The sequence below is a fragment of the Ictidomys tridecemlineatus genome, chromosome 10, assembly GCF_052094955.1.
Source record: "Ictidomys tridecemlineatus isolate mIctTri1 chromosome 10, mIctTri1.hap1, whole genome shotgun sequence".
Taxonomy (NCBI): Eukaryota; Metazoa; Chordata; class Mammalia; order Rodentia; family Sciuridae; genus Ictidomys; species Ictidomys tridecemlineatus.
In genome coordinates this window covers 3,509,865-3,580,489 of record NC_135486.1, presented here as the reverse complement: position 1 = coordinate 3,580,489, position 70,625 = coordinate 3,509,865, and the positions used below count along the sequence as shown (strand labels likewise).

Genomic DNA, 70,625 nt, shown 5'->3' with positions numbered 1-70,625 from the left:
AATTATCGTAATGCCCAAGCCGAGGAAGTAATTATTTCATTTAGGAGCAGCTTTTTATTAAGGTATTTGTCTATTGCCAACATACCACTTACACCAAAAAAGGGGAGAGAGATGAACAAAACCCGGTACCCACAAACATCTCCCTCCCAGGGCTGCGTGAAAGCAGCCGCAAGACAAAACTCTGAAAGGAGGCCTGATGATTAAGTGAACCAGGCACTCTCCTCCCTCTCCACAGCAGGAAGTCCATTAAAAACTGAAAGCACCAATTAAGAGCTGTTTATTCCTGTTTACATTTGGACTCCAGGGAATAATTGGCTTCTGTGGGAGAAGAGGCTGGTGAAGACCCCTCTAATTGCCTAAATGCACCCTTGATAGTTCTCGATGGGCGCTGGGGCGGCCGTACCTGCCCACCTCCGTTGAGCTTGTTGGTCAGCTTCACTTTGCTGAAGGAGATGGGAGCCTTCATCCAGTGGGCCCCGAAGTTCGGGGAGTCGGGGTGGATGTAGACGCAGCTGTGGCTGGAGACCTCTGGCTTGCCCGCGGGCACCCACTCCCCATTGACGTACTTCCAGCGGTGGCTGTCCGTGGGGACAAAGTCCAGCAGGAGGGAGTACATGGCATTGGGGTCCAGTCCTGTGACGCTGATCTTTAGAACAGGAAACATCCTTCTAAAGACAAAAGGGAAAAGCACTTAGCCACAGGAGGACGGCAAGGGACCCCGGCCCTGCCTGGGTCTCAGTGCTGAGGCGTCCCATGGAGTGGCCTGGAAGGGAGGCCCATGGAGTGGCCTGGAAGGGAGGCCCGTAACGGGGCCCTGCCCCGGCTCCAGTTCCACTAGAGCCTCCTTCCACAGCCCTTTTGATATTGGGATCTGACTTTCAAGTGCTGTGTCCACTCCAAAGGACTCGGAGGAACCCGGAGAGGAGGGACCTGGGGGGAAGGTGAGCAGAGGGCTCTCTTCCAGGACCCTGCCCCCTGCGGAGGCCACACACAGCCTCGTTTCTGAGTAGGGGTTGGTGGTGGCACTGAGAGCAACACCTGGTAGCAGATACATGAGAGGCTCCTGTGGCAGGTGGACGGGCTCCGCTCCCCCAGACTCCCCAGAGCCTCTACAAGGCTTTTCCCGTGAGTGTGGACGAGCTGCGGGCTGGCACACACCCTGAGCCCCTGTGGCAGGGAGCCATCTTTGGGGCATTTTGTGGGGATTTGAGTTTGAGCAGCACAATCCCCATATGCAGGTCTAGATTCCCCGATCCTTCCCACTCCCTAGAATGGCACCAACAAGTTTCCTCTCACAGTGTTTGCAGAAACTACCCAGGTGGCTGGCTTCTGATTCCAGAGTCCCCACCTAAGGTAAGATCCTGGAGGGAAGCAGGCTGCCACCTCAGGGCCGGGTGTGACAGCACTTCCAAGCTTGTTAGGTGCAGGCGCTGGAGCGAGCACTGGAGAATTAGCAAGTTCTTGCAGTGAGTTCATGAGGTTGTCTTGGTGTGTCCAAGAAGAAGGAGGAAAGACCTAGTTAAACAGGCACCTGTGCATGAACTGCCCTGCCAGGTGCATGAGCTAAGTGGAATTTAGGGGGGTGCACCCGAGGATGCACTTGAGTCCACGCTAGAGAATCCGGCTTTGCCTCTCTCCCCACGGGATGGGGCGGCTGCACTTCCTGTCAACCAACCTGGCCACCCCAGGCTGCCTGTGGCTTCGAATCTTCCCTGGTATTTTCTCTTTTATTCTTTCTTCAACAGAAAATTTTTCTTTTATTGCTTTCTCTTGATATTAGACTCTTCCCTTGTGCTATATAAAGTTTTCAATGATCTTAATAGTATGGACCAAGGGTAGGCGACAGAAGGCATGTGAAAGCACAATCGCCATTTGTAAAAATCATAAAAGTGGGCATCAGAAATCATCGTGGGGACAATGTAGGGTCATTGTGACAGCCAGGAGTCTGGCTGGTTTGCAGGAGGTACACAGAGAAATGGCCTGTCTTTGGAGTCCTGTGGTTTTTATAAAGTGCCAAGGTACTTTACTTTATTACAAAAAACACAAGAATGACATGGGTATCATTGGCATTTCACACACCGAGATGTAAAAATGCCAAAGGTTTTCTCCATAGAATGAACAACAGAGGAAGCTCTGAAAGAGATGGTCCCGGGCCCTGAGGAGCCGGAGGGCCCGTGCAGCTAGCTGCTCACGCTCCACAGTGTGCTGAGTTTCCACACGTCAAGCAGAGAGTTCCAGAAGGCCCAGCTGGGGACTTAGGATGGCTTTTCTGATGCTAATGGTGATGTGCTGCACTTCCACGTGTTCTAATCCAAGCTCAGTCCCACACCAAGGACACAGATACTTGTTACTTGGCCGGTTTTCTAGCTGAGGCCCCCAGGGATGGGGGCACAGGGTGTTGGCGTACCCCACCGTCTTCTCCTTATTGTGTTAACGGCACCTTTTTTTTTTTTTTTTTTTTTTTTTTTTTTTTTTTTTTTTTTTTTTTTTTTTTTTTTTAAAGAGAGAGTGAGAGAGGAGAGAGAGAGAGAGAGAGAGAGAATTTTTAATATTTATTTTTCAGTTCTCGGCGGACACAACATCCCTGTTGGTATGTGGTGCTGAGGATCGAACCCGGGCCGCACGCATGCCAGGCGAGCGCGCTACCGCTTGAGCCACATCCCCAGCCCTTAACGGCACCTTATTTTCACTCTCTTTTGAGACTTCTAGAAAGTTAATAATTTGGGCCACAGTAAAAGGAAGAGTCCCCTCAGTGTTTTCCCAAATCTCAGTACCTAATGGAGATTTATCTTCTCATTTAATGACCGAGTTCCAAGCACCTGCTCCAGGCCAGGACCTGTTTTAGTGGGGACTCAGTGACAATCACAGACCCAATGTCCTGCTCACAAAGCTTACCTCCTAACAAAGAAGTCAGCTCAAAACAGGATGAAATTGACCAAGTGACATTACCTGCATGCACGAGTGTGTGGGGATGAGTGTGCCAGCACAAGTAGGCCAGGATGAGTATGCCAGGATTAGTGTGCCAGGACAAGTGTGTCAGCACGAGTAAGTTAGGACGAGTGTGCCAGGACGAGTGTGCCAGGACGAGTGTGCCAGGATGAGTGTGTCAGGATGAGTGTGCCAGGATGAGTGTGCCAGGACGAGCCCACATCCATGCACAGCTGTGATGCACCAGGGAAAACGAGTCCACGGGAGGAAGACCACAGAGCAGAGGGAGACCACTGGAGGAGGGAGACCACGGGCGGAGGGAGACCACGGGCGGAGGGAGACCACGGGCGGAGGGAGACCACGGGCGGAGGGAGACCACGGGCGGAGGGAGACCACGGGAGGAGGGAGACCACGGGAGGAGGGAGAGGCCAGGGGAGAAAGGGAGGAGTCCGCCCCAGGACTGGAATGGAGCAAACCATGTCAGACGCATTTATGAGTGAGTCGAAACAGACCCCACGAGTTCGGGGAACCCTAATGCACTAACAAAAATCACTTCAGAAACAGCTGCAGAAGAGCCTGTCCATCCTTCGGTGTCCCCGTGCCCTTAGGTAAACTTGACCTTCACCACATAACACACAGGACGCCCAGGGAGGCTCCCCTGAGGTGGACCCTCGTTGCTCACCCTTTCACCCAGCGGAGGACACTGGATGGATGTAGTTGGGCATAATCATGGATGAAGCCTCCATAGCATTTACATGTTAAAAAAAAAAAAAGTGAGTGAGTTCTCGTTGCTTCTAGTGTTTCAGTTTAGATTACAAGAGTGCGAGGACCCTTTAGCCAGGAACCAAATGGGGTCACACGGTGGGGGGGGCCGCTAAGGGACGAGGGCACATTAGCGGCTGTGGAAGGGCCTTAGGTCGGCTCAGAATCCACGCTGGAGCCAAGACCTACACAGGGAGCAGGATGGGTCACGCAGGACCCCACGGAGGTGCCCCAGGCCACAGGAACAGCCGGCACACAGCCCCGGGGCCCTGACTGGCCGGCTGGGAGGATGAAAGAGGAAGCCCGTGTGGCTGAGCACAGGAAGGAGCCTGCAGACCCCAGCCCACCCCAGAGTGGGAGGCCCTCCTGTCCCTCAGCTCCATGCAGCCAGAGACTGGCAGGACCCTCCAGTGCTGGCGAGAGAGGTGCCAGGGCCCTCCCTCCATCTGCACCACGTCTCTGGAGCTCCACAAAGATGCTGCACGTCACCAGCCACCAGAAACACAAGCCACAACTGCAGAGGCAGCGCCTGGGGCCGGCTGAGAGAGAACCAGGATCAACAACTGGTGAGGCTGCCAAATTACCGGAGCCAAGCCCGTGCCTCGCTGCTGGGCGGTGATGTGGCGCAGTCACCTGGGAACAGTGGGCAGCTCCTTGCCCGATGACATGGAGTGGCTATTCTACCTGCATCCACACCTACATGTGCCCAGGAAAAATGAAAAGGCCTTCACAAAAACCCGTGCACATGTGTTCGTAGCAGCAGCATCACAACTGAGACAGGCAGAAGCCCAGGGCAGGAGGTGCCTGCCCACACCATGAAGTGCTACCCAGGCGGGAATGAAGTGCTGCCAGGCACTGCCACCCGGGTGAGCCTGGAAACCAGCACCCATGAAGCATCACAGACTGGGGGGCACTGACCCGGCTGTCCAGGGCAGGAAGGCTACAGAGACCGAAGGTGGACCTGTGGTCCCTAGGATGGGGGAGCGTGGTGGGGTGCAGGTTTCTTTGGGGGCAATGAGCATGTTCTAAAGTGAATTGTGGAGATGGACGCACAACTCTGTGATCCACCAAACAGCGCTGGCCTGCACACTCCAAGTGGACGATTCGTGTTCTGTGAATTATACCACAACTAAGCTATTAACAAACACGAAGCGCAATTCCCTCCTCTTGGTAGGAGAATACCTGAAAGAGGGTCGAACGGCCAGTTGCTCTTCAGTACTCGTTGGCCAAGAACTTTATGATTCTTCTTGTTTCCTTGTCCCCCCATGGAAGCTGGGACCTGGTGTGGACCTTTAATCTCCGTTTGTAAGGAGGAGTGCGCAGGTCTGAGCCAGGGTCATCTCCACTTCACTCCCCCTCCCTCTGGCTCACAGTCACATTGGCGCATCCTCTAGGGACCTGTGGTCACCTCTCAGGCCAGGCTTTGTCTTCAGGGTCAGACTGCACTTCTAAACAAGCTGGGTTTTCCATTTTCTTTCCCAAACACAGAGAATTCCCAGTCTTTGAGAGGTTTAGAGATGTAAATCAGCCCCTAGCTCACAAAGGGCTGGCCAGCAGGCAGGGAGAGAGGGAGAAGGGGCGTGGCAGGTGAATGCCAGCTGGGGATGACAGGGGTCCCTGCAGCACCCTTGGCTCCTTTGGCTCCTGCAGCCAGGAGGCTTTCCAGCTTTCATATCTCCTGGGGGCAGAGGGACATCTGCAGGAAGAAGCGGGCAGAGATGAGGCCGGTTGTGCTGGAGGGCAGAGTGGGTGGTGCTGGAGGGAGGACTGGGTGGTGCTGGAGGGAGGACTGGGTGGTGCTGGAGGGAGGAGTGGGTGGTGCTGGAGGGAGGAGAGGGTGGTGCTGGAGGGAGGACTTGGTGGTGCTGGAGGGCGGAGTGGGTGGTGCTGGAGGGAGGAGTGGGTGGTGCTGGAGGGAGGAGTGGGTGGTGCTGGAGGGAGGAGAGGGTGGTGCTGGAGGGCGGAGTGGGTGGTGCTGGAGGGAGGAGTGGGTGGTGGTGGAGGGAGGACTGGGTGGTGCTGGAGGGAGGAGTGGGTGGTGCTGGAGGGCGGAGTGGGTGGTGCTGGAGGGAGGAGTGGGTGGTGCTGGAGGGAGGAGAGGGTGGTGCTGGAGGGAGGAGTGGGTGGTGCTGGAGGGAGGACTGGGTGGTGCTGGAGGGCGGAGTGGGTGGTGCTGGAGGGAGGAGTGGGTGGTGGTGGAGGGAGGAGTGGGTGGTGCTGGAGGGAGGAGTGGGTGGTGGTGGAGGGAGGACTGGGTGGTGCTGGAGGGAGGAGTGGGTGGTGCTGGAGGGCGGAGTGGGTGGTGCTGGAGGGAGGAGTGGGTGGTGCTGGAGGGAGGAGAGGGTGGTGCTGGAGGGAGGAGTGGGTGGTGCTGGAGGGAGGACTGGGTGGTGCTGGAGGGCGGAGTGGGTGGTGCTGGAGGGAGGAGTGGGTGGTGGTGGAGGGAGGAGAGGGTGGTGCTGGAGGGAGGACTGGGTGGTGCTGGAGGGAGGAGTGGGTGGTGCTGGAGGGCGGAGTGGGTGGTGCTGGAGGGAGGACTGGGTGGTGCTGGAGGGAGGACTGGGTGGTGCTGGAGGGAGGAGAGGGTGGTGCTGGAGGGAGGAGAGGGTGGTGCTGGAGGGAGGACTGGGTGGTGCTGGAGGGCGGAGTGGGTGGTGCTGGAGGGAGGAGAGGGTGGTGCTGGAGGGAGGAGAGGGTGGTGCTGGAGGGAGGACTGGGTGGTGCTGGAGGGAGGAGTGGGTGGTGCTGGAGGGAGGACTGGGTGGTGCTGGAGGGCGGAGTGGGTGGTGCTGCAGGGGAGGTGGGGAGATGGCCAGAAGCAAAGTCCAGGCGGTTCCACTCACAACACCTTCCTCCACCTCCCCAGGGATGAGAACTGTCACCAATGCCCATGAGAATGTTGGGTGTGGCACTCCTGGCACACAGATGCTGACACTTCCATGAAAGAGAGCCGCAGGTGTTCACCAAAGAGAAACCAAAGAGGAGAATGGAGTGGCCTGGGGACGCGGGGCAGATCACACAGGTGCCTGGGACCCTCGAGTTGTGGTGGTAAGGTTCAGAGGGGGAAAGTCAATTAAGATATGTAAACCTATCTATGTCCTCGGGCTGTCCAGACAGGGGTCTGGGTCCGCAGGACTCCAAGCTGCTTTTCCTCCTCTGGCACCACCCTCGCCGGGAGCTACAAACACGGGCTCCATGTCACTGCACCACACCCTGTAATACTCAGCAGATTCAAACTCAGTGACTCCGACACTTACCTGTGACAGAAAATGGACACACCGGCGTCTTCATTTCCAGTTCCTTAAAACCTGCTCAAGCCAAATTTGTTCAGTCTAAATTATTAAATGCATGAAAACATCCCTAAAACACAGAATCTCCTCTCAGATGAAGATGTTAACAGTGAAGAAAACAAGTGCAAGTGACCCGAGCCATTGGCCTGTTAGCAGAAATGAGTCTCTTCTGAAACCTAACGTGTAAATTTGGAGCTGGAGGCTGGAGGGGGAAAGCAGGCCGGATGCAGGGTAGGTAACTGGTGAACCTGAGCCCCATGGAGGGTCTCTGTTGTATCAGAAAGGTGGTTGAAGTGGATAATAGAACGTTTAAGAAAGAGGAGAAAAGAGGAGAAGGAGGAGAGGGAAAGGAAGAAGTAGGAAAGCAGAAGGAGGAGAGGAGGGAGGGAAGAGGGGGTAGGGAGGTGGGGTTCCATCAGGACCCAGCTTCTGGGGATAATAGGGAGCTTCCCAGGGGGAACCCTGTCTTCACCACGTCCCCTCCATGTCAGAGACAGGCTCCTCCTGGTGACTGTGAAGCAGGTCTGCACTGGGTGGGGTCTCGGCTCTCCCACGGGCCCAGATGGGCCTGTTCCCACTGTTCCCCGACTGAGTGCCCCGGCTGAAGGGTAAAACCCACAAAGTCGTGGTCCTGCAGAGCCAGGCAGGAATGAGCCGGGATGTCTGGGCCGGGGACGACACTCTTCTCCACCAGGCAGGGCACTGCCCAGGGTAGGCGGGCTCCCGAGCTCCTGCAGCGGGGGATCTGGAGGAGAAGCAGCCGGGGGCCTCTGCCAGAGAAGAGCAGGTGAACAGAGACATGGAGAAATGACCAGGGGGAAGAAGGAAAAGGGAGCAAGAAGGTGAGACCCAGCAGACGTGTCCCTGGAGAGGGACAGATGCTTCTAGAGGAAATGGCTCAGAGAACAGAGAGACGAGGGCTTCCAGATCTGTCTCCCCTCTTCACCTAAAGTCTGAAGAGAACTTTCTATCCCCTGGGAAAATCGTGGCCCTCAGGGGTCCAGAGACCCTAAGAGAATTTGAGAAAAGCATTTCATTTGCTGGAGGGAAGAGACAGCCCGACCCCTGGACCCCAATGGGCTTCTCCTACCGACAGGACCTTTCACCGGGCTGGCGTGAAATGACTTCACGGATGAGAAGTGCAGACTATAGATAGGGAAAAATCTTATTTAGGTGAAAAATGTGAGAAACCCTCTTCTTAAATGGTAGAAGTACTTTCTGATATGATATTACTTCACTGCATTTTACAATGCTTCAGAAATATATTACTATTCATTATGAAATAGATGAACTACACTCTCATCAGTGATTATGCCTGTTTTTATTGTCGTGTAGGGCCATTTGAACAGCCAAGCAGTGCAGTTAGGTTTCTGTGTGACCCAACAAGCAGGAAGATCTGTAAACCAAGTTCTCTCTGTGGTCAGACACAGTCAGGATCTGACAGTTACATCATCACTCATCTTTGGAAGAAAGAAACTGAATCCAATTAAAAAACTGGAGTGATTCCTTGAAGTTAAAAATGTGTTTTATATTTTTTTCCTACCAAAGAGACCAAAAATGACACATAAACACAAATCAAGAGACGGAACCGGGTACTTACAATTACAAATATTAAAAGCAATTTTAATCAACTGATTTATTTATTAATCTTCCCTATGCCTTAAGTATGTGACCCATTTAGAAAGAAAAAATGTACACACAGAGCAAGGCATACACAAGGTATAAACAAGATTCGTTGGAACGCCCTTGATTCTGCTATAACTTTCTTCATGAAGCACCTTAACTTTGTGCAACAGCTTTCAAGCTCATAATTCTGGACAAGGAATTGTCGATTTTCTATGCTGTGTTTTATTAAGAAACCAGAAGCCAAGACTTCAGGAATGGAAGCATTTTGCACAAGGACAGCCCTGTCCAGAGGAACCCTGCTCAAGAGGCTTCCAGTGCCTCGCGGACCCGATGCGTGAGCATCACTGACCGCTGGGAGCCAGGGAAGGCCATGTGATTCTATTTCAAAAGATTTGCTTCTCCTCTCCTACGTGAAAGCTGCTTCTATTACCTTGACAGCTTTGGAACAGACGAGATTTAATAGAATCCAAGAAATGCCAGCAGAGATCCGTTTCCATTAATTCCTAATTGGTTACAGTGAGAAAAACGGAGGCGACTCTTCCCGGTGGCAGGGTCCTATGGCTTCACCCTCTCTGCCTGCCACAGCTGTCACATATCACAGACACCATCACAAGGGGACACTCCACGGATCCCGTGCAGGGGAAGCAGACGGAGGGGCAGGAGAGGAGATTACATCTACCCTTTTGCGGCCACTCTTCAACTTTTCAAAAATTTGCTGTACTTAAGAGGAAACCCTTCAGCCTCCAAATAAAATGGACTTGGGATTCTCTGAACAGAGGTGGAGCCCAGGTTGCTCCAGAGACACAGTCAAAACTCACATTATTTTCTGATACTGGAGCCCTTGGCCCCCTCCCACGGGGCACGCCCCCCTCTACAGAAATCCCCTGGAACTTCTCCACTTAAACCTGTAAGGCCCGGGGCCTCATCTTTCACTTCTCCGATGATCTGAGAACTAATTAAGTTGGCTGGGGACAGCTGAGTGTGTTTGATCAGACGGTGCCTCTGAATCGAGAGTGGTCGCCTCTGCCATCTACAAGCTCTCGCCCCCCTGCTAGCTGGGTGCGCCCAGGCAGGGCGGAGGGTACACTCACCTGCCATTTTTGGTCACGATCATTTCATTAGTGACCTCCTTGAACCTCTGCCAGAGGGGAGCGTCCTCCAGGATGATGCGAAGTTGCTTCTCGGTGGGGTCGCCTTTCTCCCTGCCCGCCTGGAGCTCACTCTCCACCACATGGAGCAGGCGGGAGACCGTGCCGTCGCTGGTCCTCGGTGTGCCCAGCTCACTCATGGCACCGGCCCTCTCAAACTTTGCTGAGAGCTGTCAGCACCTTGCCCGCTTCTGACCCCTTCCTTCCTCCTTCCCGCTTTTCAACCCAGCTGGCCAGCGCCCGGGCAGTGGGAGGGTGGCGCCCAGGCTCCTGCCTCAGCTCCTAGTGTGACACCCCGTAAAGTCCCCAAATTATACCACCAACCTGTTAAGCCTCATTGGGGAGCGGGCAGGAGGGAGGGGGAGGGGGGGAAGAAAAAGCCCTCTCTTAATTACTCACTGGGTCAGGTGGAGGGAGCCGGCTCTCCCATTGGCCGCCCTGCCTGGAGTAGCCGTTTAAGAAGAGTACTCCATCCAAATTATCAGGCTTTTATCTTGTTGTACCTGAAGAGGTCTAATCGGTGTATTGAGGACCATTTTCCCGTTAATTAAAATTATTCCGGGCCCAGACTGCAACAATCAGGCAGATCCTGTTTGTGTGTAAACCATGGCATGTGGCACCTACGGGAAGAGGTTCCTGGGGGAATCGGCCAACTTGGTGCCGCCAGGCTGTCCCGCTACAGCAGCACCAGGGCCCCCAGCTCGGCTCCTGCGCCCTGGCAGACACCGAGCCCCCAGAGAAGAACCGTGTCTGTGGAGGTGGAAGACCGTGCCGAGAGGCCCCACCCTCCCGGGGGCAAGGGGAGACCTGCGTGCCCCGAGCCCGGGCAGAGGCAGGAGTGAGGCCTCCTCCTGCAGGATGTCCCCGCTGGCCACCTCTCTCCCGAGGGTCCTGCACACCACCCTACTCATCTCCAGGGCCCATCTGCCTCCAACAAGCAGAAGAGCTTTGAACCATGTCCTCGCTCCCCAGAAGCCAGAGCCTTTTCTTGTTCCCCCACAGCCAGAGAGAGACTCAAACATGTATGTATCATATCACTCTCCCCGCAAAGCACTGGGCTCCAGTAAGAGGACCTTTCACATTGTGCACAGTGACTTCAGTCATTGGTCCAAAAAGGCGTTCTGGTCGTCCCTCCACACAGCCCATGGCCTAGTGTGGCCTTCCACGAGGGAGGAGGGCGGTATCCCCCATTCCCTGAAGACACAAGTGTGTTTTTACCCAACAGTACTAAGGCACTCCACACAGTACTAAAGCACTCACAGTACCACTGGGCACACAGTACTAAAGAACTCACAGTACTAGTGGCCACACAGTACTAAGGCACTCATAGTACTACTGGATACACAGTACTAAGGCACTCACAGTACTAAAGCACTCACAGTACTAAAGCACTCACAGTACTACTGGGCACACAGTACTAAAGAACTCACAGTACTAGTGGCCACACAGTACTAAGGCACTCACAGTACTACTGGATACGCAGTACTAAGGCACTCACAGTACTAGTGGACACACAGTACTAATGCACTCACAGTACTAGTGGACACATAGTACTAAGGCACTCACAGTACTACTGGACACACAGTACTAAGGCACTCACAGTACTAGTGGACACACAGTACTAATGCACTCACAGTACTAGTGGACACACAGTTTACTAAGGCACTCACAGTACTAGTGGACACATAGTACTAAGGCACTCACAGTACTACTGGACACACAGTACTAAGGCACTCACAGTACTAGTGGACACACAGTACTAAAGCACTCACAGTCCTAGTGGACACACAGTTTACTAAGGCACTCACAGTACTAGTGGACACATAGTACTAGTGGTCACACAGTTCTAGTGGACACACAATACTAGTGGTCGCATAGTACTAAGGCACTCACAGTACTAGTGGACACACAGTACTAAAGCACTCACAGTCCTAGTGGACACACAGTTTACTAAGGCACTCACAGTACTAGTGGACACATAGTACTAGTGGTCACACAGTTCTAGTGGACACACAATACTAGTGGTCGCATAGTACTAAGGCACTCACAGTACTAGTGGATACACAGTACTAAGGCACTCACAGTCCTAGTGGACACACAGTACTAAAGCACTCACAGTACTACTGGACACACAGTACTAAGGCACTCACAGTACTAGTGGACACACAGTACTAATGCACTCACAGTCCTAGTGGACACACAGTACTAAAGCACTCACAGTACTACTGGACACACAGTACTAAGGCACTCACAGTACTAGTGGACACACACTACTAATGCACTCACAGTACTAGTGGACACACCGTACTAATGCACTCACAGTACTAGTGGACACACCGTACTAATGCACTCACAGTACTAGTGGACACACAGAACTATTGCACTCACAGTACTAGTGGACACACCATACTAAGACACTGACAGTACTAGTGGACACACAGTACTAAGGCACACACAGTACTAGTGGACAACAGTACTAAGGCCCTCACAGTACTAGTGGACACACAGTACTAAGGGACAAGGAGCTGGAGCTGGGAGCTCATCAAGGAACAATGAGGAGGACTGCCAAGACAGGACCCACATGGGCGAGGCCTAGCTTGTGCCAGGAAGGACCAGCAGGAGCCCAGCGAGTCTCGAGAGAGGGGCAAGGATGTGCTCGGCCAGGCAAGGCTGACCAGGCACCACAGAGGGATGGGATTTCCTCCCATGAGAGGAAACGGTGGAGCATGTGCAGCAGGAAAGCCGCTTGTTCTTCTTGTGTCTTAACCTGACTGTGTGTAGAGAATCAACCCGACAAAGGTGGGAGCTGAGGTGGGGGAACCAGCACCAGGCTCAGCCCTGCCCGGCACTGCCCACCCCCTGGGCTGGCACAGTGTCCCCGCAACAAGGAGACCGCCGTGGTTTACCCAGGACAGGCAGGAGGAGGCGAGCGCGTGGAGAGAGATGGGCAGCTCCCCAGGCAGACAGAGTCCAGAGTCTGTCTCCACCGAGCCGAGGGTGGTATAGACAGTGACCCTGGGTGAGTGGGACTCTCGTAGCCCGTTCTCAGCCTGATTTTCCCACGCACAGGTGCAAAGCTGGAGAAGCGCTATTCCCACACACCTCGAGCAGTGCGCGGAGCTGCCTCCCGGGCAGGGCACATAAGCTCTTGTAGAGAGCAGAGCCCCTTCCACACCTCGGCGTCTCCAGGCCAAGGCAGTTCCCCAGTTTTGTACTGTGGAGCTAGGATCAGGCTCAGCTCCCTGGACATCCCAGAGAGTCAGATCAATGCCAATACCTACTGGGCCCAAGTCCAGCCACAGGTCCAGCCTGTAACAACCGAGTAGCTCACCTGCAGAGCAGCCAGCCAGGTTGAAGTGGGAACCTGGAAGGCTGGGAGAGGAGGGTCTCTTTTAGATGTCTGGGCTACCTGATGTGTTTGACTTTATCACGAGGCCTATGTAGCTTTGATGGACAACTAGCAGTGCAGTGATTGACACGTGCTCGTTTTCTATCACCATCTAACAAATTGCTGCAGACAGCTTCAAACAGCCTATCTGTGTTGTGTCAGTTGACAGGGTGGGAAATCCAGGCACAGTGCAGCTGGGTGTCCTGCTCTGGACCTCACAGGGCTGTACGTAGTCCACACAGTACTAAGGCACACACAGTACTAATGCACTCACAGTACTGGTGGACACACAGTACTAATGCACTCACAGTACTAAGGCACACACAGTACTAATGCACTCACAGTACTGGTGGACACACAGTACTAATGCACTCACAGTACTGGTGGACACACAGTACTGAATGCACTCACAGGACTGGTGGACACACAGTACTGAATGTCATCTGAGGCTTGGGTCCTTTTCCAGGCTCATTGGGGCTGCTCTGCTCCTTTTGGTTGTGGGACTGCAACCCTGAGTTCTCAGAGGCTGCCATCTCAACCAACAGAGCAGAAACGGCAGTGGGCTTTCTTCCTCCAAGCTAGGACAACTGCTGCCGAGTTCTCCTGATTAGGTCAGACCCACCAAAGCTAGTCCTTTTTCCTTAACTCAAAGTGAACTGATTTGGAATCTTGATCATGTCTGCAAAGGCCCTTTTACCACATAATGGATATAACTAAATCATTGCAGTGACATCCATCCTATTTGGGGTTCCTGCCAACGATCCAGGGGAAGGGAATATGGAGGCACAATCATAGGACTCAGAAATCTTAGGCACCATATTAAAACTCTGAAAGGAACCAATGAAAAAAACTGAAGCCTTTATGAACTACTAGGGAAAAAATATATATATATATTTATATATAAATTTGTCCAAGGAAAAAAATGCAATCACAGAAACAGCTTTAAGAGTATAAATACTGTATATCTATTTAATAAAAATTATGAAATTGGGGTGATGTAGGCAGGGGAACCCAGTATTACAGGAGGAGGAGTGGAAAATTATCATCTTCCTCACTAGGAAGACAGTGATATAAAGAATCAGCAGATAGCAGTACAAATACAGTGTTTAGAAGTCCAGAGACAAGCTGGACGAGCTGGCACATGCCTATGCTGCAGCTCCCAGAGGCTAAGGCAGGGGATCACAAGTTCAAAGCCAGCCTGGGCCACTTCGGGAGACCCTGTCTCAAAATGGAATAAGGAAGTGCTGGGGAGGGATATTGGCCAATTCCTACTGTTGGATTGTGTGCTGGACGAATATGCAACAGCAGACCCGACCACGATAGTGCCACCAACTACAAGGCACCTGTAAAAATGTGGAACAAACTGGGCCACAGTTTTAGGCCCTATTATCTCCATTTTCACAAATTAAAAAAGTAAGAAGAAATCCTGGGATGCAGCTCAGGGGTGGAGTGCTTGCCCAGCATGCAGGAGGCCTGGGTTGAGTCTCCAGTATGAAGTAAGAGAGGGAGGGAGCGAGAGAGCGAGGAGAAAGGAGAAGCCTGGAGATAACCGGCAGGAGTCCCAGTAGGAAGAGAGGAGGTGAGGGCCTCTGGGGAGGGGGCAGGTGAGAGCTATTTTTCCTTCCTGTAATTTTTTTCCAGCATGTGAATCGTGTGAATAAATGAAAGACTGACAAGATTTATCATTTTATTTATTAGTATGTATTTACTATTTATTATTATCATGTTTTATATATATTTATTATTTATTTATTATTTTAGACTTATTGTTTTGCAATTTATTTTTTTAAATTTAACTCAATGTATAAAGAATATTTTCTCATGTCATTGAATAATTTTTTCCACTATTATTTTGACCCTTGCAAATTATTTCATCTTATAAATAGGTCATGTTCCAATCCTCTTTTATATTCATTGTGTCTTCATCTTTATAATTTTAAACACTCAGATAAAAATTCTGGACAATAAACATTTAGGAACATTTATAATCATTTCTTCACACCTAATTTTTTACAGTAGTGCCCATGGTCAAGAATAAGAAGTGCTGGGCTGGGCTGGGCTGTGGCTCAGTGGTAGAGCCCTTGCCCAGCACGTGTGAGGCAGTGGGTTCGATTCTCAGCACCACATATAAGTAAATAAATAAAATAAAGTCCCATCAACAAGTAAAAAAAACTTTTTTTTTTTTTAAGAATAAAAAGCGCTAAGCATATTTACGTCTCCGTTAGCCCTTCCTTATAGCAATCCCAGGGGGCTGGAGCTCAGGGTGGTGAAGTGGCTTCCCCAGGATCCAGCCCGGAGCAGGGAGGCTGGAGCAGGGAGGCCGGAGCAGGGAGGCCGGAGCAGGGAGGCCGTATCTGAGCCCGAGGAGCTGCCTCTTCTCTGACCCAGGATCCTCTGCGGCTCACTCACTGTGACCGGGACAGCACCCTGGTGGGCAAAACCCGGCACAGCCATGCTTCCTGAAGATTGTGGGACGGCTGCACTTTGAATAAAGTGTCAAGTCAAATGAAACAACAGCCCACAACCCACACCCAAGAGAAATCAATGCAATTGGATGAAAACCCACCTCCTCATGCACACGACGACGGTGAGGAAGCTGTGTGTCCTGAGTTAATCCTAGGACGGCAGTGGGAGGGCTGGCACCCCTAGAATCCTGGCCCTGCTGACCCTTCCGAGTTTAGGAACACCTCCTCTCTGCTCAATATTGAGATCCATGGAAGAGGAACATAACGGGGGCTGCACTCTGCCTCCAGTGAGCTGTGTCCTTCGCCGATACTCTCCCCGTCGTTCCTTTTTCACGAGGAGGAGCCCAAAAGAGTCCCAGAGAGCTCCCAGATGCCCTCTGACTCCACAAAGGGGACTCCTGGCCCGGGGCAGGGCCCTTCCAGCAGAGCTCAAGGTCACTCTAGGAGCGGAGCCAGCTCAGGAGGTGACCAGGAAGCCCACACGCCAGCAGGGCAGGGCCGTCAGAGCTGGAGACCTGGTGCTGAGCTGGAAGCAGGGAGACCCATCACCTGGCTCACTCGGGGGAGAAAAGGCCCAGGGCAGAGAGGCCCTGAGTGTTCAGATGACAGCAAGCTGAGCCCGAGAGGCGACAGGGACACAGCGGCAGCTGGCTTATGGCTAACAGCATTTGACATTGTGACAGTTACAGCAGAGAAACGCAACTAGCGTGTTAAAGGTGGCCTTAAGGACGTGTCGCCACAGACAGGAGAAGGTGAACCTAGGAAAGCGAGAAGAGGTCCGAGACGCTGATGAAGCAATGGGAAGGGAGCCTGGAGGATCAGAGATGGACGGCCAGCCAGGAGGTGCCCAGACCACTGGATGATCTGACCAAGCAGCCGGCCCAACCAGGTCTGCACCATCAAAGGGCCTCCTGGGCAGCAGGGAGCTGCAGGGAAAGGAGGGAGGCCGGGAGGCCGCTGCAGGAGCCTCGAGATGGCTGAGGACCCGCGGGCACGATGCCGGAAAGGGCTTGGCAGATGTGAGAGCTGCCCCAACGTCGTCTCTATGGAAGTGGTCACCCAGGATGACTGCTCAGACACCCAGCTGGACAACTGGGCCAAGGACAGGACATTCTCCACATCAGGAGCAGTGAGCGCTCACCATGGGCAGGGCACTGATGCAGAGGACAGTCCAGTTCACAGACCTCACAGCCTGCCTCCAGAACTCCTGGGACACAGCTGGATATCTGAACCGAGAGGTGCCAGTTCGGTGACCTTGAACCCTGCGGGAGGGGTGAGGGGCTAAGTGCTCCCCTTCCCCCTGACAACCTGACGTCCATCTCACAGCCCGTGGCTGCTCGGCTTCGGAGGCAGGGGAGGCAGAGGGTGATGAGCTGTTAATTAAGGTGTGTGGCCTGGCTGACACCTGATAGCACTGCCGTGTCCTCTGGCACACAGAGACCCATGTCTCCAGCTCAGAGGGCAGAAATTAAAAGCCACGCAACCTGAGCTCACCTGCTTGAGCTCCCCGGGACTGTCCCTAGGTCTTGAGGCTTCTGCAGGGCACAATCCACGTCTGCACATTCAGTCCCCGCAGACGCAGAAACCTAACACCGTTCTCCACCCACGGCCAGGGCCACCAGGAAATTAGCCCTCGCCCAGGGACCTGGACATAATTAAACTGGACAAAAAGACAGCTGCTCTTACCTTTCTTTTTTAATCACCAACACGCAGCCTGGGGATTACTAGCTTTGGGGTGATTTGGGGAGGATTATTCTTTCATTAGTGTCTGGGTCAGTTCCAACACGATGCCGTAAGAGCCTTTTGCGATACCCTCCCATGCCAGCCGCTCCTCCCCACCCAGGTCTGAAAGGTTAGATCTTTGAGAGCCCCTGGCAACCTGACCATCAGAGCCCCCGAGAGCTGACATCTGTTACCAGAAACACCACACGGAAGTGACTTCTGCTCCAGAAGTCTGTGATGCCATCTTTCTAAGTCCCCACGTAGTCTCTGTGATGAGGATGACACATACAGCTGACCCTCCACGCTGTCCCCACCCTTCATACTGCCACCGTAGCCTCTTGTACTAACCAGGGGACACGGATGTGCTGACCTCAAGTGCAGAGGGGCAACAGGAGAAAGGAAGAGTGCGTGTCCACCCAAAGCCCCCGAAGGACCAGAGCGCCCAGGTCTCTCCCCTCCGTGGGTTGGTACACGCATGCAGTGCCGGGGACAGCGTAGCCAGCAGAGGCAGACACAGCCCACGTCCAGGGAACACAGGATGGCTGGGAACCACGGGCTGGGGTCAGGGAAGGCCTCCTGAGCTCGAGGCTCACTCTGAATCCAGGGGCTCAGCAGAGGGAACCTGGTGAACAGGAGACATGCGGGCAGCCGAAGCCATCGCGCAGAGACCACAGGGCAAGAAAGCCCGACAGGAGGGGCCACCAGGCACAGGAAGGAGACGGAGGCAGAGGCCACACGACCAAGACACAGCCGTGTCGGCTGAAGGGTGGACCACTGCCGTGTGTGATGACCCTCGCTGGCCACAGGGAAGCACAGAGGGGTCCCGGAACAGACACGGGCCAGCCGGTCAGCAGTCAGCCTCGGCACCCCCAGCCAGTGACGGTGGTGACCTGCCCATCTGTTACCTCCCAGAGTCACAAACGTCACCTCTGCTTCCTGCTAAACAGAGTCTAAACGGCCTCCTTGGCCCAGCAACCTTGACCACAGGAGGCTGAAGCAGAGGATCGCAGGTTCAAGGCCAGCCCCAGCAACTTAGCAAGGCCCTGTCTCAAAATAAAATAGGCTGAGAGTGTTGCTCAGTGGTTAAGCACCCCTGGGTTCAGTCTCCTGTACCAAAAAGAATTTTTTTTAATAAAAAGTAAATAATAAAATGGCCTCCTTTAATATTTTTATTTATTTATTTATTTATTTTTGCATTACAATTCGTAATACACCATTATACCATAATTTACCATATCTCTGATTTTATATAAGGTATGTTGACACCAAATTCACATGTTCACACATGTATTTTGTATAATGATGAGGGCCTCCTTCAATCTTAAGGGCTGGTTCTGTTCTTGGACTCAAGGATTTGGTGCACCAGCCCGGGGTTTGCTTCTTTGTGTGATTTCCATCCTTCCCATAGCATAGCTCCTTAGCTGGTTTCATTTTCTCCCCAAAAATAATTCTCACTATTAAGTATGATGTTAGCTTTTTTTATTATCTTTACTGAGTTTAACAAGTTTCCCTGTATTCCCAGTTTACTGAGAGTTTTGTCATGAGTGTTGGGTTTTGTCAAATGCTTTTCCCGCACCTATCCACACCATCATGATCATGTGACGTTTTTCTTTAGCCTACTAATGTGTGATGGATTACATTCATTGATTTCCAAATGTTGAACCGGCCTTGCGCACCTGGAATAAATCCCACTTAGTCATGGAGTATAATTCGTTTTTCTTTAAATTCAATACACTGATATTTTGTAGAGGATTTTGCATTTATGTTCACCAGACATATTGGTCTATGGTTTTCTTGTAATGCCTTTGTCACTCACCAGAGACGCAGATGGCAAATAGGCAGAGGAAGAGATGTTACACATCATGCTGTCAGGGAAGTGCAGCCTAAAATGAGATGGCGCTTTAACACCTGTTCCGGTGGCCAGAATCCAGAACTCTGAGCCCTCCAAAGGCCAGCACAGATGTGGAGCAACGCTGGCTGCCAGTCATTGCTGGTGGGGGTGCAGGATGGCTCAGCCACCTTGAAGAAAGCTGGGCAGATTCCTACAAAACCAAACAAACTCTCAGTGATACTCACAGCGCATCCCGAGGTATCTGCTCCAAGGAGCTGGAAACTCACGTCCACGCCAAGACCCCTCACAGGTATCTATGGTGCCTTTGCTCATAACTGCGGCCACCTGGAGGTAACAGAGTGTCCGCTAGCAGACACGTGAGCCCTGCGGCACTGCACACAGTGGAAGTTCCTCAGCACTTCAGTGGGTCTGGAGCCCTGGGGAGAGGGCGCCCCGTGGAAGGCACCAGTCTGAGACGGCTGAGCGCCGTGAGGCCTCGAACCAAGGACATTCTGGAAACGCAGAACCCTGGAGGCAGTAAAAGATGAGTGGTGCCAGGGAGGGGTGACGAGGCAGAGCACAGGGGTGGGGGAGCAGAACGACCTGCGTGCCACTGTGAGGGCAGGCGCCTGTCACTGTGACTCTGTCCACAGAGTGCAAAACAATGAGGTTCCAGTGCTGCAGCCCCGGCTGGTGGTCCCGAGAGCCACCCAGAGTCCAGGATGAAGCGGAGGCTGACGTCACGGCCTGGCAGCAGCCCACACACCTAAGAACCAAGCTCACCAAGCTGAGGCTCCTCCACCCTGCTCCACGGGCCGGTCTGTCGGACAGCACGGGTGGCCCTCCCAGTTGGCCGGCCCACATGTCAGTCATCTCCGTAAGCCCTCTCAGACACACCCAGAAGTGTGCTTTACTGGATTCCTGGGCATCTCGTTCCAAGCTGCCAATCAAGATCAACTATCACACAGATGGTCTCTGACGACAGTGAAATAAATTCACTTTCCTGGTAACTGTCCAGTCTTCATTTGATTTAGTGATTCCTGGAAATCTAAAATAGATACTTGGAAAGAAAGTCCTTAAAATGTTTAGAAATTAAATATACTTCTAAGTAATCAATGGATCAACAACGATATCACAGGAAAATAAGAAAAAATACTGAACTGAATTAAAATAACCAAGCAACTGAGTCTCACCAATCACAGGCTCCCGGCTGATTAGAACATATCCACGTCAGGCAAATGCCAACTGTGTGTGACCAAGCTTGGTTTTGTGTTATCACTTCCTCTTCTCTGGCCATAAATACAACTCCACACTTGGTGGGGTGCCGGAGGTGGGGTGCCTCCATACATCTTTCTGCTGATTAATTTGGTAAACTACTTTATATAGAATAAGTAAACCAGTTACCTATGCAGGAATATTCCAAAATAAACACTTAAATTTTCTTACCCTTTGAAAACCTTCAAAACTGTTTAGACCCAAGTTAAACCCCAAATCACTTGAAACAGAAGACTACATATCATTTTGGGGAGAGGGGGCCTTTTAAGTGCCTACAATGTGTACTACACACTCAGAATTCAGGTTAAAGGGCTGGGGTTGTGGCTCAGCGGCAGAGCGCTCGCCTAGCACGGGCGGGACCAGGGTTCTATCCTCACACCACATAAACATAAAGGCATTGTGTGGTGTCCATCTACACCTAAAAATATAATAAATGTTTAAAAAAAAAAGAATTCAGGTTAAAGGTGTGGTCTTTTCTGATAGTTGTACAATCTTCATTGAGTCTAGGGATTCCTGGAAAACCAGACACAAATAAGAGACAACACTCAGTTTCTTAAGATCATCACACTACCATTTATTGGGGAATGATAATTGTGACAGGAGGAAGAGGAAAGAGTTTAGTTACCAGCGACACTCTCTCTCTGAAATAGGTTAGTCAAAAGAAAACAATATTATATGAAATAGATTCCCAAGAATATGTTTTTGGATACAAAAATTCAGTTATCAATAAGTAGCATTCAAAATTAGTTGTAGCTGTACAATTATAAAAAACTGATTCATGTTGTAACAAAGTTTTCTAAAAGCTCATCGTGTTAGAACAGGCATGTAGCAGTGTTCTGAGGCGTACAAATTCACCAAAGGTTTTTGAGGGTTTTTTTTTTTGGTGGTGCTGGGAGCTGATCCAGCGTCTGGCGCAGGCAAGTGCTCTACCGCTGCGCCACACCCGAGCCCTCACCATAGGCATCTGAACACCCTCAGTCCCAACTTCACATCCAGAATCTACACAAACAGCAAAAGATCAGAGTTCAGAGGGTTTTATCTTTTTCCTTTCCTTATTCAAGGTTGCTAAGTAAGTCAAGCAAATACATAGAAAAAGGCAAAATGAATACTTTTCATAGCAGAAAGATCCCAAAGTCCAATGTAGACTCAATTCCTGTTGTAGCAGGACCCTCGACAGGCACAGCAAACTGGCCCAGCGCCAGCCTCCATTTGCCCTCTAAAGACCTCACAGAGATGCTCTGCCCGGACATCCGGCCTGTTGACATTGGGGACCATTTGTGCTTTTGCTGCTGCTGTTTTGGCTCTGTGGCTGCTTATCAAACGCAGTGCTGTCGTGTTGGGAACACACACATCCTCACTGTTGCGCTGTGTGCACTGACCCCATTCCCCAGCATAGCTGCTGCTGTGCACCGGCTGCTTCCCTGGTTGCCCATCGGCCTGTCTATAGAAAGCAGCTTTGAAGCCTGGGGTCACTACCAGCTCCTGCTGGAAAGGCTGCCAGCCCTCACCTGACTGCCACGGAACCCGACTAACCAGGGTCTCGCTCCAGGTCAGGCTGGGAGGGCTGCGGAGCATCATCCCCGCATCAAGAAATACCTAAGTGCAACTGAACGTCCTGAGTGGACCCAGGTCCCATGAATCCCCTGCACTTTCCTCTTCACCAGACCAAAAATACTGGGTTCCAGGACTGCACAGAATTCCGAGTTGGAAAGTACCTTGATGGATGGCCTCCGAACCAACCTCTCCAGCAAAATCTAGACCTCTAGGTTGTTTGGTGTTTGGGGGGGGGCAGGTTTCAGGGGTTAAACAAACAGATCTGTATTTAATTTGAGTTGAGGGACAATTTGCTTTTTAAAAAATACTATCTGTAAACTCTTGCATGTGTCAAAATTACAAAAAAATAAATATCTTAGATGTGTAAATTTTTAAAACTATGCCAAAAGCTCTAGTAAATGGTTTCGTGTACCTTTGAACAGTTGAATTTTTTTTTTTTTATGTGCTCAAATGAGGTTTTAGATTATGTTGTAAATCAGGTGACTCTGGTCAGACGTCATCTGAGAGACGAGGGAGGCCTGGCGCAGGCTGTCCCACGGGAACGGGAGCCCACGGCCTCAGGGCCTTGCTCTAGCTCTTCCCGGACACTGTGGCTCCTGCCCTGTTCACAGGGCCATCAGAAGCGGATGCCACACTGGCCAACCCCACACCTTTCTCAAGGTGAGGCCCACTTGCTAATTTTTCTGTCTGTGAAAGAATCAAAAGGTAATTCCATTGTTTCCGGCTCCCTTGGCATACAGTGATTGGCAGAGGGAAGTGGCACAGGGGCTGATGAGCCACGAGTCACCGTACGAGTGTGCTGGGTCCAACTCCAGCACTGGGAGGTCACCCAGGGAACACGCCGCGTCTGCTCAGCAGCCACTCAGAGGAGGAGAGCCAAGGCCCCTCCTGCGAGACAGAGGCGGGAGCAGGGACTTGAGCCTTCCTTGCCTGGTACGGAACAGGCAGCCTCAGAGCCTGGAGCAGGAGACGGGGCCTAGGGGACTTGGTCTGCAGGGCAGAGCCCCTCCCCGTGCAGCGCTCACAGAGCCTCTCCAGGACTCTCGCACGTGGGGAGCACAGCCTGAATAAGCAAGCATGGCCACCACAGGAGAACCACCTGGATGGCCCCCACTCCTCAAATGCAGCGGTGCCTCTTCTGCCCAGCAGTGAAGGGGGCAGGGACCAGAGCAGGGAGCAAATAAGTCCACGACGAGCCTCAGGCTACAACCCAACTGTGAACCTCCGCCTCGCCCGCTGGGTTGTTTCCACCCACGTGGGGCTTGGTACAGATGGCAGCAGAGGGGAAGTGGGTTTCTTCCTCCAAACAAAAGCAAACAAACAAGGAGGCACCGCAGGAAAAGTCGGGGGTGAGTCTGCAGGTCCGGGAGGCAGCACGTCCAAAAGCTGCTCAGCGCTCTCATGGGGCTGTCTGGGCAAACCAGCCACGGCCATGGCGGTTAGGGAGAAGCCTGGCTCCTGCCAGGCCTCGGCCCAGGACCTGCCCTGGTGCCCCTGGTGCCCCGGTGGGAGGTGGGACTGTCCCCGGAGCTGCTGCTTCTCTGTCATCATGGGAACAACAGCAACAGCCACTGTGCACCTCAGTGAGAGGACACACAGTACCAAGTGTCAGTCAGATAAGCTCATGGCCACATGGGCACCCTGCCACTACCAGGGTCACCAGTATTCATTCCTCAGATTCAACAGTGACACCTGCCCTTCACAGAGGGGGCTCAACCCAGCTGGGTCCTGCCACACCTCCCTCCAGCATCCTACAATGCTCAGCAGGAAGCATCGTCCTGGCCCTGTGTACACAGACAGACGGAGAAGGACACCATACACAACCCGGTCAACAGCACACTGGTCTGTGACTAGCCCAGCTCACACCAGACCCCTGTGACTTCTAAGCTGCATCCACTGCCACTGTGCTAGACAGCCGGGTGACACCTTGAAAGGCATCTCAGAAAGGGCAAGGAGGGGTCCTCACTCCAGCCCACTGAGGCCAACCCCATATCTCACATCACCTATAAGAGAAGGACCCCGACCTCCCCATGTCCTTCTTCAGGTCTCCCAGAAGAACTGGGACATGAATACACCCCACAAAAGCCAGAGGGTAGCACGTGTCTCCGCTCCTGGCTCAGGGCAGGTGGAGGACAGCAGTGGGAAGGGCCTGCAAGATGGCCTGCCTCTGCCGTCGCCCCTGCTCTGACCTCTCCAGCCACAGGCAGAAGCCAGGCAGCCTGAGCTCACTGCCCCAAGCAACAGCCAGCCAGTGGCCACTGCCTTTGGTGTGGAGGTGCTGGAGCACAGAGAGCCTTCATCTGAGGGTGGGCCTGCAGGTCCTGGGGTGCCAGGACTCCGGCTGATCAAGACAGGCCCTGCTGATGGTCAGGTAGCACAGAGCAGCTGAGAGGGTACACCAGGGACTAGCAAACGCCCTAGAGATCCAGGAGGAGACGGTCACAAAGGACGGGGTGTGGCAGGCAGGAGACGGCACTGGTGGCATAAGACACTGGAGCCCGGGAGCAGGAGCCAGGCTGAAGAAGGCAGGGCGAGTCCTAGGAGGTCGGGGAGGTGGAGGCTGGTCCAGCTTCCCAGCTGCACAGGGGAGACAGGCCTGCTGCTCACAAGCCCCCTGAGGACCAGAAAGCCCCACCAACATGGCAGCACACTGCACGTGGCTGGGTGTGAGCCAGGCCTGATCACCTACAGCCCCGTGTCCTCCCAGTGCCCCAGCACTGCTGAGCGCCAATGCAGGGACCGCGTGAGGGTGGCTGGGCAGGCATGCCGGCCTCCTGCCCTCCCAGCAGGAGTCTTCATCTCAGCCGCTCTGCCCCGGCCCCACTGCAGGGACGGACAGAAAATAAAATCAACTTAAAAGCAAACACCTCGGAATAATCAAGAAAAGATACAGCAGGAAGCAGCCAGCCCCCGTCCACAGGACGCGGCAGGCTTTGTACTGCTGCTGCTCTCCCTCCACCTGGTGCTAGAAGTCGTGAGGACAGAAGCGAGCTGGGGGACAGGGGACCCCGGAGACCAGGAGTCTGCGCCAGATGCAGGAGAAGTCGTTCCACAGCCAGGCGCTGCACAACAGCAGGAGTGCCCAGGTCCGGGAGGCAGCAGCGCGTCTCGCCAGAAGGGGCCCCACTCCCCTCCACGGCCAGGCTCGCCAGGACCCAGGTAGCACAGAACACCCATCTGGGTTCCCAGGGCAGAAGCCAGTCCATGCTGGGGGAGGCAGCAGCACCAGGCCCCGGGCGGAGGGACAAGTCTGCAAAGGCCTCGTGGGCCCCGCCATTCTGTCCCGGCCTCCCTCCAGGGCCTCCCCCGGGCTCATCTGCTGACGTTTAACCAGGATTTTTTATTTAGGGGAATTCCGTGGGTCAGCATCCAAAGAGGAACAGGTGTGAGAGGAAGACTCGGCTGCTCGAGGTGCGGAACCCACCTCTGACTCTGTGCCACAGCTTCAGGGTGGGAGCATGACCGCTTCCAAAGGCAAACCCTCAAGGGTTGAGACTGCGGGATGAAGGCACGTGTCTCACAGACACAGGTTTGGGGGCTATTTACAAAGATGTCCACCAGCTTCCACGCCCGGTGCCTTCCAGAGCTCACGCAAGACACACGGCAAAACACTTCTTCACAGCATCCCTAGGAAGGAAAGAACACAGATGAACGGGACCTCACTCCCCCTGGGCGCCTGTCCTTGAGAGTCTCTGAGAGGCACGCTGGACCGGGCAGCCCTACTGGCGGCCCACCGCAGCTCAACATTCACTGGAAGGACTCTGCTGGGCAAGTGACTAGTCCTGCTGGAGTTTCAATTCCTCACCCGTCAGAGGGGATAAGCCCACTTTCCCTGCTCCCTTCTGTGGACATCAGGGCACTGCACAGAATGGGCATTTGGTAAATGACAGCTGCAACTGTAATCAGAGCAAGACAGGCAGGTGGAAAGTGCAGACTGTCGGAATCAAAGCGGTTTAATCAGCTGCAATCACAGAATGCACCAAAAACAAGTCAGTCGCCGGGGCCCCGCTTCCTTCCAAGCAAGCAGCAGCCCTTTCGAGGGACACCTCTGAGGAGCAGCCTCACACAGGGCGTCTCCCACAGGCACCAAGCACCTGCCAGCAGGCTCGCCTCCTTGGAATTCCATGCAGAAAGCACGAGGAAAGAGCGGTACTCAGATGACTAGTCTGCCCAGCAAGCTCTCTGCACCCAGCACACCTCGCTGCACGAGTCACACCGGGTCCTCGTCCCCACCTGCACTACGCACACCTGCACACCGTCAGTGAGGCAGAGAGGTGAGGGGGGCACTGTGTGTCAACACGGCGGTGACGGTGGGCAGCACTTCCTAAGACACATTCCACTGAAGTCCCAGAAGGTCAGGGACCCCTCACGCGGCTCACAGGCAAACAAGGGCTCTGGAAGGCGGGGCAACGCCAGGGATCTGGCTTGTAATACTTCCCAACTACAAGGTCAGGGAACCCTTCTCTTCCAGGTAAACGGCACTTTCTGAGGAGACTGGGTAGAGGCATCCAGCCTCGTGATTCTCCTCGACACTGGGGGGCTTCATCTGCTCCGCACAGGAAACTCACCGCTGCCAACAGAATGCCCTCGGGCTGCCCACCCTCACGCAGAAGGCCCACAGGTGCCAATCTAGGCCAAGTGGGAAGCCCGAGAAAGACACCGAGCAAAGCAGCTTCACGGTGAGACCTGCACAACTGGGCCCCGAACCAGGAGAGTCCAGGCTCGTGGGTGCCCTCTTGTCACCTCGTGACATCCTTAATCGTGTCCGAGTTAGGTGCCCAAGCCTTCATTCTGCACTGGGGTCTGCCAACGAGGGAGCTGCTCCTGGCCCCAGGTGGACACGGCTTGGACCTCAGACCTGGTGGGCTCTGGCCATCTCCACTACAGACCTAGCACCCAGGGCATCCCTGCCCACGCTCATCAGACAAGCCATGGCCCCCAAAACTGCCAAGTCGCCTGGAGCATCTCACCACCATTACGCTCCTGGGGTCTATGTGCCAAGTCCCCAGCTGCTCTAGCTCGATGGGCTTGTTAGTGCCTCACCCAATGGTCACGCCCCAGCTCCTCCACACCACTGTCCGCAAAAGACCTGGGACGCGGGAGGTGCCATGCTGCCCTGCCTCCTTCCCAGCTCACCCAGGACACGAGCAGGGAGAAGGTGGCCTCCGGTGAGCAGGTAATACGGAGGAGAATGGAAATCAGTGGCTGCATTACAACAGTTGGAGGCAAAGATCCCAAAGGCCAGTCTTGAGAGGCCCCAGAGAAAGGGCTTGTTCAAGGCACTGGGGCTCAGGGGAACCTCCAGGCCAGAAGGGCCTCTGGGGAGCACCAGCCCAGCCACGCTGGTTATCAAGGCACTACTAGCTAGAAGGCCTGGTCCTCTGGTCCTGCCTCTGCTCACGCTCTCCCTTCATCAACTCCTTGGAAACTCTCTTCTAAGTGGGACACCTCAAGGAAACAGCGCAATTCCAGGCCCCGCCTCCCGCCCAGGGATTTAAATCAGTGTTCACCTTTAACAAAACAGAACTATACCCAAAGGACATACTACAGGGACACAGCCACATCAATGTTTATAGCAGCACAATTCACAACAGCTAAACTGTGCAGCCAACCTAGACACCCCTAGAAAACCAACCTAGAAAACGTGGCACATCTACACAATGGAATATTATTCAGCAATAAAAGAGAACAAAATCACGGCATTTGCAGGTAAATGGATGGAGCTGGAGAAGACAGTGCTAAGTGAAGTTAGCCAATCCCCAAAAACAAATGCCAAATGTTTTCTCTGATATAAAGAGGCTGACTCATAGTGGGGTAGGGAGCAGGACCAAGGGAGGAATAGACGAACTCTAGATAAGGCAGAGGTGCGGGAGGGGAAGGGAGGGGGCATGGGTTATTAATGATGGTGGAATGTGATGGACATTATAATCCAAAGTGCACGTATAAAGACACAAATTGGTGTGAATACACTGTGTATACAACCAGAAATATGAAAAATTGTGCTCTATATGTGTAGTATGAATTGTAATGCATTCCTTTTCTATATATAATAAATAAACAAACAGAAGAGCCTACTCAAAGCTAAAGGTTAAAAGGGTGATAACGTATACGCACACATTTCATATTACAGTGGGAAGCTCACCCAACCAGCAGCCGGCGGGCTGGGAGCACCTCATTGGGGTATAATTGGGGTGGGTGGAGGGTGGCCCTGACTTACTAATCTATGAAACAGATATAAGCCTTTGCCTATTTGGCTCAAAGAATTTTAATAAAGATAAATAAAATAGCATGTACTCCCTGTAATTAATCTTTTAAGGCCCTACACAAACATATCATTGTTCACAAATGACAGAAGTTATATTTCCAAATACACCATTAGTCTTACCTTGCAAATGGTATGAAGGAAAGGCTGTACCTGCAACGGAGAGCAAAGGTCAGGAGACAAAGGTCAGACGGAATGCACAGTGCTCCCGAGTGCCAGGAGCACCAACATGCCCTCCCCAGACCGCTCCACCCCGTGGCCCGGGAGAGAACACACATGCACGTGTGCACACACACCAAGCCAGAGCTGGGGGCCACAGAGGGGGCAGAAGACCCTGTGCAGATGAGCCCTCCGACCTCAGCCTCACTGGGGTGCTACTTTAATCAAATGAGCCAGCAGTGAGCACCTAAAAGACACAGATTCCAGACACCCAGGTGGCACGGACGCCCTGTTCTAGAAGAACTTCAGATAACATCCACAACAGCTATCCTCTAAAATTTTATAAACCCTCAAAAGAATGTTAACTTTGACCCAACTGAGATAGACTGTCTGGTGTGCTCCTATAATTAAAAAGAAACAGGAAAGAGCAAAGTAAAGAGCCCCCCTACTCCCTGGATGAGCATGCATCAGGCTATGATTGTTCAAGTCCCAAGTCATCTTGGCAGGGCCAGTTAGCCTGGCCACAGCAGGGAAGGGAGCCGCGCAGAAGGCTGAGCAGCCCTACCCGACCAGCTGTGTGTGTCGGGTCACGTCATTCACTGAGCCATGTGACTGCTGCCCTTGGAAAGTGACTTCACAAGCAAAAGTTCAAGGCAAAAGGAATGTGTGTACATGGCTACCGGTTTCTGCACCCAGAATAAAACCAAAATGTAAACATGAGCCAGCAAACCAGGCCCTTCAGCACCCACGAGCCAAAAGTGTCACATTAAAATCAGATGGCACTCTGCTGCACACCTCGCCCTGTCCATGCACACCTCGCCCTGTCCATGCACACGAGCACAATCACTCATGAACATGGTGCTTCCAAAGGCAGTGGGAAGCATATTTATTCAGAAGTCCACATCACAGAAGGGGGACGGGGGCTGGGTTCAGTCTCCAGGCCCATTTCTACCGAGTGGTTCACTGATCGTGGGGAACCGTAAGACACCCCCGGTCCTCTCTCTGCCGTTCACTATGGTGAACATTCTTCCCAAGAGATCAGCTACCTACAGTGAACCTGACATGCAGATTTCATCCCTGAATGCATCCCAGGAGCATCTCAGGACGACAGAGCCCACCCGGGCCGCCTCCCCTCACTCTGATGGTGTGTGGGTGGGAGGAGCCGTGAACCCACAGCGCCTCTCTGGTTTTAAACCACGCCTCCAGTGGCCCTTCTACTGTGCTCGGCCCTTGGTACATCTCCCAGTCTTCAACTCAACTTCCAAAAGCGGCAGGCCCCAGGGCCTACACTGACCCTGCCACCCACAGCCTCCCGGTTTTCCATTTCGTCAGCCGCTGCTCCTCGGCTCCCGCTGACAATTCCCTCTTTGTCCTTGTGTACATGATTCATTCCATCACAAGTGTGTCACTTACTCATTCTCTCACCACTTTCCTTTTCTTCTATTTGACTCAGAGCCTCTTGTGACCAGCCCTCAGATACTTTCATTGTCCTTGTACTTAGGGGACATGAGTGGCTTAATAACATTTGTACATCACAATCAGCCCAGAGCTCAGTGGACAGCCTCGGGCCACTCGGGACCTCTGCCGCCATCTACTGGCGGTGGGCGGGCGGAGGCTTCTGCTCTGGAGCCCGGGCCTCACTGAGAATTCTTCCTTCTGCACTCCCAGCCTCCCCCAACACGTGGCCTCGCCTCCTGGAGCAGCATCAGTCAGGGGTCTGCGTGGGAGAGCACTGCTAAAAGGCTACTCACCACGTCAAGGACAAGGACTGCAGGATGCAGAAGATGAGCGCCAGTCCCTTGTTGTGCCACTGAAAGGAAAACAAGAAGGTCACAGAAAAGCACGAGGCGGGGTGAAAGCCAAGGGGTTCCGGGAAGTCCAGGCCACACTTACCCAAAAGGCAGAACACAGGGTGAGGGCGAAGCACAGCTGCAGGGAGAGAGAGACACTGTGATCAAGACCAGGACCCACGGCCAGAGAAACCCCGTGAAGACGGGGCTCCTGACCAGCCCCAGCAGGCGTCAGGCCACGGGCATCAGGGCCACCACACACACCCCTCACCTCAAAGCACTCAACCTGCTGAGCATCCACACCTGGCACAGTCAGACCCGGGAAACCAAGTCTCCCAGCAGGATCTGCACAGGTCACAAAGAGAAAGATGCCCTGACCCGTGGACGTCTCCCCGGGATCTGCCCCCAGCACACCAAAGGCACATTCTGGCCCACCAACGCACCATCGTCTGCTCCCCAAACACCCCAAGTGCGCTTCACAGAAAGACTCTATTCTCACCCTTCCCCAAGTCGCCCCGGGAGCAGAAAGGGCGCGACGACTAAGGTCATCAGGAGATGCCCATCGCATCAGCAAGCCAGCTCCCTTGTACATGTCACCTGGCACTCTCCCTGGTACCTTAGAGAGCTCTTTCCATAGAGGCTGAGCCACCAGCCATGGCTTTCACCTCACATCTGTGACAAGGTGTCCTAACCACGTTCTGTGTCCAGCAATGTGCCTGGTGCCCCGAAGGGACCAAATAGCAAATGCATCCCGGGCCTCAGAGCACTTACCTATTTGAATAAGTGAAATGCATACAAATGAAACTAAAAACAAAAGTCTGTCGATCAAGGTCCTAATGTGGCCAGAGGGTAGGTCTGGGGTGATTTTTGTCAGCCACACAGAAAACTAGATCCAAGAGAGAGGAATTCCAGGTGGAGGGGACAGGAAGCAATGACAAACTGCAGGCAGCTCTGCCAGAGCAGGGCACAAGGACGACAGGCCAAGACAGCCCACTTCACTTCAGGAAGCCTGATGGGACAGTATGGATGACGCCAAAGTCAGACACCATCCTAGAAGACGTCACCACCCACGGTAGGTGCTGTGCAGCCACTCCCTAAGGCTCTGCCAGTGGGGCTCTGACAGCCCCAGGGTGGGGCCAGTGTGACAAGCAGCACCCTCTACAGGTGCTTTGTGGAACTGCAGTACCTGGGCGCCAACTGATGCACGCTGGGAAGGCGGGCCTGGCACTCACTAGAAGATGAAGGCCACCCTCCTGCGGTGTGGTTACGGGACTGCGTAGTGTTAAGTTGGAGGAGGGCAGGGGGCAGTGAGGGGGTCCTCAGGTGTAAGAAGAAAACCATTCCATGCAGCCAAAATAAAGATGCCCACGTGAGAAGTCCAGCAAAATCGCAGCACTTACCAGCACCAGGATGGTTGCGATCAGACGCGTTGGCTCGAACATGCGCTTCAGCTGCTTCAGGGGCCCCATGAGGAAGATGGTACTAGGAGGCAAAGACACACGTGAGCCGCTCAGAGCAGAACAGCACCGCGGCAGGCACAGGGAGTCACCTCCCGAGACCTCCTGGGGCAGCAAGAGCAGGAGGGCGGATGACGCTGGAAAGCTCCGTGCTGGCCCCTGGGCGTGGCTCTCACTCAATCCGCCAACCCACAGTCACCACACTCACCCTGCACAGGGGGACACTGAAGGCCAGGGCTTCACATCCAAGGCCACTTGACCAGTGAAGGAGAGAGCTGGCTGTGGGTGTGGGTCTGTCCCTAGAGCCACACTCACACTCCTAGGTTAGACAAGCCCCCCTTAGATGGCCTTGACAACCTCCCCTTGAAACCGACAAGCCAAGAGGCTCAGAACAGGCCCTCCTTGGTCAAAACGAGAGCATTTTCTTCCATAACCTCCAGGGAATCATTTCAATGATGATGTCATCTGTCCCTTGTTGAATGTCTGCTAAATACCAGATGATAATACACACTTTTTCTTTCATTCCCTCAAAACCCTTGAGTTCATATTATTACACTTATTTTAGTGATGTGAAAAATAAAGCTCAGAAAGGTTAAGTTGTTTATCTAAGATCACACAGCTTGGAACCAAAGGAGCTGGCATTCACCCCCAGGTATGCTGGGGACACCAAGCATGCTTTCCAGGTGACCAGAACCTGAGAGCTTGGGAGGCGGAGTGACTCACACGAAGCAGACCCTCCCACCCAACACCCCAAGTGCCACATTTCCTGAGTCCTACAGGGTGTCACTACAGCGGGAGCTCAGGACAGCTAGTCCTGGACACAAGCCAACCAGCAGATGGCATCAGCTACTGAGCCTTCAATCAAAACAAGAACTCCCAAAAGTCAGTCCGCCTCTCTGGGTGCCGTGCAGCTGCACCCTGAACTGCAGGCTGTGCTCTCGGCTCGGGGTGTAAGCCCACAGGGCACCTCTCAAAAGCACACTGTAGGAAGCCACGGCCAGGCGGGTCCTAAACACCCGCAGCAGACACAGAAGACAGCAGAGATCGTAGGCAAAGCCACAAACCCGGGCAGCAGCCAGGAATCACCATTCGTTCCCTATTCCCCGTCAGTGCCACGAAGGGTCCTCCCCGTCAAGGTCTGTCGGGACGCCCTTCTGGAGTAAGCAACATACCACGTACCCACGCCCAGTGAGACCACACTGTCCGCCAAAGCACGGCCGCCTAAGGACGGTCAGTGTCTGAGAAGGCTTTAGCGGCAACGGCGACCCTCTCAGGCCAGAACGTCCGTCCTGTCAGAGCATCAGTACACCAAGCTTCAGGGAGGTGCCCAGAGCCATCATTCCACCTTTTCCTACTGCACACAGCGCGGGGTCTGGCACAGCGGGGGACCAGGGAGCCACAGGCACAGCCCTTGACAAGTGGCTGACAGCGACAAGTTGGGGTGACGGACAGCTGTAAGCACAGACGGCATAGCCAGAGTCCAGAGGAGGCCGACCATTCTGGGCAAGAGGGAATTGGGAAAGGTCTTGCAGAAGAGGGAACGTGGGGCCAGGTCGTAACAAGTGGACAAGTACCCCCAAACCCGGGGCGGCAGGGACGGGCAGCAACCCAGGCAGAGGAGACAGCCCCCACAGAGGCACAACGAGGACAGAGGAACCGAGGGAGTGAGCCTAGCTGGGGTGGGGCAGGGCACGCACGTGGAGACGCAAGCTGAGGAGTTTGTATCCCTGAGTAGAGGGACAGGCAGCCACTGGAGGGACGGCAGAGGAATGGCTCCCCAGGCCATCAAGGCGGCAGGGAAGTCAGCAGAGGCGTGTGGCAGCAGCCCAGGTGACAGGGCATGGCCAGAGCTCAGGCCAGCTCAGACACCACCCGCGCCCAGAGGCCCCCTAACCCTGACCAGGTGGGACCAGTGGTCCCTCCCCAGGTGTCCCCTTCCTCATCCTGCATTGACATCAGCCTACTATGTGCGTCTGACTGGCTGACCCACGGGCTCCACTGGGCCAGGACCAACCTGTACCTGTCACTGCAGCCTCAGAGAGGCTAACCCAGGGAGAACAGAAGTCAACCACTGGGGACAAGTGGCCCTGGGGACAGAGGAAGGAGACAGGTAAGAGAGGTCACACCGAGCCTGGGGCCAGGAACTTGGACCCTGGGACTCCATTTACGGAGACACAAAGGAAGGGCAGGAAAGATGTCCAGGTTCAGGCTCCTGCGGGCCATTCCGGCAGAGGCCAGGCCCACGCTGCCAGCTGGGAGGCAGCCCAGGTGCGGTGGACCTTCAGCAGGGTGGACCTTTAGCAGGGTGGACCTTTAGCGTGCTGAGCTCTGCCCCCTCCAGCCACCCTGCTGCGTGCGCTGACACCCGGGCCTGGGATGGCCTGGCACCACAGGACAACCCGCTTCACCTGCGGCCGGGGACGGTCTGCAGTGGGAGCACGGCCCTGAGCAGCCTTCATGCCCCCAGCCCTGCTCTCTTAGCCACAGAAAAGGAGGCGGTGGAAGGGGACTTGGAGAAGCCACTCAAGCCCAGCTTGCCAGTTCCCTGGTGCACAACCCAGGACTGACGCGTCTCCTGCTTTCCCAGGGTGCTTGGGAGGTGTATGGAGACAGGTGTTCTGGACCAGCAGGCTGTGAACGCAATACCCTCCAACCACCTCTTCAAACCCTTAGAACTCCTGGAGCACCCCGTCACCTCCCCGTCACCCCGTCACCTCCCCGAGCACCATCCACACCCGTTTTCCCATCTAACGATGGATTAAGGTTAAATTAAACAGTCGTTACCTCCCAATGGATGCGATGTTACCAAAGGTGTAAAAGACCGCGAAGAGGGTTAGTCCCTTCTTGGGCACCCACAGCAGCAGAGTCCCCTGGAAGTAAAAGCACAGCACTGTGTCAGAGTGGCCTCTCCCACCACAGCCCTGAGCACCCTTCCTGCCCCCACCCCTGCTCTCTTGCCACAAATTTGAGAGAATAAAAGAGAAAAGGAGGCGAGTGGAAGGGGGACTCAGCAAAGGAGGTTCAGGGGAATCTTACCAGCAGGGAGCAGAGAATCCCGACAGCAAAACACGCGATGAAGCCCTTCACCCTGGTGCCCCAGCTTAGCGAGGAGGCCTCCACAACCTGGAATTCAAACACAGTGACACAGATGCACACGAGGACCCACCAAAGTCACAGCAAGCACAAAAATTAGAAGCGGCATTAGTCTGTGTCTAGGAAGGCAGGAGAGACAGGATCCCATGTGCCCACAGCTACAGAAGGGCCTCGGTCCAGCTCTCCTCGGGGCTGCACACCCTCAGACCAGTCTCCTCTCCAGTAGCTGCCAGGAGTGTCCTGTGCCTCAGGGGAGCATCTCCAGAGACAGCGATTCCTGTCTCAACAAAGCCAGCCAAGCCAAGTGCAGCCAAAGCCTCCCACATCCAGCAGCAGGACCACAGCTGGAAAGGCATGAGATCCACCAGACAGGGCCCCTCCCCTTGGTCCCTCAGCCCAGCTGCAGCAGCTGCTGCTCCTGAGGCGCTGGGACTTGGAGTGCAAAGGCCGCCACCCTCACCAGGACTCATCTGCAACGTTCCGCTCTCAATATACAACCGTAGACGTTGTTGTAGTCACAGGGTGGGGGACAGATCGTCAATGCCCTGCTGGTCCTGCCTGCCGCTATGCCATCGTGATTGGTCCCCTTCCAGAGCAAAGTTCAGGGGAAGTCAAGGTTCCCGAAAAACTCAGCTGAGTCAGGGCCTCCGAGCAGCTCCCAACCCTTCTCCTGAAGCAAGAGGGCAAGCCCCTTCACAGCTGGACACAGGCAGCTGCCACCAGAGACCAGACCACGGCAGGGCAGCAGGAGCTGAGTGTATCCACACAGTGCTCCCCTGTGAGGCCAGGGACTCCACCCAAAACAGCAGTGAGGGTGCCTCCCACACTTCCACCCCTCATGTAGGCAGGCACAGGCTGCAGGGATCTCTAGGCGGGCCAGGCCCTGGGTCTTGATTCCCTCTGCTTAGGGACCTGCTTTCAACCTGTCAAACCAGAAGCTTGAAAGGAAAGAGCAAAGGCCCCCGGTTTGGCAGGTACTACTACAAATGGCTTAATTGTCACTCGGGAAGATTAAGTTGATGTCATCAGGAGGGTCCTCTTCCCACTCCCAGGCAGTCACATGACTGAAACTGGGCTGGTGACGGCACCACAGAGCACTCACAGAAACTTGCAGCAACATACCTGCAGAGGCACAGCTGGCCTGGGACACACAGCAGGAAGCCCACACTGGGACCTGACAGAGGAGCCACCTGTGCCCATGCTGGGGACACCCCTCCTCCTCCAGGAGTCCACGTCTTCAACTCCCTCTGGCTCCAAGGTGAGGTATCTGGGGCTCTGCCACCAGGCTTCACTGGGCCCAGACGATCGAGTTAGACAGCTTCTAACTCACCCATGACACCACCCTCCATGGAGAGAATGCATGACACTCCACACTCCTCCTACCAGCGCAAAAACCCCAGAACTCGCCTCCCCAGGGGGAGCAGGAGCAAGGAAAGGGCCAGGAGGCTCAGCGGGGATTTGCCCCCCCACCAAGCACCCCTCGGCATCCACAGGGATGTGCCAAAGGATCCCACCTTGTTTCATCAAGAGGATAAACCACAAGGTTAAATGTTAGATTTGAACTGGCCTCGACATTCAGACAGAACTGAAGAGACTCGGGAGGTCAGTAAGATTCCAGCCCTTGTAAAACTCAAAACACTGGCAAGAGAAAGTAGTTCTGCCGAAAATCTGTTTCTGGTTCTTCCCTTCAGGATGGAGAGTGACACCTGGTCTCCAGGTCCCTTAGGGGACTCTATCCAAATGTTACTTTTTTGCCAAAAAGGGTGAGTGGGGGTGAATTTTCACCACTGTTTTCCATGGCCTGCGGCTGCAAGTTCTTTCCCCTGCACATTTGCTGCTCTGCTTCTCTCAAGTGGACTCTGAAAGCAGACTCACTCCCCTTCCCCGTGTGTGAAAGCAACTATCCCTCTGGAAGCTGTGCTCGCCGGCTTCTCTGGAAGTTAGAGCAACATACACGGTACCTGGAGAGAGGCTGCAGGCAACCTGCTCACTCAGTGCCAGCGGCTGGACAAAGGTCCCTTTGACTCCAGGTTATGGAGAAAAGAGGGTTCTGGCCAAGAAATACAGCCGAGAGCCGCTCAGGGAGATGGGCCTGCCAACAGCAGGGAGCGGCCTTCCCCTGTTTTAAGATCGGGAACATTCATTCCTCCCTTGCCCCGGAATCCTTTGTAGAAAACACAAAACCTACACTCGCAGAAGAAGTCCACTGAGGCCAGGACTTGAGGTGTGTTTCTGAAAGCGAGGCATCAATTAGAGAAGTGGCCAGGAGGCTCCTGATGAGACGCCCACCCAATCTTCACAGCTCCCTGGAGGAGGGACCCGAGCAGGGCCACTCATGCTCTCTTTTGTGATTTGCATTTAAACAATTAAAAAAGCTAAAACCCCTCTGGTGACTTCTGACAAGTCAAAAAATTGGATTTCAAAAGATTTTTAAGGCCACCTAGTCCAACTCACCACACAAAATAGAAATCTCACCACAGAGACCTCCATCATTGCCAGCCTCAAAATCATGGAAAATGTGAGTTGATGACATTTTTTCCCCAGATTTTAAAAGACGCCCTGTCCTGATAAGTGAAAACTAAGCCAAAACAGCTCTAAAAACAACTCAGTTGGCTAAAAATGCTTCCAGGGCTTCAGGCCTCCGGAAGCACCACACCAAGATGCACATAAACAGGAATCTCACTCAGAAAGAGGAAACTGTGTGTTTTAGAACAAAACAAGAGCACCTAATCCTTCACAAACAAATGCAGCTTGTGCCTGTGCTTCCGCTCTCACTGTGCCAGACGCAGCACTCAGCACCTAGGACAAAACCCAGGCACTGGTGTCTCTCAGATGCACGCCTCAGGGGCGCCAGAGGCCTCCTGCTGCTCCACGAGGATTTCCTGAACCCTGTGCCTCACTCTCCACACTGCACCCAGAGTCCAGAACAGAAAGCGGTCCCTCTTCAGGCCCGGCTGCTCCAGAGCTTGTCCACATCCTACAGATGAGCATGAGGATCAACCACCAGGGCAGAGCTTTGTTGGGCCCTGTGAGGTTCCCCTTGGTGCATCTTGGCGTGGCCCTTCCGGAGTCCTGAAGCCCGGTGGTTCCTGGCCAAGAAATACAGCTAAGAGGCCAGAAATCAAGAAAAAAAGGACACACGAAGGTACTCCTGAGCCTTGGCCAGTTAACAAAGGCACCAATTTAAGAACCCACCCAGCTTTTTGTGAAGTGTTCAAAAAACAACACAATGGACGCACATTCCTCTAACAGGGGACTCCTGGTGAAGATTCGGGAAGCGCGTTTTACACGGAGGTTCCCTGGAGAGGGCGCAGGGACCCACAGCAAACCAAGCTCGGGACGCACTGGCCGCAGGGAGGAGGAAAACGCGCTGCTGAAGCCGGGCGGAGCGCGCCCACCACCGCCCTCGCCCTCACCCCGAAAGCCCGAGTCGGTCTTCCATCCAGCGGGAAACCGAAACGGAGACCCCCGCCCTGCGCGCTGCCCCGACTCGGGCCTAGTGCGGGCCTCGGCTCCGTCGAACCCTTTCGAAGAAAACAACAGGCCGGCGTCTCCCGAGGGACGCAGTCCACAGAGAGGGGCGCGGGCTGTGGACCGAGCCGCCGGGGGGGGGGGGGGGGGGGGGCTGGCCGCGTCCCGGGAGTTCTCGGCTTCACCGCGCACCAGCTTCGCCCCCGCGGCCACCGCACGGGTCGGTGGGCGTGGCGCCACCGCAGCCGACACCCGCCGCGGCCGCGCCCCCAGCCCCTCCGCGGCCTCGGCCCCGCGAGGACTCGCCGCCGGCCGCGCCCCTCTCCGTGGCCCGGCGAAGGGCTGCAGGGGCGCGGCGCCCAAGGACGCGGCTGGGCGCACCTGTGGCGGCGGCCCGGCGGGGCCCGCGGGAAGGAGGGACTCGGGGCAGGGCAGCCTCCCAAGAAGCCCGGAGGCCTGTGGCTCCCGCCCGCGTCCGCAGGGCCAGCGGGGCGGCGGGGGGCAGCGGGAGCACTCACCTCCGACAGGCCGCTGCGGTCCTCCGCGTCCTGCCCGCTCAGCACCTTCTTCAGCTTGTCCATCCCGAGCCCGGGCCGCGCCGGCTCCAGACGCGGCGGCCGCCTGTTGCGCTCACTCCGCCAGCGGCCTTCCGGGTGCTGGGCCGCCGCCCCGCCCCGGGCCTGCCCACCTGCTGCCCGGCGTGCCCCGCGGCCGCGCCGCCCCAGGACCTGCCCACCTGCCGCCCAGCCTAGACGCCAGCCCACCTGCCGCCTCGCCCTGGGACCTGCCCACGTGCCTTCAGCCTCGCCAGGAGCCACCTGCCGGTCGCTTCGCCCCGGGACCGGCCCACTTTCCTTCAACCCCACCCAGACGCCTGTCCACCTGCCTTAAGCCCCGCCCAGGGACCTGCCCACCTGCCTTAAGCCCCGCCCAGGAGCCTGTCCACCTGCCTTAAGCCCTGCCCAGGCGACTGCTCCCCTACATCTGGCCCCGCCCAGGGACCTTCTCACCGGCCTAGGCGCCCACCTGCGTGTGCCCTGTGCCCGCCCCGCCCACCCCGTCGCGGCAGAAGAGCAGAGGTTAAAGTTGAGCTGGCTTGGCCAAAAGCCAAGTCTGTCCAGCGCCTTGTTCCAAACCTAAGCTGGCTGCCCTCCTTCGTGCATCTTGTGAACAAATGCTGCGGTTAACCCATTGTGTTCCATCTTCCCAGATGTGAACACTGGAGACTAACAAATTTAATCTGTTACAAGCTTTGTGGAAATGTAAAATTTTAAAAAATGATTTTAAAAAGCAACACCACTATAATCCCAGCTACAAATGCATTAAGAGGTTTGCTTTGGTTAAAGTTGGGGAACCGATGGAGTAGAACTTGGCTGAGAGAAGGAATCTTCAAGACCATAAAACATCACATTCTATCTATGTGAAATATCCAGAATGGATAAATTCATACAAACAGAAAACAGATTGGTGATTCCCAGGGGTTACAAAAGGGAAGAAGAGAAACTACTTAATGTGTCTTATTCTGTTCAGTGCTATAACAAAACACCATAAATGCGTGGGCTTATAAACAACAGACATTTCTTTCTCATGGTTCTAGAGGCTGGAAGTCCAAGCTCAGGTGTCCAGCACCGTGGTGTCTGGTTCGTAGGTGTCCTTCTTCTCACTGGGTCCTCACAGCATGAAATGGTGAAGGAATCTCTCTGGAGTCTCTTCTCATAAGGCACTAATTCTTCATAACCTAATCACCCCCACCTCCAGACAAATCACAATGGGAATTACAACATTCAGTCTACAGCACTGGACTGGACTTTGGAGTGCTGAAATGTGTTGAACTAGACAGAGGTGGAGACAGCACACCACTGTGAGTGACCTAAATACCACTGAATTGTTTGTTGTGAAATAGTTATGCAAATTTCACCTCCATAAATGTTTAAAGAGAAGAGATGGGGAGGAGAGGAGAGAAGGGGTGGCCTGGTAGTGCCACCACCACAGCAGGCCAGGTAAGAGAACACCTCGCAGGGAGCAGCCTGTGCCAGGGAAGGGTGGAGGCCCAAGAGGTCCTGGGAGAGGGAGCCACGCAGGGCAGTCACGCTTCCTCTGGCTGCCGGGCTTCTGCCCTTAACACGGGCACCCCATGGGAGCAAGCTCCAACCCCACCACCAGTCCTGTGGGGCCTGGAGCAGTCACTCACTCTGCCACCCTGCCCTCCTCACCCGCTCCTGGGAGGCCTGGACAGCCCCGCGCTCCAAACCCCGTCCTGCACACAGTCCACCCCATCCACCTGTCTCGAAAGCTCTGTGACCCCCATGATGGCCAGATGGCTTCTCTCCTTTTAAATGAACACAAGGGCTAATTATTCTTCCAGGAATTGGGAGCTGGGCCTCGTCCCCTCTGAAGACTACAGACCCACCCACCGCTCCCTGAAGCCCCATTCTGTAGTTCCTTGGTGGCAATTCTCTCCCAAAGGCCAGTGGACACCTCCCTCACCAGGGCAAGAAAACGCTCTCCAGCGGCCCCCACTGCACAACCCCCCTGCACCCCTGCCTGCCTGCCTGCCTGGTCTGTGCCCATCATGGGCCGCCCACATCAAACCCTGCGTGTGCAAGGGAGATCCCCTTCACTGTCACCTCCCCCTCCGTTCTTTCTCAGCCCCACGTCACTTGCTCCATGAAGGAAGACTGCAGTCCTTCCTGAATGGCCTCCCGCCTTCACCCTGCCTCCACCGCAGCTTCATCATGGCCACAGTCAGCCAGTCCCACTCCTCACTTAAAACCTTGGCTGTCACTGAAGGCTGGCCTGGAACCCTTCGAATGCCGCACCCCGTGATTTAGGCATTGTGTTTTGCTCATGATTGCTCAACTAACACTTACAAGTGGAATTTAGACACGTTAAAATTTCAAATGTATTCATGCACATATCAAGTTCAGATCTCCAGTCATTGGTGTGCGCTGGGAGCCCAAGAGAATGGGAGTCGCAGGATTTCAGCATTGATCGTACTAGGAACCAAGAGTCCTTCTGGTGCTGTACGCAGTGGGTGTAAGTCTCCTGTCCTGGGGTCACACATGTCTCTCCTGCTTGTCCTTTCACGGCTCAGGTTTAGGTTGCTCCTCTGCAGCTGGAAAAGCAGAGGCTATTGTCCTAATTGAGTTTTCATGAATGACGACGCGGGGTCTTGACCAGTTAAAGCACTTCCTCCGGGTCTCTGAGGCTCTCCCCTAACCTGGAATCTTCCAGAGGCTGTTGTGGAAGGCTGGCTGGTGACCATGCTGTTTGAACCAGGGCCAGGCAGTAGATGTGAAGAAACGACCCTAGTTTCTTTTCATACGTGCTTAACCACGCAGCTTCCCTCAGTGATTCATGAAATACCAACCTTTCCCCAGTCTCTCCTAGGAACACAAGTCCAGTTGTCCCAGGACAACACACTTGTCACTGAGGCCTGTACTTACCTATAGGCCTCAGATTGTCCCACACAGGAGGGGAGCCTGGTCCATTTATATTCCCTTCCACGGTGAATATCTCTGGGGATGTTTTGCTGCAAGTTTTCCACACCTTGAGAGAATGAAAACAGGGCAATGGTCTGGCCACACTTGACTTTTCAAAGGTCCTTCTGGGGATGGTGTGGCACAGAGGACCCCCTGGAGACATTTATGAAACCTACTTGAATTCGCACGGTAGAACAGGGCATGGAGGGAGCTGGGGCACTTGCACTCTGTATACCGTCTTGGCCTGATTTTGGACTCAAATGCAAACACTGGCTGCTCTTGGCTCTCAAGCCTGCTGGACTGTGGACTGGAACTCACACCACCAACTCTCAGGGCTCTCTAGTTTGCTGACTGCAGACTTCTCAGCCTCCATAACACACGAGTCAATTCCTTATAACATATGATGATACTCTTCCTTAAGTAGCTCCAATTTCTGATATATCATTTTTATTTATTTTTTACTCCAAGAACTTTTTAACATTTCTTGTAAGACTCCTGAAAAATTCCCCCAACTTTTGTTTTTCTAAGAAAGACCATATTTCTTCTATAATTTTGAAGGCTAATTTGAAAGGACATAGAATTGTATGTTGTCATTTTTTTCTCTCAACCATAAATATTTTATTCCACTCCTTGCTTGCATGGTTTCTGAAAAAAAGATTGCAAATTTTATCATCACGGTAGTTATCTTTTTCCTCTTTCAAGACTTTTAAAATATGGCGGGCCTGGTTGTAGTCTTTTGGCATTTATCCTGTGTGGTACTCTCTGAGCTTCCAGGAGCTGTGCTTTGAGGTCTACATTTGTCTGAAGGCCCAATCCTTGTTGCTTTAATCATTTCCTGTTTCTTCCTTTCTGTTCTTCTGATATTCACGTTATGCTCACATTACGCCTCCTACTGTAGAAGGCTGTCCTGCCACCTGGGATGGTCTGTGGATATTTCCCTCTCTTTTATTCTTTTTCTGCTTTGGAAATCCCTGTTGACATGTCCTCATGTCAGGGACATGTTCAGGGATCTTTTTCCCAACCATGTAGTTTGTTTTCAGTTGTGATTCTCTACTCACCTGGAGGTCTCTCCAGTTCTGGGGGTAGCAATTTGCCTGTGACATCACTTTGAATCCAAGAGTGGTTGATTTTTCAGTTGGTTCGGCTTTCCCTTGTTAGCAGAGTGGGGACTGCCCAAGTCCATACAGGCGGACACTTATTCCATTGTGTTCTTGCTTGGATAGTTCCTACCAAGAAGTCTGCTTAACTGTTTCTTTTCCTGCCTATAATGATTCTTTTTCTTCTGTCATCAAGACATTTACCACTACTTTGGTTTCAACTGTTTGACTTATGATGTGTGGGACTTGTGTGAAATTCTAGCACCTATAACTTCCTTCACCTTGGACAGTTCTTGGCCATTCTCACTTGGTATTTCTTGCCCTTGCCTACCTGCTTCCTCGGGGACTGATTTTAAACATGGACTATTTACTTTGTCCCACAGTTTTCTGATGCTCTGTGCTGTTTCTCCACCTCTGCTCTCATCCCTTGCTTTAGATAATTGTTAGGAACCTTTAAGTTTGCCAATTGTTTCTTTAGCTGTAACAAGTTTTGTGAAGGATTTTCCCTGATATAGTAGACTTGCTTGGTTTATTTTTCTAATTTCCATTTGACTCTTTTCTTATCCATTTCTCTGCTCAAGTTTCTAGTTTCTGATTTCTCACTAGATATATTAATATACATCTTAAATTCTAATAGTGCAATATCTGTTTGACCTCTGAACTGGGTTTTTACATTAAAAGCCAGACATCACGTGTGTAACAGAAGGAACGATGCCAACTGTGTTTACAACTGGCAATGTGTCCCCTTCTGTCAGATCACTGGTTTGGGATCACTGATGCAGACAGGAGTTCAATGGGTTGGGACTGGACTGTTGCGCCGCAGTCTTCAAATCCCTTCAGAGGCTGACAGCTTCACCTCGGGTTTACAGCACACCTGGAGGGCAGGAAGATTGATGCCCACCACAACTTTCAAGGATCCCTGCATCCCAGAGGATCCTAATTACACTCTTGGTGCTCCTCATTACCTAGGGCACAGGCTCATTCAGGGACAGAAGGTACCTTGTTGACTTTGGTGAGCCTCAGTCTTAGGCAGTCTTTGTGTCTGACCTTCAGGGGTCAACAGTCCTTTCCCATTTCCCAACAGCAGCCAAACTCTACCTTAAACCTATTGTTGGTCCTGTGTGAGATAGAATTCCATGCCCACCCCCTGGGGGCAAAACTCTGTTGACATGTGGAACCCTGGCCCTCCTCCAAGGTCCTGTTAGCTCCTGTTCCTTGCCACCCCTCCACAGATGCAACCGTTTGGCCAACACTCTTCCACCAGAAGCAATGGAGTTTTGCCTGGGGGTGGCAAAAAGCAAACTTAGACATTTGTATCCTTTAAGAGAAGGCCTGGGGAAGGGGGCAAGGTTTCCTTTCTACCTCCATTACCTATCGCATGTCTGAACTACTGCCCAGGGTGTTCTGGTCCCCTGGTCTGCTCCAATCTTTCCTATGAGCACCAGGCCAAGGTCCTTGGGAAAGAACTGTGAGGGTGTATGAAGTCTCTTCAACTGAGCCTTCAGCGCCTCCCAACTGATATGCCAATTGACACAGTCTTTAGAATGAATTGAATTTTTGCTGTGTTCTTACCTGCTTCCACAGTGGCCACTCTTTCTTGTTATTCTCCCTACAGTTTGAGTCCTCTCTCCTGGAGGACACAGCACTCTTTGAAATTTGGCTTGGTCATGTGGTCTGTTTGATTTGCTCAAGGAAAGGTGGTTTTGTAGATCACCCAGCTTTGTCTCCTTAGGTCAATAACAACAGTGTCTTGAGGCTTTCTAACACTTCTTCAGAAGCAGAATCCCAATCACCTACACTAAAGTTGATTTTATATTATTAAGTCAGTTAATGCTTGCTTTCTATCATTGTACCTAATGAAATTTATAATTATTTTTATCTCCACCAGTAGACTTTACTCCCATGAAAACAAAAGGATTGGGTCCAGGATTCCCATGCAGATGGTCAAGTCCCTTTAAAGATGGCTTAGCACTAGCATTTGGCCTACAAGCCTCTTCACATACACTTTCAATCATATCTAAATTATCTATAATACCCAAGTAATTCATCATGCCTGTAGCTGTTAAGCTGTACTGCCCAGAGAATGACGATAAGAAAAAGGTCTGAACAGGTGCCAGGCACAGAGGCACTCACCTGTAATCTCAGCAGCCCAGCAGGCTGAGATAGGAGTATGAGTTCAAAGTCAGCCTCAGCAACTCAGCAAGGCCCCAAGAAACTTACTGAGATTCCGTCTCAAAATAAAAAATGAAAAAAGTTGGAGATGTGGCTCAGTGGTGAAGTGCCCTGGGTTAAAGGTCTAGCAACAAAAATAAAAGTCTGTACATGTTCAGTACGATCCAATATTTTTTCAAATATTTCTGATCCATGGTTCATGGTTACTTGAAGCCACATACGGAACCCAGGGAGAGCTAACAACATTGAATCTTTTCATTATTGTAATTCCTTATATCTGGAATCATATGGGCACACAGTACTCAAAACTAAAATGGAATGACACATATGATAGGCATTCCTCTTTCAAAAACAGAGAACATTAACTAATGCACAGAAAATACTAGCTAATCAAAATATCCACAGAAATACTGGGGAACAGAGAGGCAAAGAGGTATAAAAACCTCAAGGAAAACTCCTGGTTTATGTTCTGAACTACCTGTTTGGTTTTCATTTATCATCTGCACGGAGAATTTGCCTGCCATGCTGACCAAGTTCAAAACATGCGGAACAAATGAGAAAGCTACACCCCAAACACCAAACTCAAATGGAGAAAGCTTCTTCCATTAAGCTCTAAAAAAAGCTGAAAGAAATTAAACATCAAAACACAGAGCAGTAATTCCTTATTGTTTATTCTCCTCTTACAAAAAGACACTTGGAACAAATAAATATAAAATGGTATATATCATATTTATCAATGGCCAAATACACATTTTCTTGTTATCCCCCACAGGAATAAACTGATGAAATTTTCAGAAGCACACTCACCCACCCCTCCCACCTTCTTTAAGGAAAAAAAGTCAATTCTTTTAATTCTCCATAATTTTTAACAATGGATTCTCAAAATAAGTAATCTAAATCTACTCAGGGACAAGACATCTATATCAAAAAGTTAAAAAAAATACACATGTGTACACACTCACACAATGAGTGAAATGATGTTGCCCAGAAACTATAACTAATGAATATTCTTAAAAGTTTTTCATTTCTTATGAGTCTTTTGTGTTTTGATCTGCACGGTGTATAAAACAAAGCTGAGTGCAATGTATGTATATATGTACATACTTTCCCATCCTAAAAGAAAGCATTAAATACAGGTATATTTAGTATACACAGAACACAAAATTCTGATTTCCTATACCTTGGAGGTAATGCAGAAGGCAGACACATACCAAAACTACATGTGACCAATTTACCCTGTTTGGCTCACAATAATGTACAAAATTTGAGCAATGATTAATAACCAAGTGTATTTTTTCACTAAAATTTATCTTCAGGCCAATACTTGAAGAGTTGAGCATTGCTAATGCTTTCAATTAAAGATTGTTATTTAACGGGTTTTCCATCAAATGGAAATATGCACAACAGTTATTTCAAGAACAAAGGGGGTGATTTTTCCCTGTCCTTTAAAAAATCATTTGTAAAAATCCATTTCAAGTAATCCCTTAGTTGATGCTTACATAATTTTCCTCTTTATGAAAACAATCTAGAAAGGCAGAAAATAATATAAAATGTTTAAAGGGTCATCATCAAAATAAACAAATGGATTTTAAATTTATTTTTATATAGCTTCTGAACTAGCTAGGTCCCAAGCTGAAAAGCACCTAGAGACAGCTCTGACACCCTAGGTTCAAGTTTCCATGTACATAACAGGTTCAGTTCTCCAAAACACTAGGGGGATGGATTTCAGTTCCATGTCTAAAAGGTAATTCAAAAGAAACTGGTATATATAATAGGGGGTAGATACATTTGAAAATTTTTCTGGGTGAAGATCATTAAACTGTGGCAAGTCACAACTCCATAAGTGCAAATAAACATTGGAAAGCCCAAAGCCAAAGCCAGTACATGAACATGCACAATCCAGGATTCAATGACCAAAGTAACCTCTTCATGGCAGAAGTCAGTGTTTAATGATGGCTGCAGATTATGCCCCCACTCTGAAGTCCCACTCTGTGATAATTCATAAATCCAAACTTAACTCCAGAACGTGTAAATCTGAAGTGTGAATTTGGAGAGACAGTACAAACAGCGGTTGAGTGGACCTGCCTGCAACAATTTTATTTTTAACTTTTTTTCCTTTAAGGCTACAGAAGATCTGCACATAAACAAGGCAATTAATTCTCATAATAAAAATACCCCCTTACAAATAGCCAAAGTGTTCAGTCAGATTCCATGGTGAGTATATGCTGTAGTACATTCTATTCCACAGGTGTACATTCTTGTGAGTCTGCAGGGTTAGGATCCATTCTTTCTGGAAATATCAGCTTCTCACAAACTGCTTCCTTTATTGGTAAATACTGTGATATTTCATTAGGTTCCGTGAACAGGGAAGGTGGGACATGCTAGGAAATACATAAATCACATTAGTATACACTCAGTGCATTGTCACTTTTTGAAAATGTTCTGGCTCAAATATTCTCAAAGTATGTCAATTTCAAAATCAGGGGCAACATATGCATATAAGAAATATTATTAAGTACTACTAAAAATAATCATTCAACTCTCTTATTGAATGCAAAGACCACAGGATTACATAGTTTATAAAGCTCCCATAAATGTCATAAGAATTTAATACAACTTAATTCAATCCCCTATTCTTGTTACTTTGGTAACTTAAAGCATTAGTCTTCAGTTAGAGCCTATTATGTTGTCTAGAACACAATCTGGGCAACTTTTCTAACCCAGTATTCAAAATACCCAGACAAAAATAAGTACTCACAGCAAAAAAGAATACCAAAGTTTGTAGAAAACTATTACTTTTTAAGCAATTCATTATAAATCCCTAAGTACTGAGGAAGCTCTTCCCAAGTCCCCAAAGAGCAAAAAGTATAGGAAAATGTCACAGTAAAGAATTATCACATTTTAGGAAGAATTATCACCTTTTAGGAAGAATTATCACATTTTAGGAAGAAAAAAGGAGACTGTGGAAAGGAATTCTCAAGTAGCAGGTACACAAGGAAAGTACACCTAATTGATGCCAGTTGGAGCTCCACCACCAGCTATATGGCTCAGATGAAGTCACACCCCTGGATCTCAGTTTTTCCAGAATAAAATGTGAAAATTAGACTGAATGATGGCCTATATCTAACAAATCCAAATGTTCTTGTATTTGAGGCAAGTTCAGAAATGATATGCTCCAGGGGATGGAGGGGGGAAGTACTGGGGAGCGATACTGGCCAAATTATATCATTATCTTGTGTGCATGTACAAATATGTAACAATAAATCCCATCATTATGTACAACTATTATGCACCAATAAAAAATGTAGGAAAAAAAATGCTATGCTCCAGTAAGTAGGATTTATCCTATGGAGCTCTATGAATGAATGGACAATCTACAGATGTAAGTTTAATGAATGGGCATGGTTACAAAGATACCATACTTAAAACAAAATTCAATTTCTAAAAACTGAAATTTAAATACTTACCATTAAATTAGCAATTTTGCTCTCTCGTGATGTGTATTCTCGTAACATGTAGGTCTTGTCTGCCTATGTTTAAAAAGTTTAAGGTTGCAATAAATTTATTTGCATTGATTTACTTATTTCTAATCCCTATAAGCCACAGCAATGCTAAATACACATATGTAAACAAATTTAATATTACCAGGTGAAAGAAACATAAGCAGAGGTTTCCTTTGAAAAATTACAGGTATGAGTATAAATAAGATATGCAAGAGATTTTAATTAAGTTAAAACAATATTCTTAAGATTTAGATTTCACTCTCTCTGGAGGAGAAAAATGCAGTATGTCTCTGCTTTAAAAAAAAAAAAAAAAATCCTAAGTAAATGATTTAGGAAAATACCACTGGGTTCAAATTCCAGTTCTGCTGCCTCCTAACTCTGGAACTTGGGGGCACTGCTTGACTCTTCTTTGCCTTGGGCACCTCACCTATAGAATGGGTGGTAACAGCATTGATTCCCAGTGCCCGTGATAAGATATAAAGGTACAGTACTGTGACTGCCATGACTAATATCAGCGGTCTATTCTCTAACTCCTCCTCTCCATAATCATAAACCCAAAGTTAAAAGTTCATTCAGAAAGAAAAGGCTAAGATGAAGCTACTGAAAGAGTTTTCTTGAATATGATATGTCAAGAGCTTTGAAATGTTGTGAACAACCAATAAAAAATAAATAAATAAATAAACAAGAGTTTTCTTGATAGTTTAAGCCCTCCCAACACTTTTTTTTAAAAATGCATGCTAACAGTTACTTTAGACAGAACATAAGTTTTCAAACTTTAGAATAGCTATCGATGTAATTAAGTAATACGGATTTCAGGAGGCCATCTGATTGGTATTTCTAACGTCAGAACATTATATGAACAATATGTACTATATACAAAGGAAAAAGTTGAAGGGAAGTTTTCTTAATCATAGATTAAGTGCATACAATGTGTAATAAGAATTGTAAGGCATTCCGCTGTCATGTATTTAAAAAAAATACAGTATCTTTAGAAAACATTTTCAGTCACCAAAACTTCTGGAAAAAAAGATGTGATGTTTTGATAACAATGTGTAGCCAACAGTGAATCTGAGACAAACCCAAAGGTCAGAAATATGCCATCTAACAGAAAGAATTATTTAATTTCCAATTCCCAGAGTGAAAGTGGAACATTAACAAGCCCCATATCGACTGGCACGTTCATTAAAATGAGAACAGGTACCTCATGGTAAAGCCTCGTGTCGTTCATTCTGATAAGCACCCCATCAATCCTCAGGAAAAACCGCAACAGCAGAAAAAAGCTAGAAGGCATTACTCTCTGGGGGCAAAAAGGAACATCAATATTTTAATGAAAATAATATTTTATTACTTTGCTAAAAGAAAAAAAAAATGAAGGCCTTGGAAGAAAGCTAAATTAGCAATAAGAATACTCCTTAATTACAATGGAGTTATGTCCTAATAAACCATTTCAGTTGAAAAAACGTAAGTCAACAATGCATTGAACAGGGCTGGGGTTGTGGCTCAGTGCTAGAGCGCTCACCAAGCACATGTGAGGTCCTGGGTTCGATCCTCAGCACCACATGGAAACAAATAAATTAAAAAATGCACTGAACAGGGCCAGGTTTGTGGCTCAGTGATAGAGCACTTGCCTAGAATGTGTAAAGCCCTGGGTTTGATCCCCGATACCACATTAAAATAAACAAATAAAATAAAGGTATTGTGTCCATCTACAAGTAAAAAAAAAAAAAAAAAAAAAAATGCACTGAACACACCCAGCCTGCCAACATGGTAGCTGAGCAACATGCAGCAAGCAGCAGTATCAGCTGTTTACCCTGCTGACCACACAGTTGAGTGGTAGCTGAGGCTCCGTGCCCAGCATCAGGAGTGCCCTACCACATACTGCTAGCCTGGGAAAAGACCAAAATTCAGAATTCCAAGTACAATTTTTACTGAATGCATCTCACTCTTATACCACCACGAAGCCCCCCTCACCAAAAAAAAAAAAAAGAAAATCACAAGTTGAACCATTGTTAAGTCAGGAAATGGAACTGTATGTATATAAAAATCTCTAAACTAGAGAGGCTCTTTGTCCTGGTTGCAACTGGCCTCAAAACCTTGTGCAAACTACCCAATGTCATGGTTTCAATTTCCTACAGTAGAATAATGTTTTTCTAGGTCAAAAGAAACTGAGATACAAAAGATTTATTTCCAAGTAATGTGAAAATTACAATGTTCACTTTAAAAAATGTAACACTGATAGTAAATATCAAACACCAGTAAAACCAAAAATGAACGAACAACCTGGATTCTTGCTGCTACTCACTTGTATTCACTTTACACACAATAAAGAGACCTTGAACTGCACGTTCTAGCTCAATGAACTCAACTAAGCACAATTCATATTGCCAAATATCTGGTTTATCAGAATGATATAACATGTTCTTAACAGTTTTCATTTGTGGCACATCTACAAACTCCCAAGCTTTCCAAATCTAATTCCCAAAGAAAGAAGCCCATAGTCAGTTGAGAGTAAGAAGATGTGTCTTGGTGGCAGAGAGGGGGGCAGTAGAAGGGGTGGAAGGCATTTCATTATTGAAAAAGAATACGCTTGACCATTTGCTAAGTAAATATTTACTGTCTACTAAGTGCCAAGTTTCTTACTACAGGTGGTCTTAGATTTATATCAATGAAAAGATAAAAATCCCAAGGCTTAAAAAGTTTACCAAGCAGGAAAGTGGTCAAAAAGATAAAATAACGTAATTGCTGCTATGATAAAGGCAAGCACAAGAATCAACAAGCAGAGAAGGAAGAATTTAAGTCTACTCAAAAAAGTCAAAGAAGGTAACTCTCGAGCTGCCCGTGAAAAGAATTCCAGACAGGAAAAAGCATGTTCAGAAAGTTTTGAGGCATGAAACAGATACACTCAAGAGAACTACCTCTAATTCCATACAAGCAAATGGCTACTTTAATGAAGAAGTAACAGGACGACCCAGTAATGACAGAGGCATAACTACCTCTGGTCACCAGCCGCGGGTCAAGCTCCTTCCTGCCTTCGGGCCTTTACTCGCCCTGTTCCCTTACTCTGGCTAAGGTTTGCCTGCCCGCCCTTTAGTTCTTGTATAAATAAATACCTCTTCCCAGAGAGAGGCTTTTCTTACCATTGCACATCTAGGTTCCCCTTGCTATCCTCTTCTATGGGACAGCACTAGAAATCAACAGGGTTGAGCCTGTGTTCACTGAGGGTTTTACTTCTTAATGCCCACCTCTTGCCACTTGACTGGAGGCTCCACTACAGAGGGAATCTGCTTCCTTCATCACTGAATCTCACTGCTTAGAAAAGTACTCAGCACATAGCAGGTGCTCACTAAATTTGCCAAGTGAGAGACAGGGTGGATGATATGTGGAGAGAAGGCTCTGAGTCACATAGCATCTTCCTGTGAGCACCCACACAGGCTAAGATCTTCCCCATATTAAAAAAAATCACTCATTCACAAACATACAGCTGCAAAACTCATATTCTCTATTTCCCATGCCTTTGTCTCTTCTCCTGTAATTCTGGTTTTTATATTTGCTCTACATTTATACTTTAGCTCCACTGCTACGTTTTTCATTTACTACCTAGTCATGTAACTTAAATTGTTCTTGCCAAAGTGAACAATATTCTAATTGCTAAAACCAATATACAAACCTTTTAGTCTAATGGACGCCATCCTAATCTAAGCTTACAAGCCCTCTATAACATGACACTGACCTCAATGCTCTCCTTCTCGAAAAGATCTACTTTCTCAGCATCCCAGTGTCCTGCCTACATCATATTTATCAGTCTAGTCTGCTTCTGTAAAAGGGAACTTCACTGTCCACACCTCACTGCCCCTAAGCCAGATACTACAGCATTAATTTTATTTAGAACAGATGTGTTACATTGTTAGGGAAAAAAACAAGCCAGAAAGAGCACTAGTATAATAAAATCCTTCCAGGCATTCTCAAAAAATGCAATCCTGGCACCTAACTTAACACAAGTTACATTCAGAAGGAAGAAAGAACACTCGAGGATGACGTTGCTCATCAATTTGAGACCTACTGTTCACTCTGGTACACACTTTCATCCTCAAAATACACATGCTCCTCCAACACGCTAGATACACCCACCACTTGGACACAAACACACATGCAAACCACAGCCAACACTGCTAATTCAGTGGGTGGGTAGACAAGTGGAAGGGGACATGACTAGATGAGTTGGTGGTAAATAAATCTAAATGAAAAGGAACAAACTGATCACATTTCCTGTATAAACGAACATGGAACAAGGACACTCACCTTTCTGTATAAATAATATGTACCAATAAAAACATAAAAAAGGAAATTTGGAGTTACAAGTGAGCAAGGGAGTGAGGTGCTACAAAACAACTACCTAATACTAGAATAATGATATATATTAGATGGTACAAAGAAAATCTTGCAGCTAATTAGTCTCACAGTCTTAGATAAACAAATCTTTTAGGGGCCTAGTTTACAAAATATGCAGGCTGAACTTAATGAGCCTCTAAAAATTCATTTTAGTTGCAAAATTCTATGATTCCACAGGAAAAAACCTGACTTTAAAACAAATATATTGTTCCTTTTGTATTACTGCTTTCATTCTTTATTATTGCTCAAATCCCAGTACCCATATCATTGTGCTCCAGAATAATGCCTGATGCTGAGGTATCTCTGAGAGACTCCTGATCATGCTTATATAACTATGAGGTTTGAAATAAAAGTACTTATTACAGGGATATGAAAAAGGCATACTGGACTTTGCCTAAGGGAATGTGAAAGTCCATACAGAGGCAGCAGTATTGTAGCTGGGACTTAAAGGCTAAGAAATTTAGTAAAAAGTTTCTGTTAAATTTTTTTTGGGAATGTATTAGAAACCCAATTATAATCCAGTAGTAAATAAATATGAATAACTGCTTGTGGCCTATTTATTACTTCTTTAAAGCATGCTTCACCAATAACATTATTAATGGGAGTTGTATGGCTCCACTGATAGAATTTACAAGTCACTGTTCTTCTCTACGTCTATGCTAAAAAATGAGACGAGAGTTTAAGGATACTCTAATAGCCTACACATGGGCCATCCACCTTGCTGTCTGCAAAATGGGAAAAGTAAGCTATTGTTTTCATTCAGGTTAAGTAATAGGCAAATGAAATACAAAGTACAGGCAAGTATTTTAAAAAAATGCTTTACTGAAGTAAAGTCTTAATATACTGAGATTTTTTTTAATAATGTATAACAGATATTCAATACAATATATTCTAGACCCAAATGAAACTGTATATTGGCACTATGTTAAGACTCAGTGTGATGCCAAGTCAGTCTTACATTTCTGCCCAATAGCAAGAATGGAATAAAAATGTCAATTTAACAAAAATCACAACACACTACTCACAATTTTCACACTCAGGCTTGAAACACCATGATCATGAAGTTCATCCTCAAACAGGAGAACTTCTTCAAAAAATTTAATCTGTTCTCTGGCTTTCAATTTCTCTGTATCTATATGATCTGTTGTAGGTACAACCTGGAAGAAAAAAATTAAACACATTAAAAAAATTTTAAAGAGCTACAAAGTCACAAGAAAGTCGTTTTTCCTCCCAGCCTCTCCTACATGGCCAGAGTGTACAGTTCTGATGTGGGAGTCATCAGTACACCTTAAAGAATGGGTGTGCCTTGACTTGGAAAAACTGAAGACACTAACTACATTCGGTATTCCAGCTTCAAAAGTCAAAAAGTCAAAAGTCAAAAGTCCCCACCCTTCATACAAGTCAGATGAAAATCAAGTGTTATAATACAACTAAGAAAATTAACCAATTAAAAACTGGTAAATGTGATGAACTACAACTAACAAAGAAATTTGAACTATTAACTATCACAGAAGTTTTGAGCTATGAAAGCAGGCTTATAAATATTTTTTTGGAATTTAAAAATATTTTCCCATTAAAATGTTCTATCTTTAATTCCCAGCCTAATTTCTCAAAACCTACAAAGAAAGGTACTCTGAATAATGAGATAAACAAGAGCTTTAGAGAAACCCTGAGGGTAAATCCTGGACCACACAGGACTTTGAACAATACTGGCAATCTTTTCAATATACTATTTTGTAGTTCATACATACACACACACACACACACACACACACACACACACACACTCTCTCCCTCTGTCCAACAAAAGCATTAATAATCCCAATGCATACTGTTATCAGGAGCTCACTAAACCCAGTGTCTCATAATAGTAGCACCAAAATTATTTGGCATTTGTCATTCCCCTCTTTCTTTTTTCAACTTTTTTTTGCGGGGGGACACAGGAAGTGATACTGGGGATTGAACCCAGGGTACTTGACCACTAAGCTACATCCCCAGCCCTTTGTTTGAGGCAAGGTCTCACTAGGTTGCCTCGGTTGGCCTGGAACTTGGAAATTCTCCTGTCTCAGCCTCCCAAGTTGATGGGATCACTGGAATGATGGGATCACTACTATATCCATTTCCACCATAAAATGTTCAGTTTATCTGTTATTGACATGGTTTATCATAAACATAAAAATGATTGTCCAAACTATAGGTATTCGGTAAATGGCAGCTATTATTTTGCTCTATTAACAGTCATGGTAAGGTCATTTCCTTAACTACGAACAGAATCAGAAAAAGAGTACTACAGAGCAATAACAAAAACAGCATGGTACTGGTACCAAAACAAGCGGGTGGACCAATGGTACAGAATAGAGGACACAGAGACTAATCCACAAAGTTACAACTATCTTATATTTGATAAAGGGGCTAAAAGCATGCAATGGAGGAAGGATAGCATCTTCAACAAATGGTGCTGGGAAAACTGGAAATCCATATGCAACAAAATGAAACTGAATCCCCTCCTCTCGCCATGCACAAAAGTTAACTCAAAATGGATCAAGGAGCTTGATATCAAATCAGAGACTCTGCATCTGATAGAAGAAAAAGTTGGCTCCTATCTACATATTGTAGGGTAGGGCTCCAAATTCTTCAACAGGACACCCATAGCACAAGAGTTAATAACAAGAATCAACAAATGGGACTTTCTTAAACTAAAAAGTTTTTTCTCAGCAAGACAAACAATAAGAGAGGTAAATAGGGAGCCTACATCATGGGAACAAATTTTTACTCCTCACACTTCAGATAGAGCCCTAATATCCAGAGTATACAAAGAACTCAAAAAATTAAACAATAAGATAACAAATAACCCAATCAACAAATGGGCCAAGGACCTGAACAGACACTTCTCAGAGGAGGACATACAATCAATCAACAAGTACATGAAAAAATGCTCACCATCTCTAGCAGTCAGAGAAATGCAAATCAAAACCACCCTAAGATACCATCTCACTCCAGTAAGATTGGCAGCCACTATGAAGTCAAACAAGTGCTGGCGAGGATGTGGGGAAAAGGGGACTCTTGTACATTGCTGGTGGGACTGCAAATTGGTGTGGCCAATTTGGAAAGCAGTAGGGAGATTCCTGGAAAAGCTGGGAATGGAACCACCATTTGACCCAGCTATTCCCCTTCTCGGACTATTCCCTGAAGACCTTAAAAGAGCGTACTATAGGGATACTGCTACATCGATGTTCACAGCAGCACAATTCACAATAGCTAGACTGTGGAACCAACCTAGATGCCCTTCAATAGATGAATGGATAAAAAAAATGTGGCATTTATACACAATGAAGTATTACTCTGCACTAAAAAATGACAAAATCATGGAATTTGCAGGGAAATGGATGGCACTAGAGCAGATTATGCTAAGTAAAGCTAGCCAATCCCTAAAAAACAAATGCCAAATGTCATCTTTGATATAAGGAGAGCAACTAAGAACAGAATAGGGAGGAAGAACATGAAAAGAAGATCACCATTAAACAGGGTCGAGAGGGGGGAGGGAAAGAGAGAGAGAAGGGAAATTGCATGGTAAAGGAAGGAGACCCTCACTGTTACACAAAACTACGTATAAGAGGAAGTGAGGGAAAAGGGGGAAAAAAACAAGAGAGAGAAATGGATTACAGTAGATGCGGTAGAGAGAGAAGATGGGAGGGGAGGGGAGGAGGGATAGTAGAGGATAGGAAGGGCAGCGGAATACAACAGACACTAGTATGGCAGTATGTAAAAAAGTGGATGTGTAACCAATGTGAATCTGCAATATGTATACGGGGTAAAAACGGGAGTTCATAATCTGCTTGAATCAAATGTATGAAATATAATATGTCAAGAGCTTTATAATGTTTTGAACAACTAATAATAAAAAAATAAAGTTAAGCGAGAAAAATGGAAAAAAAGAAAAAGAGTAATTTGACATAACTGTAGGAATTAGAAGAAAACTATAAAGGATGTTCAAGAAACTACATAGATTTAGGGGAGGGGGAAATCCAAGGGAGTACTAAAAGGTATAAGGAAAAATAAGTTTCCTCAGAACCACATAAAAATAAACAAATAAAATAAAAGTACTGTGTTCAACTACACTAAAAAAAATATATATATATTATATATATATATATATATATAATATATATATATATATATATATATATATATATATATATATATAAAATAAGTAACACATGATTCCCAAGAGAGGAAAAAAATATCCACAGTTCTTCTGTGTTCACCTACAGCTGACCCTTTACCCTGCTGCAGTTTTGCAATTGTTCCTCTTGGTTTAACTTGTTTTCATGACACACTGACAATCTTAAATAATTTTTAAATAATTTCACTTACTGAAATTGATAGCTAAGAAATACATGTGTATACTAATCTGCGCAGTGTGTATATACACACATCTATAAATATGTCTATATGTAACTACTGTATCCACATTTAGCCAAACATGAGTTCTTACTGATGTCTCCGACTCTAATCCATTACACCGGATCACTCCAGCTTCTCCCCCTTGCTGTACTACACATTCCTGCTCCAACTTCCCTCATTTGCCATCCTCTTAATGACAATGCACAGGCGTAACAGCACTAGCACTGCTAACCCACGCCTCTACGGTTCTTGTCCATGGAGGTGTGGGTTAGCAGTATATCAGCGAGCTTCAGAATCACATGCAGTTTCTTTTGCCTTTATTCTTACAAACTTTATTCCTTTCCAATGTTTACATCAGCATATTTCCCCCATAAATTTATTTTTAAAAGCTCAAGATATTAAAGATAACATAAAATGGCCAAAAAGCATGTGAAACGATGATCAATATCACTGACCATTAGAGAAATAAAAATCCAAACCAGAGATCGTCTCAACCACATTAGAATGTCTACTATCAAAAAAAAAAAGAAAGAAAGAAAAGAAAAAGCATTGGCAAAGATGTGGAAAAATTGGATTTGTGCACTTGTGCACTGTCGGTGGAAACGTAAAATGGTACAGCCACTGTGGAAAACAGTACAGTGGTTTCCTCAAAAACTTAAAAACAAAATTACCACATGACCCAGCAATACAACTTCTGTTTATTTATCTAAAAATACTAATAGCAGACTTTCAAGGAGATATTTGCACATTCATGTTCACAGCAGCACTATTCACAACAGCAGCCAGACGCCCATCAACAGATGAATGGAGGAACAAAACGTGCAGTGGAATGCCATTCAGTCTTAGAAAAGGAGGCAACACTACTTCATGCTACAACACGGACAAACCTTGAGGGCATCACTCAAGTGAAATGAGCCTGCCACAAGAAGACAACGTATGAATTCACTCATATAAAGTAAACACACTCACAGAAACAAAAGCAAAGTGGAGGCTGCCAGGGTCTGGGGTGGGAGTTAGGGAACTGTTTTCCAATGGATGCAGCATTTTGGTCTCACAAGATGAGAACACTCTGGAGCTTGGTCACACAACAATGTTAATATGCTTAATACTTCTGAACTATACACTTAGAAAAGATGGTAAATTTTATGGCCAAGATAGTAAATCACAGTGAACAAACTGGACAAGTGTTTCCGAGTGCTTTAAAAAACTTTTTACACACGGATACTACGCATATGTTTTATCACAAAAAGGCAGTACAACTAGGAGTGGCATTAACAGAAACTAGGCTACCACATGCCAAGTACAGTCCTGAACATCTGCCCCATGTTCTCATCACATTCTCCTACTATAATCTCAGATGCCTAAGGTGACCTGGCTAAAAAAATGGCAGGACTAGAACTGTATCTACACAGGTCAGCAGAACTCTGTGAGGGGCTCTCTTTTCTTACATCATGACCCAAGAGCGAGAAAGCACTAAAACACACACACAGCCTCCAGCAAATTAGAAGCAAGGATTTTACAGCAAAAGAAAGGCTCCATTCTAATTCCTCCTTTTTTATAGTCCTACTGTCCATATGAGATATACATTTGCCTATACAGACATATACTTCCTGTATATAGTAGGGCCTTTGAGGAAGGACTGAAGAATTACAGAATTTAAAATCCCAACCAATATTAGAGGTTAAAAAAAACATACAGCCCTTAGGTTCCTCTGGAAGTGATCTTGTACATGACAGATGTGCCGACACAAGCTACAACACAGTGTTTTTTACCATGGTGTGTCACTGGCAGTTCATCATGAAGAGAGACACGCTTTGAGATCCTAAAGCCATTTCTTCACCTACAAAATAAGCTAACAATACCTACCCTGCAAGGTTATTGTGAGAATTAAACAATAAAACCTTAATAATTTTTCCTGGAAAATAGTCATTTTATTTTTGTGTTGCTTTGTATTTTTTTTAACATTTATTTTTTAGTTGTAGGTGGACAAAATACCTTTATTTTATTTTTATATAGTGTTGAGGATCGAACCCAGTGCCTCACGCATGCCAGGTGACCATTCTACCACTGAGCCACAATCCCAGCCCTCTTGTATTGTTTTTTAAAGGCAATAAAGGGAACGCTTTCATCAACTCTAAATCATAAAGCAAGAGTAAATATTTAGACAATACATCTTTTACTCTTGGTATTTCAATAGTATTAACCTAGGTTCCTCTTGATATTTGAGACATGACGTTACCACAGGGAAACAGCTGCCATCTTACTGTGGAGCAGACCTGCACTCCACTCTTCACATGTATAACCTTATTTACAACCTCACAACTGGAACTGTCCTCAGTTCACCAAAGTGAGAGACAAGGTTTTACAAGATTAAGTTGCTTTTCCAATGGGCTGGGGTATAGCTCAGTTGGCACATGGCTTGCCCATGTGAGGTCCTGAGTTCAGTCCCCACCATACACACACACACATACACACACACACACAAATTGTTTTTCCAAGACGGTAAATAGTGCTGATTTGAACCCTGGTCTGTGTTCTGCCAAAGTTTGAGTTCATTACTGTCTGGGTAAGCGATCACATTGACATTCACCAGCAACACCTTAGAATAACTCACATTATAAGCTGAAGTGTCGATAAGAGAGTACTGAACAGTTTCCACCTCCTATTACTTTCAGTCTTCATTTCTGTTGCCATGGTTCTTGCTCCCGATGCTAACATCCATGACTAGTGCCTCTTCATAGCCTCCAGGAGGCTTTTCCTAAGTCAGCCCACAAAGTTAGTCTTCCTCATTATTTCATGAGGTTAAAATAAGTTCCTATTTCCTCACTCCTAGCAATAAAATATCAAATGACCCAAGCTTTCTGCAAACTTTTTCATCAGAAAAGAGGAGGGGAAATACTAATCTATGCAGTTCTGTTGGGGACTCGAATAAGCTTGCTCTCTCATTAGATATAAAGGAGCAATTTCTCTTAGTTGTACTGAACCCAATTCCCAGGATCAGTTCCTGGCATACAGAAAGAGCACAAGAAATAGCTGCTGAATGAATGAATGAAGCATGTCATCTCAAAAACTATGTTTTGATCCTTGAAGCACCAAGAAATAGTTAAAGCTTGGAATGTTACAGAGGCAGAAACTAATGACAAGAATTAAGTTCCTGCTATGAACTTCTATCTTCTTGAGACTAAAAATCTCTGCAGAGACCCAGAGTCCATATACAACCCTACCTTCTTAACATTTCTGCCTAAGCACCAAAATGGGATATAGTCTCCAATAACTTCTAATGAAAATAGTTTACAATGAAATATTTTGGGGTTTTAAAAATCTAACATTTAAAGACACACAATCTAAGTCAAATTGTTTCATTTCAGTCATACTGCAAGATTTTAAAATATAGCTTAAGTCCCAATAAGATCTACCAGTTCCACATTCCATTTACCATGAAGTCTCTTCTCTTCTTCAGCAGAGCTTACAGACATGCAACATAACACTGATATAAAGTTTTAGAATGTATTGAGGACTTTCCCAAGAATTATTTTATATGAAAACTCTGCTGGGTGGTTAGATATTTGTTTATCCAATTTGCTGATAAAACAGAGACTTGGATAGATTAAGAAGAGTGCTCAAATTTATACCAGCTTCCTATACAGGGCAGGCAGGACACAAAATGAAGTTGTCTGACCAGTGTTCCATTTGTCTATGTATCTGTTCATGTGTAAAATTCTAAGCTACTAGCAAGTTCTGTCTAAATCATCTTCTTGGTCATGATAATGTTAACACTAAGGCAGTTAGCATTCTACCAACCACACTTTCAAGAATAAATACTGTTCCACTACTCAGGTACTGTCTCATTATTTCAGGCCAGGTATGCTGGCAGGAGAATCACTAGAGCCCAAGTTCAAGGCCAGCCTGCGTAACATATGGAGACCTCATATAATAATAATAATAATAATAATAATAATAATGTTCAATTATGTCCTTCTTTTCTTTTCAATAAGCAAAATCCCCTCACATTAGGTTCTAAATCCTGCCACAACCAAAACAAGAAGAATGAAAGTAGTGCCAAAAACAAAAAGAAAACAAACAAACAAAAAGACCCAAACCATTGGTGGAAAGTTCTAATGCTGAAATTGTCCAAGACAATTAATGACTTATAAAAGCAAAATTTACCTTTAATTTAAGAGATTCTCCAAGTAACGTTCCTTTATAATCTGTTGTATAGGTCCAATCATAGGGCTTAATAACCTCTTTGGAGTGTTCGCCCTCCGTCCTCATATACCAAAATGAAAAGGGTCAGATTTAGTGATGCAGAATATAGACTATCTGTATTCATAATCACACCAAATTACACTCAATGAATACGAAAAATCCTACTAAATACATACACTTATCATAATTCACTAGTATAAGATCTTTCTTACCCTATTCCTGCACATTTACTGTTATTTAACTTGTCATGTGCTAGTGTCGTCTTTCATTTAAAGGCTTACACTTCTTTGTATCCTCCAAGGTACCTAGTACATAATTGGCATAAAGTAAATAACTGCTAATTTCATTATCAAAAAAATACATTTTTTCCCTTAGTTTTAACACTACACAAATAATCAATGCAAATTACAAGTAAAACATCTGTCTTTAAAATCAAGAACATTGAAGGACAATGTACTTACTGCCTCTTGACTAAGGAACACTCAAAAGTCTGAAAAAGTAAATCCTATATAGAACAGCTCAATTGTATTTCAATTTAACCCAACAAATATTCAAGCAGTAGGTAATTAACCTTCATTTTATGGCTGATAAAAATGAATTCTAGAATAATCCAAATATAAACTTTAATAATAACACTAGCCCTTCAGTCTAATAAAATACAAATATAAATAAAAAGAATATCTTTGTTTTTAACCCATAAATGCCTGGAGTCTCACCTGCTTTCCTGCCACTCTTCGGCACAGGCCACTTTAAGCATTCCTTGGTAGTTGTTTACACATCTTAATGCATCTGTAGCATTGAACTCGATCCCAAAGCCAGAGCAGTGCTGGATTCTTAAGACATTGTCTCCAAACATCATTTCAGGGAGAGAAGGCATATGCAATTCATCTGCTAACCTACACAGAACCAAAAGTCAGGTGAAAGGATCTCATGTCACAGGTGGCACTTGTGTTTCCTTTTCAACACAACATAATTCTTCCTACAAAACTGAATTAGTTAAACAACATGTGATTAATAAACATGACATATTTGTAAAAATCTATACAATGCTTTCATTATCTAATCTTTATGGCAGTAGGTAGTGATCAACAAATACAAGAATATGCAGCATGATGTCAGCTAGTGACAAGTGATACAAAAAAACAAAGCAAGGTCATTGGGTAGGAGACATTATTTAGTAGCAGGATCAAACATGCTTCTGAGTAGTGAGATCTGAATGTCAAATGCAACAGTTTAAGTGGCTAACTCAAGATTAGGAGAAGGAGTAAATGGGAACACCAGGCCTCTTTCCAACACACTAGACTGCTTTCTATGTGCTGGGGCCTCACTGGGCAGTCTCATTAGAAAAACAGCCCCATCAAACATTCTACTGAGCTGACCACAAATCAGTAAGCCACAGGTGTTCTTGTTGGTCTGAACACTGTTGGGGTTTTTGTCTCTGTTTATTTGTTTTAATATTTGGAACAGTTGCCAACAAAAACAAAGCAATTTTAAATATGGATTTCTGGTTAGAAAAAAAAAAAGGGCCTAACACTGGATCTACATATTACATGGCTTCAACAGGCTGGAGAAGTGGCCCCCCTTTAAGTGGGGCATGGCCTTTCCAGGTCACCAGTCCCTGTGGCCCCTTAGAAAGCTGAGTTTTAATTCTTGCTGCAAAGGGGATGTTTTGTTTTCTTTTGTTGGTGCCGGTAATTAAACCCAGGGCCTCCAGCTGTATCCTCAGCCCCTGCAGTCTTTAAGTGGCAGCCAGGTACTCAGAAAGGTAGCTGTACACGAGGTCACCATATTTTATGATCAGATCACCTTAGTTACAACCTGGACTTTCAATTCAGGGAGGAAAGTCCAACACCTTTACCAAAAGCAATTACCACCGGGTTGGCCAGAACTCCTGACTCTTAGCCTGAGAACTCTGCCCAGAGTTTACTCTAAATAAAATAATGACCAATTAACTCACTCTGATGCTCTTTTCAGAAATCTGAAGGACAGTCAAATGAAGCCCATGCCAAGTGAGATGGCAAAAGCCATGAGGCAGAGAAAAGGGAAGAGAAAATCTGCTAAGCAACAGGAAGGGAAATGAGGAGAGTGAAGAAAAGACAGAAATAACAGTAACAAGACAGTGGAGTGTTTACAGTTGTGGGGCACAAAAAGTGCCCCATTTTCAGAGGTTATTCCTGTACTTAATCATTTCCTCACGGAGTATTAAACTCTCACTACTTCAGCAACCTAGGTCTCCACTTCTTGCAATGGCAAAGCATAAAAATACACAGAGGTTCCATGCAAGTACATTTTCCAGTTACTTTATGTGTCAAATTTATTGATTTGGGGAACTTTTCAAAATGGTTTATAGGCTTCAATTTTTTTAAGAATATAAAACTATTTATTGACCACTGTTCAACACTATGTACAATGAAGTAATCCATATATAGTTGGATAACATTATTATTGGTTTTCCTGGCTTGTGCTGAACCAGTACCACAAACACAGGGGCGGGGGGCGGGGGGGAATAGAGAGAGAAAGAGAGAGAACACACACTTGAAAGGAACAAACTGGGATAAATTAAATACATGCAGGTCACTAGCTTAAATTACAAAGGCATGTTCACTCCTTCATGCCAACAGGTCCTACACTGACCAATTCCCTTAGCCAGCTGATTAATGACCATGAATAATGAGCACAGAGACTTCAATTTTCTGTAAAGAAATGGCTCATGACAGGAATCTTTAAAATCTGTTTAATTAAGTCTTGCTCGCTAATTAAAACACATCAAAAATTGTCTATTTTCTTCATTTGGGCAGGAAGGTTGTTAGCAATGATAAAACTTTTCCTTTCAGGAATTTTTTTGGGAAAAAAATGTTGCATTTACATACTATAGATATAGATATGGATTCTGTTATGGCTGCTTTTAAATTATGCAATGTAAATTGCTGGGTTTTCTGCTGTCCTTAAACAGAAAACATAAAAAATAAAAAAGAAATGGTAAAATAAATTTTAAGTATTTTTTAGTTGTCAATGGACCTTCATTTTATTTATGTATATGCAGTGCTGAGAATTGAACCCAGTGTCTCACACATGCTAGGCAAGCGCTCTACCGCTGAACCACAACCCCAGCCCCTTTATTATTTCTTGATGATCAGTAATCATCACATATATCAACCATACAGGACAATGACCTCATGTTCAAATGAGTGTGTGCACTCCCAGAAGGCAGGTATGGGCCCTGAAGCACCCTTGCTCCTTTTCATTTGATTTCTCATCTATATACAGAAAAATCAAATAAATACACTTCTTAAAACTGCATAATGAATAAAAAGCACATGAAAAATAAGCCCTGCTTAGGGAAAAGAGACCACAAGTTAACTCTTCTCTTCAAGGCACCAAGTGCCAACGCCCTAATGCTACAAAGTGTAGGATCTTAGTGCATGTGCGACAGGAAATCTGAAGTACAGTCAAATGAAGCCCGTGCCAAGTGAAAATCCAGCAATTTACACTGGATAATTTAAAAGCAGCCATAACAGAATCCATATCTATATCTATAGTATGTAAATGCAAACAGCTGCTCCAGCACACAAAAAGTTTTCTTTGACTTTTCTCCTTTTTAAAACTTCTGGATTTCTGAACAGCTAATTAGCTACAATAACTCAGTAAGGTAAAAAAAATGCCATTTTAAAGAATACATTCCTACATAAAATCAACAAAGGATTCACATATATTCCCAAGTCTACAAATGCCCTCTTTTTTCCAATCACTTTAAATCTATTTCTAATTAAATATAACAAACAGGTCTTTGATATATACATGGGGGGGGGGTGAGTAAAAACCACTGCATGATCAAGTTGTAAAATTTAAGTTTCAGATGGAAAAAATACTGATGCTTATTGGAAACATCTGTCTCATTCCTGGATCATCAAAGGCCCATAACATTAAAAACTAAACATTTGGGGTTGGGGTTGTGGCTCAGCAATAGAGCGCTTGCCTAAAACGTGCAAGACCCTGGGTTCGATCCTCAGCACCACATAAAAATAGATAAAGGTACTGTGTCCAACTACAATTAAAAAATAAATATTAAAAAAAACTAAACATTTTAGTTTTAATTCCACTGTGGCTGTAGAGGAGACAGCTCCACGTTTCCATAAGCATGGTGTCTCTGAACTTTTCATCCTTACAAGATAACTATATTAATAATAGCAAAGAAAAGACAGCAATTAAAGATTCCAACACTTGTAAGAAGAAAAAAAAACACCTTTTCCAGTAAAATCCTCAACTTGTTATAAGTTTCAAAAAGTGATGATGATAAGAAGCAAAAGCACCTGACATTATAAGGAAACCAGCACTTGCTCAAATGGCTCTCCAGGACTGGGCCACTGCCACCCCAGGACAACCTTCAAGCAAAATATTACAAAAATTTTACCAAATTTATACTCTGTGACTTAAAATATCAGCTTTGGGCCAGGCGCACACCCCTAATCCTGGCAGCTTGGGAGGCTGAGGCAAGAGGATTGTGAGTTCAAAGCACACCTCAGCAATTTAGCAGGACCTTAAGCAACTCAGCAAGACCGTGTCTCTAAATAAAACATAAAAGGCTAGGGATGTGGCTCAGGGGTTAAGCACCTCTGGGTTCAATCCCCAATACCAAAACCAAACAAAACAAAACAACATCAACAAAAAATCAGCATTGGACATCTGTACAAAATAAATAATCCCAAATACAGAAAAAAGGGCATTCCCACTGAGACTCGTAACAACCTTATTTATAATGGTGAAAATACTCTGAATGCCCCAACCATAAAGAAATAAATGATTATGTAAACTTGAGTATACTCACATGATGAAATTCTATGGAACCATTTTTAAAATATAAGAATAATGTAGAAAACTGTTTATGATGTAGTAGTAAGGAAAAAACTGGACATGTACTGTATATTTATTACATCTGGGTATGTATGTATGCAAGTACCAGTGAGATAATGGTTTTAGGATGAGTTGAGTTGCACATTTTTAGGATCATAACTAACAATGGTAAGTTTTCATTATAAATTTTAAGTAAAATTTATTCTTCTTTATTAGGAGATTCCATGAGACATATTTTAACTACTTTATTGAATTCATACTGTATTCATACCAAATATAAAATAATAAATACAATGGGATTCTCTGGGTTTCACCCAATTTATCTGAAAAACTGTGGTAGTCCAACAAAATATTCCAGATATATACATAAAAAAATCACTGCTACTAACCTATATTACTTCAAATGTTCTAAATTCAAAGTATCTTAAACACAGGACCAAATACCCCATATCTAATGTCAAACTTCACCTTGACCTTAGGAAAAAACAGCTAAAGGACAGGAAGATAAGATGCTCCTAAGGTTTTTTAAGATCCCTTTAATATTTATTAAAAGAAACCTCTTTAATCCAGTAGTTTACCCAATCAATGTCTTAGTACTCTACAGGTTTTTACACCCTAAAGAGATGCATCATGAAAAACTCAGGATGGGTGAGGGTACGACCTCCTTTTCATAAGGAAAAAGGACTAGTACACTCAATCAGAAATAAAAGATAAGGAGATTAATGATCTGGAATAAAATGCTCCAACACACAGCATCTCTTAAAGTCTTCAAGTAAGTTATATGGTTATCACAATTTAAAGCTCTCTAGTTTATGGCGCGATTATATATGTTGCAATATATAAAAGAAAGTTATGTGAAGAGGAAAAAATTCAAAGAGTATTTCAACTTGTGGTGTGATGAAAGGAACTTTTCCATATTTTCCTAATTTTTTTCAGTGAGTCTCCAAAACTGTTACAATTCATCTTTATTTTTTATTTAAATAAGAAAACAAAACATGGGTTTTACAACTCTCATCTCTTCCCTAGTCACTCTCCACCTAAATGTTAAAATGCTAGTGCTCCCTCGGGTTCTTCTATCTGCCTCTTCCTCTGGATGATCTTATTTTACTTCCAAGGCTCCAGGTACCAACTATAAGCGGTGACTCTCCAGCCTAAACCCACAGACGGCACTTTCCTCGAGCTACAAGACAAGCATATCCAAGTCCCACTCAGCATCTCCCCTTCATGACCCACGCACGCCTCCCGTCTACGCTACCCTCGCGCTCCGCTGCCCCGCGCCCCGGCCAGCCACCTCTCCACCACACCGGGACCCGCGGACCCGCGACACCGCTCCCGCCCGCCTCCCCTGCACCTGGTCTCCCGCCCCGCAGCCTCCAATCCACCTCCACCTCGTCCCCGAGGAAAACCCCAGGGACGTCGGCCAGGCAGCTCCTCGGGACAGAGAGCACGCCCGGTGGCCACTTCCTGGCCCGGCACGGGCTCCCCGCGCACCGACCCCGCTTCGCGCGGCCTCCGCCCACGGGAACGGCTCCCCAGCGCACCGCCGCGCTCGCCCTCCCCGCGCGACCAAGACTCGCTCAAGGATCCGTTCGGCGCCCGACGGTCGGGCTCGCTGTCCCCGGCCCGCGGGCCCCGCGCCCGCGCCACCCACCGGGCTTGGCGAGCCGGGTCGGCCTCCCAACCTCCGGGACGCCCCGACCCTGCGGCCCGGGGTGCACCGCCTCCCAGCAGCCGCCCCCGCTGCAACTCGGCGCCGGTCCCCGGAACCGCGCGCGCCCCGCACCTGCCTGCGCGACGCCAGACACCCTCCTGCCGCCGCCCGCAGCCGGCCACAGGTCGCAGCCCCGCAGAGCCGGGCCCGCGGGGCGGGAAGACAGCGCACCGGGGCCGCGGCCGGGCGCCAGCGGGGTGACAGCCCCCACCCCCGACCAGGAGGCAGGCGGAGGCGACCCTCCCGAGGCCGCGTCCTGAGGCCCCAGCCCCGCGGTCCCCGCGCCCGCGCCGCACCTCTCCACGTCCGCTGACTTCATGATGTGGGTCTTGGAGGCCGTCAGCTTCCAGGGTCCAAAGGAGAAGTCCTGGTGGCTGCTCTGGAAGCCGTGGATCATCATGGTGAGGCGAGTCCGCAGGCCGCACCGGACGCGCGGAAAGGCGGCAGCGGCGGCGATCACCCGCGGTGGCGCTGCCTGCGGCCCTTCGCGCTCGGCTCCCAAGCCGTTACCATGCCCGCCGCCCCGCCCCTCGCCGCGACCCGGACGCAGCCGCCTTCCCGCCTTCCGCTCCGCCCCTTCGCCTTCTGCTTCCGGGCCAGTGGGCAAACACCGCGTGACCCACGTCCTACGCTACGACGCACAGGAAGAAGGGAAAGGAGCGAGCTCCGGGGCGGGGCTTCCGCGCAGGGAGCGGAGCCAGGCCAGTGCGCACCGCCCTCCCGAGAGCTGACGTCATCCAGAGACCCTATCGGATTGCCACCTAGGCTCCGGGAAAGCGGTGTTGCTTCCAGAGTGGGTGAGCGGTGGTGGGGAAGAATGCGCAACATTGAGACCAGAACTAATCCCGTAGAGTTTAGGAGGGCCAGCTTCAAGTGACCATGTGGCTACTGTTGAAAAAATGTCCCCCTTGAGGGAGAAGGAAGGAGGAAGCCCTGGCGACTGAAATGGAGCAAATTATATCCCATGCATGTATGCTTATGTCAGAATGAACCCCATGGTTGTATAGAACTATAAGGCAGTGATAAAAACATTTTTTTAAACAAATGTCATCCTTGAGATATTTCAAGACTTTCATGACCCGGGTGCTACCTGGGCCCCAGGTATAGTGAAAACAACACCCAACACCTCGAGTTAGGTGCTTTGCAACACAATCTTTGGGCAAAACACAGCTAATTATTTAGACTTAAAATGAATCGTTTGATTTTTATCGTTCCTCCCAAATATGTCTTTCTGGCCTCAATTACAACAACTCCCTTTTAGGGCTTCCCCCTGCACTCAGCACTTCCTGAAACCTGGCAACCTTTTTAAAATACAGATTTCTCTACACCCCGTGCCTTCTACCTGCCTGGAATAATCTACCCTGCACTGATACATCTTCAAAATGTTTTTCCTAAACCCCAGAGCTGGATTTAATCCTTCCTCCTGTGACCAACTTGTTGATACAAATCAACTTTAATTATTCTAGTTATCACTGTTCATCCAAATAAATGTACAAAATTGAGCATCTGCTATTTGCCAAGTGTTTGTTTTATTACAAAATAGCACTCACATCCTGTCTTTTGACAGAGTTGGCAGTAGAATTCCAAGACATGATTTCAGTGATATAAGGCTGGACTCCCTACCCCTTAAAATTGTGTGTTTTCCATCTGTCCAACATTATCTTAGATAATGAATATATGCATAAATTATGATATTTCCCACCCTCAACTGCTTCTGTGTAGGGTAACAGGCCCCTGATTGGCTTAATCAGTTATGTATAGTTAGTCTAATGCATTTTATCATACAGTTCCGTCCCAGTGGGCCTCGATGGAGAAGTACCAAAGTGCCTTACCCAGAACTAAGATATGATAAAGTCTTTCTCTATTAGGGTTATCTTCATTCAAATTTCAAATCTAACAATTAAACCTGTTAGCTTCATGACCTCCAATCCAAAAATTTGTTGGAGACGAAAAGTGTTGAAGTCATGGGAAAAGCATACTCTGCCGAAGTCTGACTGGGCACAAAATCACAAGCCACCAAGCAGGAACAAACTATTTCCAAAACTCCCAGGGACACACCACACCAACAGGCAATCCCTCCTCCGGAAATCCCTCCTACCGCACTTCCCCAACCAATGGGAACTCTCTGGGAGTCCTGAGAGCGCTCCAAAGTAGCAGGCCGAGGTGGACAGCAGGGGTCTAATCTCCAATTGAATACACATCCTAACATCACCATTATCATCTCAATGGCTTGCTGGTGTCACCTTTCAACCAAAAATGCCATGCATCATTCCTACTGGCTATGGCTCTCAGCAATACTCCTCTCTCCACATGACATCTTCTTCTACAGCAACTCCCTTATTCTCCTCATTCTCCCAGTCACCTGTGCATCTGTTCATCCACCCACCCCACCACCCATCTGCTTATTCATTCAATGAATGCTTGCATTTCTCAGCTAGAAGAATAGTATGTAACAGTGTTACAGTGGATGATATGGATAAAATAAGATACTCCCAAACTCCAGGCACCTTGGTTCAGGTCATCTGTGCCAAGTGCCAGGGATGCAGAGAAATTGGGCACATTGCCTGTAATCTCAAGGAGGGTGCTCCC

The 70,625-nt window shown here is 48.2% G+C and overlaps 3 protein-coding genes and 2 long non-coding RNA genes across 8 annotated transcripts in view; 2 read left to right on the top strand and 3 right to left on the bottom strand.

Moving 5' to 3' along the window:
* The window catches only part of Tbx19 (T-box transcription factor 19), a 24,530-nt gene extending 14,261 nt beyond the window's left edge, over positions 1-10,269 (bottom strand). The window contains exons 1-2 of the mRNA XM_005319839.4: positions 9,698-10,269; positions 404-668 (exon numbers count right to left, since the gene is read on the bottom strand). Of these exons, the coding sequence (XP_005319896.2) occupies positions 404-668; positions 9,698-9,894 (462 nt within the window). The 5' untranslated portion in view covers positions 9,895-10,269. The remainder of the gene's footprint in view (positions 1-403; positions 669-9,697) is intronic.
* Positions 10,270-20,984: 10,715 nt separating this feature from the next.
* On the bottom strand, positions 20,985-38,945 carry Sft2d2 (SFT2 domain containing 2). Its single transcript, XM_078022270.1, has 8 exons — positions 38,740-38,945; positions 34,694-34,780; positions 34,442-34,527; positions 31,601-31,682; positions 30,304-30,339; positions 30,162-30,220; positions 28,375-28,404; positions 20,985-25,616 (listed from the first exon to the last, which is right to left on the bottom strand). Exons 1-8 carry the CDS (start codon positions 38,800-38,802, stop codon positions 25,577-25,579), a joined length of 483 nt encoding a protein of 160 aa, XP_077878396.1. The 5' UTR covers positions 38,803-38,945; the 3' UTR covers positions 20,985-25,576.
* Positions 38,946-38,986: 41 nt separating this feature from the next.
* LOC120887230 (uncharacterized) lies at positions 38,987-41,136 on the top strand. Its single transcript, XR_005730348.2, has 2 exons — positions 38,987-40,221; positions 40,587-41,136. It is a non-coding gene; the product is annotated as an uncharacterized LOC120887230 (long non-coding RNA).
* A 4,489-nt stretch (positions 41,137-45,625) lies between these two features.
* Positions 45,626-68,465, bottom strand: Tiprl (TOR signaling pathway regulator). 3 transcript variants are annotated; one of them, XM_078022267.1, is made up of 7 exons: positions 68,333-68,465; positions 62,191-62,370; positions 61,436-61,535; positions 53,890-54,021; positions 49,677-49,772; positions 48,440-48,502; positions 45,626-47,353 (listed from the first exon to the last, which is right to left on the bottom strand). In XM_078022267.1, the coding sequence occupies exons 1-7, from the start codon at positions 68,434-68,436 to the stop codon at positions 47,210-47,212; spliced, it is 819 nt and encodes a 272-aa protein (XP_077878393.1). In that variant the 5' UTR covers positions 68,437-68,465; the 3' UTR covers positions 45,626-47,209. The 3 variants fall into 3 exon arrangements, with proteins under 3 accessions (XP_077878393.1, XP_077878394.1, XP_077878395.1); XM_078022268.1 differs by lacking the exon at positions 49,677-49,772; XM_078022269.1 differs by lacking the exon at positions 53,890-54,021.
* A 197-nt stretch (positions 68,466-68,662) lies between these two features.
* Positions 68,663-69,543, top strand: LOC120887264 (uncharacterized). 2 transcript variants are annotated; one of them, XR_005730415.2, is made up of 2 exons: positions 68,663-68,833; positions 69,353-69,543. It is a non-coding gene; the product is annotated as an uncharacterized LOC120887264 (long non-coding RNA). The 2 variants fall into 2 exon arrangements; XR_013426326.1 differs by having other exon boundaries at positions 69,298-69,543.
* The last annotated feature ends 1,082 nt before the right edge of the window (positions 69,544-70,625 follow it).

What these genes read in the sequence shown, in the direction of transcription:
- Tiprl (XM_078022267.1), bottom strand. Translation starts at nt 68,436, where the DNA reads ATGATGATCCACGGCTTCCAGAGCAGCCACCAGGACTTCTCCTTTGGA. An exon ending in CAAGCCTGAGTGTGAAAATT is followed by an intron (nt 49,773 to 53,889) that starts GTGAGTAGTGTG and finishes TTTTGCCCCCAG; the next exon opens with AGAGTAATGCCTTCTAGCTT. An exon ending in ACACGAGGCTTTACCATGAG is followed by an intron (nt 48,503 to 49,676) that starts GTACCTGTTCTC and finishes TTTTAAACATAG; the next exon opens with GCAGACAAGACCTACATGTT.
- Sft2d2 (XM_078022270.1), bottom strand. Translation starts at nt 38,802, where the DNA reads ATGGACAAGCTGAAGAAGGTGCTGAGCGGGCAGGACGCGGAGGACCGC. An exon ending in ACCGCAGCGGCCTGTCGGAG is followed by an intron (nt 34,781 to 38,739) that starts GTGAGTGCTCCC and finishes TTTGAATTCCAG; the next exon opens with GTTGTGGAGGCCTCCTCGCT. An exon ending in CCCTGTGTTCTGCCTTTTGG is followed by an intron (nt 30,221 to 30,303) that starts GTAAGTGTGGCC and finishes TTTTCCTTTCAG; the next exon opens with TGGCACAACAAGGGACTGGC.